Here is a 70,807-nt window from a genome sequence, read left to right on the forward strand (position 1 = left end):
AACTATGTTGTATAGCTGTGTTTTCATGTGTTCGTAGTCAAAACTCAAAAATGAGTTTCTATTTAATTATTAAAAATTGCCATTATTTTATATGAAAAAGTTTTTTAATTGTATTTTATTTAGAAAATATTTTAGTTTGTTTTGTATATTTTTTTTATTAGATCAGATAACATTTTAAGCTGCCATATGTCATGTTACAATGTGCCCCACACATGTTACAATGTACCCCACCTATGGGGCATGTTGTCACATTTCACTTCCATTCTTTCGGGCTATATCAAGAAAAAAGTATATACTGTATTAATAAAATAAAAACACATAATTGTACTAGACATGTGGGAAATTAATGTGGGGAAAAAATAAATACTCTGAACCATAAGTAGATTTGCACAAACTGAGAAAGTCAAAAAGCGTTAGGTTGTGCCCCGCTCTCCCCTACTATATTTATGGGCTTGGTCAGTGTCATTGTGTGTTTTGGTTTTATTTGCTGTTGTAGTCTGTAGGACCTTTGAAATAACTGAAATCATTTAGTAAAGTGATATGGAACTGTAATGCGGTCACAACCTGCCTGGAACTACTTTAGCTGTGCATTTCCCTAAAAATAATCTCAATTTTCAGCATCATTACTCCAGTCTTCAGTGTCACATGATCCTTCAGAAATCATTCTAATATGATTTGATGCTCAAAAAAACATTCATTACTATTATCAATGTTGAAAACACCCAGCTAGAATTTTTTTGTTCTAAAAATGTTCTGAGAACATTATCATGCAGTGTTCTAATAATGTTTTCAGTGGGTAGTTTTATTTAAGTTCCCAGAATGTTCTCCTAAAAGGTAGGGAAAAAATGATATTTTTACAGCCTGCCAACATCCCTAAAGAAATCCTCAAAATCTTTCATGCAAAATGTTCTACTTTTGTTAAAAAGTCAATTGACAGGAATGAAAACATTTATCTCAGGACTTAATAATATCCTCAACACATTTTACGAACATTGATTGTACGTTTGTAGGATGATAAACGTTTGTAGAATGATAAAAGATCATTCTACAAACTTTTACCTAAACAACATCCTAAATACATCCTCAAAATGTTCTAGTTTTGTTAACATGTCACATTACAAGAACGTTTTATAAAAAACACTCCATCTCAGGTCTCAGTGACATCCTCAAAACATTTTACAAACGTTGATTTGATAATGTTCCTCTTCTGTTATTATGGAACATTGTGCCAATGTTTTACTGAGAACATTGTATAATCTGTTATCTCAATAACATCCTAAATACATCCTCAAAATGTTACATTTAAAATGTTCTAGTTTTGTTAACACCGTCACATTACACAAACATTTTATAAAAAACACTCCATCATCTCAGGTCTCAGTGACATCCTCAAAATGTTACAGTTAAAACGTTATATTTTAGTTTACATTTAACCTTATAGGAACATTATTTGAAATGAGAAAACATCCTTAAAACATTCTTTGAACATTACATTCAAATGTTTTCTTTAAAACATTAACCAAACTTGTAGGGAATGTTAGTCAAAGTTCTGAGAACGTTCCCTGCTAGGTGGGCAGTTGTGTACAATTTTTTTCAGGATCCTTTGATGAATAGAAAGTTCAAAAGAACAGCATTTATTTGACATAGAATCTTTTGTAACATTGTGTCTTTACTGTAACTTTTGAACAATTTAATGAATCCTTGATCCCCCCAAAAATAACTTACTGACCCCAAACTTTTGAACAGTAGTTTTTAATGTTGCAAAAGCTTTCTATTTCAGATAAATGCTGTTCTTTTGACTTTTCTACACTCTCAGAAAAAAAAGGTACAAAAGCTGTCACTGGGACAGTACCCTTCAAAAGGGTTCTAATATGTACCATTTAGGTACTAATATGTACACTTTTGGTACCAATATGTACTTTTGAGGGACTAAAATGCACTTGGTACAAAGGTGTACCTTTTGAAACGGTATACCGCCACAGCGACAGCTTTTGTACCTTTTTTTCTGAGAGTGTACTCATCAAAGAATCTTGAAATAAAAATGTAATTAGCTGTTTTCAACATTGATAATAATGAGAAATGTTTCTTGAGCATCAAATCATCATATTAGAATGATTTCTGAAGAATCATGTGACACTGAAGACTGGAGTAATGATGCTGAAAATACAGCTTTGATCGCAGGAATAAATTACACTTTACATTCACGCAGATAACAGCGGTTTTAAATTGTAGTAATATTTCACAATATTACTGTTTTTTGTATTCTTAATCAAATAAATGCAGCCTTGTTGAGCAGAAGAGACTTTAAAAAAAAAAACATACAAAAATCGTATCGATCCAAAACTTTTGAACGGCAGTGTATATTTTGCAAAGAATGTTCAAAATACTCATTAAGACAATGTATTTGCAGTGTAATCGCCGATGAGTAGCTTTCGATAATAGATGTAGCCTAATGCTCAACAAAGTTTGAAAAACTTCTGGCTCTTGTATAAATGGATTGCATTAATAAAAGGTAATAAACAATGTGAAACATTCTCTTGTAATAATAACGTGAAATGTTTTGGTTTCATTTCTTAAACCACATCAACTGATTAGACAGGAAGAGGTCTATAAAAGCATCACCTCAACTGACAAAACATCACACGCGGAACAACGTATAGCCTATTTATAAACGCCTGAGATAGAGCCAGGCTCAAATCTTTTGGCAGAACTTGACATGCACCTACTTGGATACCAAATATAATTTTGGTTAACTAAAATAAATATTTGGTTTCAGTTTATAGATTTTTGTGACCCGCGAGACGTTGTTTGGAGTACCTCAATGGGGGGATTGATGAGTGATGGCTGCAGACCATGTGTTATTATATGTGCTGTATTACTGCTGTCCTCCGTCATAGGATACAGACCAGTAATTATTGTTCACGGGATATTTGATGGACCCAAACAGTTCGAGATGTTGGCGAAATTTATCCATCAGGTAGGCTAAGATATTGATATCTATCTATCTATCTATTGAAATAAATGCTCTTCTATTTTTAATTAGTTTAACTACACACAATAAAACTGCATTTTATTTGCATAACATTTTTGCAATGCAATCTTTTATACAGTTTTTTGTGAAATGTATGTGTGTTTGAGGGGAGGCGGCGGAGTAATTTAAAGGGATAGTTCACCCAAAAATGAATATTTTGTCAGTAATTACTCACCCTCATGTTGTTCCAACCCCGTAAGACTTTTGTTCATCTTAGGAACACAAATTAAGATATTTTTGATGAAATCTGAGAGCTGGCTCACTCCTTCACAGGGTATCGATTTCTGCCATCCCAGAAAAGTTAGTAAAGACATTGTTAAAATAGTCCAAGTGACTACAGTAGCTCAACCTTAAGTTGCACACACAGAAGAAAATGAATAGTTTTAATAGTAAAGTCGTTATTTTTGTTTGTTTGTTTTTGCGCACAAAAAAGTATTCTCGTCACTTGATAAACTTAAGGTTGAGCCACTGTAGTCACTTGGACTATTTTGACGACGGTTTAACATTTCTGGGATGGCAGACATCGATTACATAGCAGCCTATGAAGGAGTGAACTAGCTCTCAGATTTCATCAAAAATACCTTAATTTGTGTTCCGAAGATGAACGAAAATCTTACGGGGTTGGAACAACATGAGGGTGAGTGATTACTGACAGAATTTACTGACAAAAACTAACCCTTTAAGAAACATAATGCTCTTCTATTTTTTCTATTACATTTCTAATTTCCAAACAAATTCCTCTATAAAACAAGGCCTACATACAATAAAACGACATAAAACATGCATAACATTTTTTGAATGGGTACATTTTTAACACAATCTAAGGTTTGAGTTGCATAACCGTTTTTAAGGAGTTTTGGTTTCACATCATCACACTTGGCGCACAGTTCTCCTTTTATAAATCTAAGATGAAACTCACTAACTTCTCTTTTCACTGTCTTAGTCTCACTCAGGTACCAATGTGACCACAATAGGCCTGTATGACTACATTGCCAGTATTAAGCCACTGTGGCAACAGGTAGAGAGCTTCAGAGAGGCCGTCAGACCCATCATGAAGAGCGCTGAAGATGGTGTCCATCTCATCTGCTTCTCACAAGGTCATCTAAACTTATTCATCTAATCATAAGCTGTTTTGTTATTTCAGCATTCTACAATTAATAGAAACTTCAAAAGAAAGGCATTTATTTTTTGTAACAATATAAAAATCTTTACTGTCACTTTTGATCAATTTAATGTGTCCTCGCTGAACAAAAAATGTTCTCAGGTGGTTTGATTTGTCGAGGAGTTCTTGCTACCCTTCCTACACACAATGTCCACTCTCTGATATTACTGTCTTCACCAACAGCTGGCCAGTATGGAGGTCAGTCAGATCCTCCCTGAACTACACACCACAACATCTGTTTTCTCTAGAGAAACTTCAAACACATTAATCTTTGTCCATGCTTCTACAGATTCGAATTATTTGAAATACTTTTTCCCTAAAATCATCAAGTCAAAACTGTACCATATTTGTTACACTCCACAAGGACAAAAAATATCTATCTGCAACTACTGGAATGGTAAGCAGATGTGTCACTTTCACGCAACAATTTGCTCACCGTTCTGAATTTCATTTGATTTACAGTGAATCTTATTTGCCTTTTTCTCTCTGTAGATCCACACCAAAGAGAGAGATACTTAAAGAGCAGCAACTATCTGGCTCCACTCAATGGAGAGATAGAGCATGCCAATTTAACAGGTCATTTAAGATGACACTATTATATGTGCAACTCAGATGGTTGTCTGTGCACTTTCAGTTCAGTGGCCTTGAGTCATGTTGTGTTGTATGCTTCTGTTCCCTCTCAGCGTGGCGAGACAGCTTCCTGCGCATAGAGACTCTGGTGCTGATCGGCGGACCAGATGACGGCGTTATTACACCATGGGAGTCAAGGTCTCTGACATCAGTGTTATTATTATTTTGAATGAGCTTTTATTTTTATATTCTTAGTTTTCATGTTAATATTAGTTATTAGATTACATGCTTTTATTACTTTATTATTATTATTATTTTTAATATTCCTATTTAGGTTCAACGGGATAGTTCACCAAAAAAATTCTGTCAACATTTTCTCACCCCCAAGTTGTTCCAAACCTGTATAAAATTCTTTCTTCTGTTGAACACAAAAGAAGATATTTTGAAGAATGTCGGTAACCGAACAGTTGAACTGACTTGCATAGTATGGAAAAATATACAATGGAAGTCAATGGGGGACCATCAATTTTTTGGACACCAACATTCTTTAAAATATCTTTTTGTGTTCAGCAGAAGAAAGAAACATACAGGTTTGGAACAACATAAGGGTGAGTAAATTATGACAGAATTATCATTTTTGGGTGAACTATCCCTTTAAGTAAATCTTACTCTTCATTTAGTTCAAAGCCAACATTTCTAGTTTTTCAACTAATATTTATATTTCATTTCAGCTTTATCAATATAGAAATGTTTTAAGCAGTGTTCGAATTGTGTCAAAGCTCTTGGGGGGTCCCTCTAGGGGGGTCCGGGGGCATGCCCCCCCGGAAGAAAATTTTGTACATTTTAAAGATAAATTCATTAATCTGGTGCACTTTGAGTCCCCCGAATCTGCTGTTAAAAATAAATAATCCACCCGCCAACCTCCCGAACCTATATGATATTCTCTGATTTAGATATTTGCATCTGATCATCACATTTCAATTATTCAAATTCTCAGTGTTAAGCATGATAATATGATAAAATATCACACTGAAGTAGGCTGATTTAAAATTAAGATTTATTTAAAATAAAAGTTCTTCTTTTGTCAAAATTACATTTCCAGCCTAAACAGAGGCTTTACTCCCATCAAACTTAAATTGTCAATGTTTCATTACATCACTGTTGGAAAACACTCCTATCAGAATATTTTTTTTAGCTTTATAAAGGGCATTTCTTTCCCTAATTTGTACTCTCTATACTCTTTCCCTACTCTCAGGGAACTGAGGTTACGTTAGTAACCGAGTAGGCTACGTTATTTCTTATTTTATTTTTTTGATATTGAAAATTGTTTTAATCAGGGCATTTGTCCGGTTGGGAAAGTGCAATTCTCTTTCACTTGTCCCTTAAAAAACACACGCACGTGTCCCGGACAAGCGTTAATGTCGATTCTATTCAGATCAGTAAATTACCAAACAATCATAAAAGAAAGAAATATTATCTTACCGTCATTGTGAGGTGAAAATGAGGATCCACTCTGCCAGACTCTCGTGAAAGTGCTTATCTATAGCACGAAATGTATTTCTCGTACACATTTATTCGCCAAAAATAGTTTTTGCGTGCATATGATACGCACTTTATGGCGTGTAATACGCACACCCCTAATCCTACCCAAGGGGTTTGCAGTGCGTATCACGAAAAAAAAATAATAATAAAAAACCTATTTTTGGCGTATAAATGGCACGATACATAAAATGTGTCTGTTTATAAATTCAACAGTCTGTAAATTCCTTCAGAAAACAGCGTGTGGCGCACTTGAGCGACGCAAATCTAATTTGAATTACTTTCTATGGGAGCGGCAGCGCAATACTTTGATTAATATATATATATATATATATATATATATATATATATATATATATATATATATATATATATATATATATATATATTACCTAATAAATTATGTTTCTATAGTTTTAATGAAAAACCAGGGGACCCCCCAAGGTAATTGTTTTGGGCCTTATGGGGGGTCCCTTGATGCTTATGGGGGGTCCCGGACCCCCCCAGCCCCCCCTCAATTCGAACACTGGTTTTAAGTAAGGGATAATGTATAGCGAGGCGGTTGTTATAGCGAATAACAACCCCGACAGGCTGAACGGGACCCCGACGCGAAGCGGAGGAGTCTTGAATCAGCCTGAAGGGGTTCTTATTTGCTATAACAACCGCCTCGCTATACATTATCCCGCTTATTACATGGCTACCTACAAAATAAATAAATAATTTGACACAAATTATTTATTTATAAAGGAGTTTATTGATTTAAAAACGATTGTATTGCTTCCGCTAAAGAAAATAGTCCGTTCCGCGTCCATAGCAACGCTCTGTTTTTCAGGGCAACGGTGTGTTATAGTTCGCAGCGGTCTGTTATCAAGAAATAACACACCGCATTCTACATTGGAATTCAGCCAAGCCATGTAATAAATAGTTTTAGTTAATATATTTTATCACATGATATTGAGCATCTAACGTTTATCAGAGTTCGACCGTCTTACATGCTGCTAAAGGGTTAACCTGTGGCAGTTCAACCGACTGGAATAAATGTGAGAAATATTTAGAGTGGCGTTTGAACTTTAAAAGGTCTTATAGGATTATGAGGTGCCTTTTTAAAGCATGTTTGCCATCTTTAAATGTAGGTCCTGAATCATTTCATATCTTTTTACTGTTTATTTCTTTTTCCCTCCACAGTATTTTTGGGTTTTATGACAGTAATGAAACGGTGATTGAGATGGAAAAGCAGGATGTGAGTGGAAGCTGGTCATTTTTCAAGGCAATATTAATTAGTTTAAGTTGTTCATGGTTTGTAGTTGCTATTGCATTTGAGTAATCCTAACCATTTTCCTCTCTCCCCAGTGGTATCTAAGAGATGCTTTTGGCCTGAAAACATTAAACTCAAAAGGAGCCGTGGTCAAGTGTGTCGTCCCTGGTGTCCACCATACATCCTGGCATTCAAACCTCACAGTCTACCAGAATTGCATAGACAAGTGGCTCACCTAATCTATAGAGACAGAAACAAACTGATGGCCTCACATGCATGTGCACAATCCTGAATGTAATCATGTCTCGTGCAGATTATGATTGTACTCTTTTTAATCACCTAAGATATTTTCTATTATCTGTGTAGACAATTCATGATTTTATGCAGTAGTTGTTTAGTTTTCTTTTATGTCAAATCAGTTTTTATTATTTAGTTTTTTAGATTATTTAGTTAGTTTTCTAATTCTATTTATAGAGATACTACAGGACTAATATTTTGTTTTACTAAAATAAATAATTAAATTGTTATAAAAAAGTATAATGATTGCAAGAAAATGTGTGTGTGTTCATACATTAGTACCGAAACTAATGGAAACATTACTTTACTGGAAACATTATTTTAATGTTTTTGAAAGGAGTCTCTTATGCTCATCGTGCATTTATTTGATCAAAAATACAGAAAAAGACAAATACAATTTAAAATAATGGTTCTATTTAAATATACTTTAAAATATCATTTATTTCTGTGATGCAAAGTTGAAATTTCAGCATCTGTTACTCCAGTCTTGATCCATGATCCTTCACAAATCATTATAATATACTGATTTGATACTCAGTTTTATCAGTGTTGGAAACAGTTGTGATGATTAATATTTTTTTGGAACCTATGATACTTTTTTCAGGATTCATTGAGGAATAAAAAGTTAAAAATAACTGCATTTATTCAATATAATATATATATATATATATATATATATATATAAATATTCACTATCAATTTTTATCAACTTAACACATCCTTGCTGAATAAAATTATTACTTTCTTTCAAAAAAAGAAAGAAAAAAATAACTGACCCCAAACTTTTGAACAGTAGAATAGCCTATATTTTTATACAAGATTTCTATTTTAAATAAATGCTTTTTTTCTTTTTTTTTCTTTTTTTTACTTTTTATTCATCAAAGAATCCTGAAAAAAGTATCACAGGTCATAAAAAATATTAAGCTGCACAACTGTTTCCAACATAATAAAGAAGCATATTAGAATCATTTTTGAAGGATCATGTGACACTGAAGAGCATTGATGACGAAAATTCAGCGTTGCATTACAGAAATAAATTAGGATATTTGATAATATTCAAATAGAAAACCATTATTTTAAATTGTAACAATATTTCACAAAAAAAAAAAAAAAATTGTATTTTTGATATATATATATATATATATATATATATATATTATATTATATATATAGTGAAATCTCGTCTGTAATGCGCATGGTCGCGCAAACAGCTGGAGTGCGCCACGCAGCTGCGGGCTAAACAGGTATTTATGGTGACGTCAGCAAGGTAGAGTGGGCGCGCGGCGACTGCCACTCCGGTTCGGACGCGCGAGATCTCCTGTTCGAGACCGAGGAAACACTTCCTGAGCTTCGGTAAGCGACCTAATCTGTACTTTTGCGATTGTAGTGGGATATTTTCGATTCTCGCAACTTATCAGGTCAGTTGACGGCTGTGTTGAAGAGTTGTTTGGTCTATCATATCATGTTTTGTCCTCTGCTGGGTCATTCTGACATGCCGTGAAGCCAAAAGTCAGTTTCGCGTTCATATCAGCTGCGTTTAAAGCGCTCTGATAGAGGTTTAAAGTAATTGTTGAATGAGCGCACGAGAGTAAAAACAGGGTTGCTGAGATTATTCATCGTGTGGAAAGTTCTCTGCCAACGCGTCACTTTTTTACATAATTTGTGTTTTCAATCTGCGCCTTTGAATTGAAAGCGCTCGTGCTAGGCTTTCAGAGATTTGATTTAAAGTAATACTTCACCCAAAAATGAAAATACTTTCATCATTTATTCATCTGAAGTTGTTCCAAACCTCTGTTCTTTTGTTTTGTGAAACAGCGATGTTAGGCAGACTGACAGTCACCGTTCACTTTCATTGAATTCATTTTCATTGTGGCTGTCAGTCCCTAACACTGTGTTTGACATTTCCTTTTGGGTTCCAAAGCAGGGAGCAAGTCATACAGGTTTGTAAAAACATGATGAGAGTAAATTGTGATGATTTTTTTCATTTTGGGTGAACTAAGCTAGTGTGGCATCCACTTAAATTCTTCATCAGGTTTGTTTCATAAAGCATTTTTACCATTATAAAGCATTTGCGTGTGTGTGTTTAGTGCTCAAGGCCAGTGTCCCAGCCCATGTAAACATTGACTGTCATTAGGGGAGAGTGGGCTGTCATTTACTGGATCCACCCCAGCCAAAGGACAACAGTGAACAACCACACAATACAACTACTGACAGATTTACTCAGGTGTGTAGAGTATATAAACTGTGCTAGAGTGCTTTAAAGGCACTCAGATGGAAGTATCATGCTGTATAATTCTGTAAATTATTATTTTATCCCCATGGGACACTCAAGGAGAATTTCGAAGAATGTTTAAGCTTGATGTCATTTATCATGACATATTTATCATGATGATTATTTGGGATGATCTATTCCTTTAAATTATTATTTACCTTAATTATTTTATACCAGATATCATTGCCTTGGCTTCATCCATTGTGCTTTTTTTTTTTTCGGAATGCTTTAGTCAAAATCTTGATATGTATTTATTTATTGTTCGTTTTTCTATAGTTTGTTTATTATTCTTAATATTATTATAGGGCACCTGCTGTATTTATGATGACTACACGAGGTAAAAGTGAAGGATGCCGCATCTGTGGGAATGACCTGCAGGGTAACCAGCGGCGATGGTTGTATGCAGGTCAGAACAGAAAGGGGGCACAACCTCAGACCCCAACAGACTTTTCTAGCAAGGGAAGCTTGCCCAGATCAGCACAAAGCAGCCCGTGGGGTATGAACTGCAGAGCATGTTTCCAACAACTTACATTTGTTTGTTTTAGATAATCAGATTTTTTTTTGTAAAAGTTGATATTGCATATTTAAATATAATTATGCACTTTTATTTTTTAATTCTAGGCAGCACTTTATCTCTCAGCTCCTCCCGTTCGCTCTCGAATTCTCGCGGCCTGCTCACCCCTACGAAAGGAATCGACCTGCTCCGTGTGCTGACGCACATACTAGAGCAGCCTGTACCACGCGGGGCCGGTCAGGGGGAGTTTTTGTGTGGCAAGTGTGTGTCCGTTCTGGAGCGAGTTTTCAAGTTCGACACCGTTATCGCCCGAGTCCGAGTGCTGTCGAGTGAGAGACTCCAGAAACTCACTCAGGAAAGGGACAAGATTAGGCGATGGGTGCGAAGCATGTACGATCAGCGCCACTCTGTTAGTTCTAAGAGAAAAGAAAGCTCCAGTGAGGATGAAGGGGACAGGAAGGATTCGGTAGGGGAAGGATACAGAGAAATGCTGAGGGACAACATGGCCCTCTCCGAGTACGAATGGTGGTCTGAGAAAGCCGATTCGTGTCCGTATTATAGGAAAACAGGGAAACGGTGTCATCAGGGCAAGAAGTGTGAGTGTTGCGACTCCTTGAGGGTGTCCGACTCGGATTATGAGTCCGTTTGTGGGATTCCACGTCACTTGCCCGATCAAGCCTTCACATCATCGGGCCTCTCTCGAGACAAATCCAGCAGCATGCCCCTTCATTGGTTGAGCGTGCCATCCGTCAGATCAAGCCCCGCCTCGCTGTCTGGTTCCTGTCATTCTTTGCGATCTCGATCCCGCACTACCTCCATCCAATCGCTGGACTCAATAGACGGCACTGATGCGTTTGATTGGCAAGAGGAGCATTCGGCCATTATAGACACCGTTTTCAAAGAGTTGAGGGGAATTGAAGGAAAGCCGGTGAGGTCACCTGCTGGAAGTCGTATTCCCGTGTTAGACCGAGGAGATGTGCAGAATGGCAAGGATGAGGTAGATCTGAAAGCAGGGTTAGTGAGGGTCCTAAATTTCGGAGAGGGGGACAATGGGACGGAGGATGAGTTTGAAGAAGAGAACAACGACATCCTGACCGAGCTAAAAGATGACTTTATGCCATTACAAAGAGAGGTGAGGGCTGTTGACCACTTTTCGAAATCTTCTACCTCTTTTTCATACCTTGCCGTTCATTTTTATCTCTCTTTTCTTTAGACGTCTAAAGTTAGGGTGCACCTTGCTGTGAAGCAGTTGCGTGAACAACTTGTTCAAGCTCAGGCTCGCATCAGAACTCTAGAGGCTCAGCTCAGGGAGACCAACAAACCAGCGACCGATGCTCCTGCCAAGCAGTTGAAGTCTCCGCAAGTGGTGAGTGAGACGAGGCAGGGATAATTGAGTTTAATGGCATGGTGCACTGAAGTGTGCACTGGAGGCATTGTGTTTTGGAGACTTAGCACAGCACGCCTGAGACACACCCTCTCCTAATCTTTCTGTTGACTTTTTGTTTTCAAATTTGGTTTCAAATGATGCCTTATATAGGGCATATTACAGAAGGTGTGTGTGGATGTTTTTAAAAAGACACAAACACACCTCCTCCAAGAATCTTCCCAAACCAGAGGAGTTTGCCCTGGGCTTTAGTTGCCGTTTCTTTCATAACAGGTTTTACAGCTGCTGCTTTGCTTTTCTCTCTTTAAGCCTTAATCATGTATTAAATATGTTATATTTTTCAACTAAATCATCAAGAATGAATTCATAAAAAGTGGTCCAGACACTTTTAAGCCATTTTAAGAATTTCATTGCATTAGATGACAAAATATCAACTTTAATTTGATAACATTTATTTTAAAGAAAGATAGAACGCACCTTTCAATTAAAATGTTTCATAAAAAGAAATTTGTAAGGATAAAACAGTACGTTGTTAACAATTATGTTAATTGAAATAAAGCAGAACATAGAATATTAAAATTAGATGAAAAAATTGCATGACAATTAGAAATGTTGTCTTGGCAGCAAATAAGTTTTAAAGCTGCAGTCGGCAAGATTTTTTTGATCATATTCACTGAAACCGACACTATGCTCTGACAGAACAACATAAATCAGCCGGTTTTAGAAAAAAAACCTTGCTTCTACCTTCACCTGGAGCCTGTTATTTGTTTTGCAAAAATCCACCGCTCCCGGTTCTTCTGGTCCAGTCAGCGCAGGGCTGTGTGAGATCTGACTGTCAATCACAGTTCGGGCACACGCCACAGATCCCCCCTCCCCCGCGCACGTTACAGTATCACATGCACACGCCTGAAGTTCACAGATGTGTTGGATTGTACGAAGCACGATGGCGGAGAGAAAATCTACTAACAAGCTTCCAGTTCCTCGGTTATTGCTATCTGTGGGTAGATTAGCCAGGGCAGCCTTCTTCCGAGTCTATGGTGTTGATTGATGCTGAAGAGACGGACGTCGGACTCGTTCACAGAAAATCTGGTGCACACGCACTGACGAGCACGACCTCGATGGGAGGGTGCTCGCTGGTAGTGGGGGAGGGGCATGAGAGTTGTAAACATTCAAAATTTTGGCTAAGTCGACCCAATCTGCCAGACTTGCCGACTGCAGCTTTAAGTTGAAAAATTACAAAAATACACTAGATAACACTGAATAAAAATGACGAGCAAAATTACTCAAATGAAACCTAAAAATATAAAAAATAAAAGCTAACTCAAAATATTAATAAATATTATGTAAATAATACTAAAATAACACTGCATAGAAGTATTTGGACACGTCGTTATAGCCAAATAATATATTCCTAGTGATGAACTACACCTGTTCTGTTGGGACACCTGTGTGAACTTGAGGAGAACTGAGGGTACTACTTTTACATGTAAACGATGTACTACAATGTAAACGATGCGTTTTTCGCGTACAGACGACAAAGTTGTTAAAATGATCCCCGTTCACACTGATCCTTGAAATGACTAAAACACTGTATTATGCTGCCAGGCCAGTAGGTGTCACTTTGTAAAGAAACCCTATGAGTCTATAGACCAGGGATGGGCAACTTCGGTCCTGGAGGGCCATTGTCCTACAGAGTTTAGCTTCAACCCTAATCAAACACACCTGAACAAGCTAATCAAGGTCCTCCGGATTACTAGAAAATTACAGGCAGGTAAACTCTGTAGGACAGTGGCCCTCCAGGACCGAAGCTGCCCATCCCTGACCTATAGACTGAACACGTCATATGCATAACGTCACCGTTTTCACAAATTCACATTTTTGTTGTTTACATGGAGACGATAATGGTCTAACGATAAAAAGTTTGTGTTTTCAGGCCCCAAAACACGGTTGTCGTGTAAATGGACGGCAAATACGCATAAAACGTTTACCGTTTTTAGCTGAAAACGGTGTCATGTAAACGGCCCCTGACTTCATACATCAGCTAAAAATCCCCTTGACATCAGTTGTTTACAATTAATTGCAAAAATGGCTCAGAAGAGAGAAGTTAGTTCTGAGAAACACTAGCAGCATTTGCTTACAGATAAATTTGATGGCTTGTTATATAATGCAGTGAATTAAGTGTGACATAAGTGTCCAAATACTTTAACCGCTCTCTTATGATCTACCTTAATTCGGCATTTTACAGAGTGCTGTAATTTCACAGCACTGGTACTTTCTGGGTTGAGTCTATTGAATTGTTGCTCTCTAGTGTGAGGTGATAGCAGTTATATAACACTAGTGGAATGCAGTCACAAGAAGTCACAATGCCATGAACTGTCCCTCAGGCATGACACGGAGTCACTTTGCTAGGAATGATGCCTGTTTGTGAGACTAATACCTATCTGATCTGTTTTGGCAATACAGACCAGTTTGAAGAATAAAAATGACCTCATAGAGAGTCTCAGCCAATCACTACACAGCAGAGAGAACATAATCCAGGTGAGTCCTGTATTGATGAACTCGTTATAGATTCAGGATTGTGTGGAGGTCAGTGAACTGTGTGCTCTCCTCTTTTCAGGAATGTGTGACTTTGATCCAGACGCTGTGTGCCGAGCAGGGAGTGGAATCAGAGGACACTGACAAACTCGTCAAAAAACTGGCCAGTGCAGTGACTGATACACGCAGTGAACGCGAGGTGAGGTCTGATGTGATGATGAGCATGAGTTTTGTTAATGAAGACTGCTCAGACTTCTGTTGTTCCTAAATTAAGCCAATTATAATCACTATAGACCAACCCTAATCGTATAATACAATTTGTGGCATTATTTAAAAGTGCATGAAAGCATTATTTAGTCACTTTATGAGCCAATTGTCCTCTTAAACATCATCCTATAATAAAAAATAGTAATAATAAATATTATATACAAATAATAATAAATAAAACATTTATTATCATTTATTGTTTTATTTTATTTTTATTTCAATTGTATATGCACTACTGTTCAAACGTTTGGGGTTAATTTGACTTTTTAAAACAAATGAATGCTTTTATTCAGCAAGGCTGCATTAATTATTTGATCAAAAAGTCAATTTCATATTGCTGTTCTTTTGAACTTTCTATTAATCTAAGAATCTTGAAAAAAAAAAAGTATCACGGTTTCCACAAAAATATTAAGCAGCACAACTGTTTTCAACACTGATAGTCACCAAATCAAATTAGAATGATTTCTGAAGGATCATGTGACAATGAAGAATGGAGTAATGATGCTGAATACAGCTTTGCCGTCATAATAATAAATTACATTTTAAAATATAATCAAATAGAACACAGTTGCTTAAACTTGCAATAATATTTCACAACATTAATGTTGATAAAATAAATGCAGTCAAGAGACTTCTATCAAAAACATTTGTGAAAATCTTACTGACCCCAAACTTTTTTTTCTTTTCTTTTTTTTTCATTATCAACTTGTGAGGACCATCATTTTAAGCAGTTTTAAGCTGGTGATTTCACCCTTACAAATATAGAAAAAGTACACAGTGTGAGCATACAGTGAAGCTCTGGCTAACACACCCAATTTTGGGTCACTGTGTGTGGGGTAATTAACTTGGTAAATGAGCACTTCATGTTTGCTTCAAGGAAATGCTGGATGCACGTGCAGTCCATAGTTTTTATACTTTATTTCAACGTTCATGTTTTAATCAGGCAGTCTTGGAGACCCAGCTGTCAGATGCAAGCGAGAGAGAGAAAGCCCTGGAGAAACAGCTGCAGGCCGTAAGAGACGCTGGCAGAGAGCGAGACCGAGACTTCATCACACTCAACACTGTGCTCCAGTGTAACCAGGATGTTATTAACGTGAGTTAAACAAACAGTGCTGTAATTCAACGGTACACACATATGTTTACTTAATCACATGGTTAGTGCCTGCTGCTGTTATACATGACTGCTATAAATTTGTTAGTAAATGAGGCATTGATGGCTCTTATACAGAAAACAGAGCTCTCAAAGTGCAATGTTTTTATTTTCGCAATAGATTTACATTGTGAACAAATAAATTAGTCATTTGATGGTGAAAAATGAGTCAGCCTTCAACTTTATTTGAGAATAAAATCAATGTTTTCTATCTTCAAATAGCACCTGCGTGTAGAGCTTGGAGAGCGAGATCGAGCCCAACAGGAGATGATGAAAGAATGGGAAGTGTGGAAAGAGAGAGATTCAGCCCTGACTGCACTGGTGAAGGATAACAAAGACTATATTTCCCAGCTAAAGGAGGCACTCGAGAGTTCATGCAAAGATGTGCAGGTAGATGTGGTGTAAACTCGCCCCCGGCTGTCTCTGACCTCTCTTGCAATTGATTTAGTTAATGTATAATTTCCAGTAGTTAACTATTCACTTTTTCCTCGTAGGCACTCTCAGACTCTCTGATTGGACGGGGGTTGGAAGGGGGAGGAGCTGAGTCTGGATTGGTTAATCGGCTGCGAGAGAAAGAAGCTCTGCTGGTGGCGAGCTTCAGAGATAGAGAGGAGCTCAGCACCACCATGTTGCAGGAGATCTCAAGACTCTCCTCGGCCTTAACCGACGCTGAAAACCTCATACTGGTAACGTCTGATAAAGACATGTTTAATTTCCACAATTGTGGCTTTTTCAACACTCATTGCCAATCATTTTTAGTGTGCTGAACATCTCCAAAACCTTCGACTTATCTATTTTGATACAACAGAAAAGCAATTGTGCCACCTGGTGGTGTGTACATGCATTGCTCTGGCCAATACCAGTAATTAGTGATGCATTGAAATACATTTTTTACCGAACCACTGAAATAGTTTTCATTTAGCCAAAAAGGAAACCGTTAATAATCAGTTTATTAATCACATTTATTTAATAATCAACACTCAAATAAAAACTTAGTTGCATATAGACATTTAAGTTACAGATAAGGCATTTTAGCTTTTTTTTTAATTATATAATTGTGTTTCTACTCCAATTCATTGTTGAAATATTAACATTTAAACAGTGGCTGTAATAGAAAAACATGTTTTCATGATAGATGTTTTCAAACATGCATTAAATAATGATAACAGGCTAAATGAAAATACATTAAATATGTAATATAGCCCATATATTTATCAAAATGTGCCTCTATTGAGTTGTTTTTTTCTAGCTATCTAACGAGCTATGAACATTGGCGCTCTGTTGCACCACATTAAAAGAGCATCACATTTATTGTTTAAATTACATTATGAAATTGAAGAAATGTGAAGACTAGGACTTTTTCATAGCAAAAGTGACAGAGCACAAAATGATTGTGATTTATTAGATGGTGGGCGCAATTTAAAAAATGAGGGTCCAAACCAGTGCACTCTCAAGATCTGGAAGTTTTCATCAACATGCATCCATGTTCTTTCAGGACCAAAGAGAAAATCACAAACGTGCCATCACTGCCCTATCAGAGCAACTCAAAGACACGCTTAAGGAGCTGAGAGAGAAAACCAAGGAGAAGAAGGAAGCTGAACTAGGGTGGAAGAAGGAAAACAAGGAGAGAGCCTTCGAGGAAGGAAAACTGAGGGACAATCTTCAGAAGAGAGATCAACTTATAGAGGTAAATCACCTGCCTCTGCTTACTGTAGGTGTGTACATCCACCCTGAGCACAGATTATTGATGTGATATTTTTTGTTTGCCTTTCATAGCAAGTTCTTCTGGAGTTAGAGGAGCGGGATGGTGTGTTATCAGAGCTAAAGCAAAACATCTCTAGCAGACTTGGACCCAAGACAGCCCTCAAACACACACTGTGAGTGTGTGATTAAACACATACTGTGAGTTTAACGATGCTCTGTGAATACTGAACTGCACGATATATTGTTAATTGACTGCAATGTCTAAATTCTCTCAGATGCCTTTCAATTTGCTGCACTAAACTAACAGAAACGATGATCTGGTTCAGCGTCTGATAAAGTTAATAATTCTGTTCAATTCTTATGGTAGTTCTCTAGTTTAGTCAACGAATTTGAGACAGGCTAAAGTGTACAGTAAGTTGTGAATAGTGCCAATTGTATGTTCTGACAGATTGCTCAACTGAATTTTGGAAAGTTGAGGGTATATAATGAAATATTATTTTAGTTCATATGAATTTATGATTGGTTTTTTACAGGTTGCTTTAGTCATTTTGATTGAATACAGCCATAAAATGTTCTGATTACTTCCCACACCGTCAGATTGTGGTTCCAAGATTTACATAGTTACACACACGTGCCTTTTCAGCACTCATACTTTGCTTATTAATAATTATTTTCCCGTATCCCACAATCCCTACAGCCTTTAATTGTTGTTGTTGTTATTATTATTAAATGTTTAAATTGTTTTATTGATTATGGCTGCTGAATATGTTGAATGCTGCTTTTCTCTTATTGTCTGATTTACTGTATCTTTTCCCTCATGTTCTGTTCCATGTGATCTTATATTTGTCCTGTATTTATAAATGTTTTCTCATGTTGATTTGTTTTTGAGATGCAGTTAGATTCCCAACTTGGATGTGCTATCTTTGTTCCAGTGTAGGAAAATCTTTTTCACAGTAGAAGGATTTACAGACTGTCTGAAAAGGACGTTTTTTTTTAATTAGCTTATTTTATTTGGGTAAGCTGGAATCCCCACAATTTGAGGCAAACCTCATAAATCACATTTAAAATGAAGCCTCAAGTCTGTGTGGGTTTTGCAGTTCTAGAGGTTTTCTTTTATTAAAGGTTCTTTCTTGAGAACTCAGGGGTTTAATTGACAATAAAGCCTCAAATATCCAAATTGTTGTGGTTTGTGTGATCATTACGTCTCTGGAAAGCATCTGGAGAACTTCATATTACAAATTTCTAAAAACATATTTAAGTATATAATATAAGTATATCTATTTCCTATAGGTTTCAACATAATACAAATCCTTGAAATATATATTTTTTTAAAATACAGTATGATATAATTATAAATAATTTTTCATTATAAAGGTACAATATGTAGTTATAATTTTATTTTGATCAAAGTATGGGTTATTTCTTTGAATGTAAAATGCATTTAAATGTAATATTAATGCCAGTGGTAGAGTGTGTTGAATTGTGATTCAACAGTTGTCCTTGTAATAAAGCTAGCATTTATTTTTTGTCATGCCTCCATCCATGCGTTAAAATAAATCTTTATTTTAATAATTGATATGGTGTGACAGACTAATTTATGGTGTCTGTTGTACATCACAGCATACGATCCGCTCACATTATGTAACAGGATCTCACTGATTGAGTTGCAGTGTGAATGGATCTGACTGAACATTGAGGCTCATTCACCAGTGTGTCTCGCGCATAGGTCTCGCGCTACCCAATCAGAGCTCTGTGCGCGTCCCCGGTCACTTGAGGAACTGTTGCGTTGGAGACAACCAACACTTTTAAACCCAAACACCGATGGTAAAGCTCGTAGTTCAGTACCGTGACCATGAAGCGATCCGTCCGGTCCGCATCTCCGGCTGTGGCTGTGGGATCTAAAGGCTGGAGGGACGCGTCGGTCCGCTCGATTCTGCGCGCCGCGGATCTGACGCGTCAAACTCGCGTAGATCAACTGCACTCTTCTACACGCTACCGCAGCCACAGCGTTGGGACATTTACCCACACAGTTCCTCAGCTAACAGCTTGCAGTGACGAACAGGACCACAGTGAGAGTGACTCGGAAAAGAAAGATGAATTCCGACCTAAATACACTGGAAGTATGGTAAAGTAACTCAGAAGTAGCCATAGGTGGCTGATTTGCTTTTAAAAAGCTAATTTAAACCATATAAATTAAAAAAACTCAAGTATGGAACAATAATCTGCATGTGAATATACACAAATAACATGTAATTATCTCCCCAGTCGTTTAGCCTACCTATCATATTGTGATATGCTTAAACGGACAGTTTGGGTTTCTGATTGGCCAATATTGGCAACAGCGTTGCGCCGTCCCATGAAGTTTTCACCATATTGTTGCGAATTGTCATTTTTGTTGTACAGGACCGTTATGTTATTATGACTCTTGAGTCTAAATGTCTTAATACATTTTCGTAATAAAAGAACATTAATTAAAGTTTGTATCCGTAATATGTTTGTTTCGAGTACGGCTATTTATTTGTGAATAGCCTAACGTTACATACAACTTTGTGGCGCTTTGAATTTCTAAACGCAGATTTCCTGATTTTATACTTCATTTATAGTTCCTTTATAGGTCATGGGGACGGAAAATATTAGATGGACAGAAAATAGACTAATATTCCAATGCTTTTACGTTCTTTTGCAAAGCATTCGCGTTCCCCTGAGAAACGCAAATGTTTCGCTAACGGACGCAAAGTTTCTCGTGGGAATGCTAAATTTTTTTGATTCCATCCAATATTTTTCCACAAACATCACATATTCTTTTCCATCATCATGTTGATTTTAAGATGATATTATATAGTTTTATAGGGGATATTATGTAGGTGATACCGACCATTAGCCAACTTACACTGGATTATTGCCCACTAATAAACCAAAACCACTAGTAGCCTATATTTTCAAATATATTACAATAGAAAAGTTATTTTAAATTGTAATAATATTTCACAATATTACCGTTTTAGGTAACACTTTATTTTAGTGTCCTTTACACATTACATGTAGTTACTATATTAATTACTAGAAATTATGCATAATTACATCCAACTATCCCCAAACCACACCCTTGTCCTAACCCTATAGAAATTACACGTAGTTACCTATTATTACTCAGTACTTAATTATATAATTACACTGTAACACAGACACCTTAAAATAAAGCACAATCCTGTTTTTACTGTATTGGTGAGCAAAAGAGAGAAAAAAATCTTTCAGACTTATGATGGTAGTGTATGAAAACACTAGAATTATGCATTTGCATATATGCAAATTAACTGTCTGAAGGTAAATGTACTGTGCATGTTCAGTAGGATTCTATTACAAATTCCAACATTGCATGTGATAACTACAGCTTTGTTTTTCTTTGATAGCTCACTTCCAGAATCATTAGTGGCCCCTTTCCCCCGCCCGTCCTGCGTGATCAGAGTGCGGTGGTCAGCGCAGGTATGGTGGCTGAGTATATGCGGGGTGTGAGAGAGGTGGAGGGTCACCTGCGCAGACAGGCAGGCAGGGTCACACAGGAGGACACCAGGCTGGAGCATCAAAGGGAACGACTGGAGAAATTACTCCGCAGTCTGAGGAAAGCATTGCAGGTCAATCAGCAAAGTGCTGACGGCAGGACATTTCGACCAGCCACGACAGAGACCGTGAGTAGCCACAATATAACCAACTCCACGAGGAGTCAAAGAGATAAAAATGTGAATCTTCAAAATGTATTAAATATCATCGTGGTGAGTAAAGAAAAATAAAGAGTGCAAAAATCATGGCTTTCACTAAATGTTTTGTCAAGATACGAGATGGAGCCGATGATCTTCTACACAATGAACGAAGAGTCCTGAATGTGCTCAAAGGAGAACTGGAGAGCATGTTGAGGAAGACTTTAACTCAACAACAGGTGAAAAATAGGCATTGCTGGTTATTTAAGATATGTCGGATGCCTGTAATTGTTTTCACACAAAATGCATGAAGTTGAACTTGCATGTTCAGTAGAATTAAATCTAAACCTTTTTTCTTTGAGGTTTTGGCTGAGAGCAGTAAGCAGTTGTTGGATTGTGCCTTTGAGAGATCCAGAGTAATAGATCTGCTTCCCCAGCATGGCTCACTCTCAGCGGGTGTGAAAACCTATCCTTCACCCCTCTCACAGAAACCTGACCCCACCGGACCGTTCACTCCAGGTACACCAGGACACTTATTAAAGGCACTCTATGCAAGATTTGTACCTTAATATAACAGCTTCGAAAATCATTTCGATGGTAAACGAACTCGTATAGGGCGAATCATCCCGATAGAAAAGCAGGGGGGACGACGCTGGCAAAACCAGCAATGCAGTTTTGAGAGGTGGCGCCCCGACAAATCTCATGAGAATCGCGAATTGCTTTACGGCATGACGTCACATACATCAACAACATATGAAGCAGCCTCTATGGAAGACACTAGCACGCATTTCAGACGTCGACATGGCAGAGTCGACGAAGAAAGCGCGGTCGGAAGAGTGCAGAGACGGCTCTGGGTGAGTGCTATTTATGACAGTAACGTTAAATACAAGTACTCCACTGCGACTCTAGGGGTCGCTGTTTGAGAAAAACGGAAACTGCATAGTGTGCCTTTAAAGTCTCTCACCCTTCCTTTTTGTCCAACTTATAAGCTAACAACTGCTGGTCTCTAATCTTTCTCTGTCTGTCTCTTACCATCATCATCAAGAGTGCAAACAGGCTTTGGATTCTTCATCAACAGTACTATGTGAATCTCAGCAGCTCAGAAAGAACGTTTCACAAGTCATGAGGGATGTCATCAAAAAGCAAACAGATATGCACCAATCAGCCAGCGAAGCCCTGCAGAAGAAAATCACTGAAACTAACCGTCTGGAGGTGTGTGATTACAGAGAAAAGGAATATTTAGGATCATTGTTTACTAATTCTAAGTATTCTCAGATAGAATACTGTAGAATGAATGTGAATAAGGTAAAATCAATGAAGATATGTACGATTTAAGTTTATTATTTTTTTTAAAGTAATTTATACTTTGATAAATTAAATTGATCAAAAGTGACAGTAAATACATTTATATCACAGAAGACTTCCATTGCAGTGCTCTTATTTTGAACTGGAAAATAATTGTTTAATGGACAGGGGGATATATAGAACTTTCCAAATTACAGGCATTGAAATCCCATGGAAATTAGCATAATTTTATTTGGAAATGGAAGAAAAATACCCTTGTTGTGATGACATTACAAACATAATTAATTTGCCCTGCTTCTATTTTGTACTTGAGGAATTAAATGTGACTTTTGATCTAAGGTAATTAAAGTTGCTTAGTGCATTCAGGTATACATACTTTTTCTTCTTCCTCATCAGCAACATCTGACACTGAGCTCCGCTGCCACGAGACAGGCCATTTACCGCAAACAGAGACAGATGCAGTGTGCTGGCTACAGTCTTGGCAGAGCTATGGTATGTTATTTTTAGAGTCACATATTGATATTGTAAAAACAATTTTATAAAACGGATAGTTCCAGTCCTTGATTCTGATTGGTTGAGCCGCGTTCGAAGCCACAAACATACCCCTGAGACCGCATTACATTAGTATTACTGCGCAACTGCCCTTTGTGATTCTTTGTTGCTGCATGTGTTGCTTAGCAACCCCTTTGCTTGGCGGAGGAATAAATGTGTTATAACGTTATATTTTTTGTTGCTGGTGTTTATTTTATGAATAAAATAAATATTAAAATTAACATTTTCATGGAGTAACCGTTTTATAAAAGCAATAAGCCCCTTGAAGCCGTGTTTTACAGTGGATTTAGAACAGCTAAGGGGCGTTGTTAGGCTGTTCTAAATCCACTGTAAATCACGGCTTCAGGGGGCTTATTGGTTAATTAACTCTTACTCTTAGTCTTACCTATAACCATGTATAACCTAACAGTTCACTAAATTAACCTATAAGTGCTGCTAAATATCCTACATTCTGCATAACATGTTGACTTTTTCACTCACTGATTATTAAAGATGAATTCCTTGCCTCCCTGCAGGGCCCAGTTTGCAGAGCTGATCTCTTTTGTCGTGAGAGATTAAGCAGGCCTATGACTCAGCTGTATGGGCGGCATTCAAGTGTTGGGCTGCCGGAATCCGACCTCCTAACATGGGTCAGCTTTTTTGTAATCTGACATACCTAAAATTCCTTTATGAACTTTCAATCATAAAGGGCAACACTTCCTAGTCTTTGGTTCTGTAACATTTGGAGAAAGCAGGCTGGGGCGAGGATCTAAGCGCAGTGAGAACATTTAATAAACAAACAAACTAATCCAAAACTGGGAAACACAGGGAGCGCAGAGAGAGCATAAACGAGACATACCTGGGTAGACTTATCAAGGGGGAAAACTACAAAGAACTACAACATGGCACAAAAGTCCTTCTAAAACACTTATTTTATAATTATTTTCAGAATATATTTTAGAATATGCAGTTTTAGTATGGCAAAATACAATTAAAAAAATGTTGTGACAGTATGATTGATTATGATTCAATTTAATAATAATGTAGAGCACAAACAGTACATCATATTTTTTTTACTGTAAATATATAGATTTGGGGTCAGTAAGATTTTTTAAAATGTTTTTGAAAGAAGTTTCTTATGCTCACCAAGACTGCATTTATTTGACAAAAAAACAACAACTTTAGAATAACTGTTTTCTATTTGAATATATTTGAACTTTTTATTAAATCTTGTGACGTCAAATCTGTATTTTCAGCATCATTAGTCCAGTCTTCAGTGTCACATGATCCTTCAGAAATCATTCTAATATGATGATTTGCTGCTCAAGAAACATTTTTATTATTATCAATGCTGAAAACAGTTGTGCTGCTTAACATTTTTGTGGAAACCGTATTTTTTGTTTTTCAGCATTCTTTGATGAATAAAAGTTCAAATCAGCATTTATTTGAAATAGAAATCTTTTGTAACATTATACATGTCTTAATTGACATTTTCTAAGCCCAAACTTGTGAACAGTGTAGGTTGATAGTCTAAATTAAAGACATTTACATTTACAATTACAATGAGTGCTCTGTTAACACATACATTTCCCTTGTACTCTCAGGGCAGTACTATGCTCCGGAAACATCTGGAATCCTCAGGGAAAGAGATTGCAGAGCTGCAGTTTGCCCATCAGCAGCTGGAGGAAGACATGTATGGAAAGCGTGCCGCTGGCAGTGTGGACTCTGCTGTTGTCAGGCTGCGGCGTAGACTCGTACGTCCACAGTCCGTCCGGCCTGTAACCAGTTAAAACTCTAATAACAGCAATTTTAACATAAAGACGGTGCTTCACTTTCTAAAGGTAGAAATCTTGGGTCTTTCTATATATTTTACAAAGTTACCATGTGGTGTTTTCAAAATGAGTGTATGGTGATTTCTGTGTCATTTAAAATAAAAAGATTTTTGATCATAATAGTTAGGAAATATAAATGCAAAATGTACGGAGGCCCAGTAGTGCACAACACAACGAAATTTAAAAAAGCAAACATAAGGCCCATGAACACCCCTATGGTCGCACTGGTCGGGAGCATTTCCGTTGTGTTGTGGCTTGATTTTGTTGTGTTGTGGCTTGATATTGTTGTGTTGTGAACTTATGTTTGCTTTTTAAATTTTGTTGTGTTGTGCACTACTGGGCCACTGTAAAAATGTGTGACAGACATGTGAAAATGTTAAAGATTTGTCAACAAACAGAACAACACTTAACACCCCATTAATTTCACACTGGAGTTTACATACATTTATGGAGACACAGTATTTCCTTCTGACTCATGATTTGCTGGGTCACCACCAAAACCTTAAATAAAGATTTATAGCCTGGTAAAAGAGTTGGAGTCATGATCTTGGTCTTGGTAGTCACATAACCATGGTCTGGGTCTAGACTGCAGTCTAGTGTACTAAAGGTGATAATTACCTCAACCAATCGCTGGACCATTATTGTCATCATTATAAACATGCATACTTTTATATATATATACATATATATATATATACACACACATACAGTATATGCTACTTTTTCTCCGTTTTAGTTCTTTAATATTCTGGTCTTTATCTGGGTCTTGAAGGTCTGATCTTGTCTTTAACTCTGCCAGTAAAACACAGCAATGTCATTTTAACACAAACGCACATAAACACTTTTAAGGGGTCCCATTATGTTTTTTTACATTTTCAAATTTCTTTTTTGTTTAATGTTGCCGTTTGAGCATGAAAAGATCTGCAATAAGTTACAAACCACAAAGTCCACTACAAAGGGAGTAGTACACTGTTTCTGAACTCCCTGAAACGCCTTGATTGTAGTCTTGAGGTTCTTCCAGGAATGTACAAGTCACGATATTCCTCATGCTTAAGGCATACTCAAAAAAAAGGGGGTGAAGCCTGGTTACATTAGTAGTGACATTTCTGAAACATGCTCGAAGCGATGGACCAATCACAACACAATGCGCTTTTCGGAAGGAGGGACTTTATAGAGACGGGAACTAAACAGTGCTGCGTTTCTCAAAAGCACCATAAGCCTAAGTAGATTGTAGAACCATTGCCACCAATGGTCTCTACAATCAACTTAGCTCACAATGCTTTTGAGAAACGCAGCCCAGAGCGTTACTAAAAGACTGGGAAGAGAGGTACTGCAACAATGTAAAATATGTGAAAAATGTGTTTTTTGACAAATCAAGCATGAAAACCTATTCTAATAGACCCCAAAGTCGTGTCCCAAATGGCCCACTATACACTATGTACTTATGCACTATGTACTCAACCATGTTGTGTGAATTTTATAAAGTTATTTTTCATTCAACATTGGAGTCTGATATCCCTCCCCCTTGATGTTGAGTGCATGAAGTGTCCAACATTCCACACTTCGTTTTTTGTGCATCATCTGGGTATTTAAAGTGTACTTTTAATATCTGGAATTTTCATTTTGAACACACTTCTCGCAATATTTATACTACAAAACTCTAGACTAGTGCATAAGTATGCGGATTGGGATGCAACTCATAATACAAACAAATAAATGCACTCCTGAGATATGTTAAAAGGCAGAATGCCTTAACGATGATTTGAGTTATGTTGAATGAGTCTTATCTGTGTCTCCAGGCTCTTACTCTCTTTCACCAGTTTCTTCCCCGCTTCTTTTAATATCTCCCTCTCTTCCATCACTCTCTTCTCCTCTTCTCTCAGCTTCCTCATGTTCTCCTCAAACAGCCACAGTTCCTCCTCAAACTGCTCTTCCTCTTTCACCAGTCTGTCCATCAGTTCAGCATGCTCTCTTTCTCTCTGCTCCAGTTCTTTCTGCTGCACAGCCACAGTCCCACCAACCACACCAGACTCCAAACTCTGCTGTTGAGACGGTAATAAGTGTAAATAATCATTGTCTGCAGGATGACTGGAAAACATGCTTCAAATAAACCCTACTTCAATGTATAATATCAACATGTAACTCTACCACATTCTAGATAAAGATCTTAGAATAAACATGCAGTGAGAAAAATTGCCACACCAACCCTTTTGACATCATAACCGCTAAGATTTGGGGGCGGAGCTTCTCCCTCCAGGAGGAGGAGATTTTGAACTTCAAAGCAGCTGTCTTGAATTATTATAGCAGCCTTCAAAATAAGAGTATATTTATACATTCATACAAAACACATACACATTTAGCAGTTATTAATTATAAGATAACCAATAACTCCCACCTGCAGACTGTAGAGTATATGGATTAAGTTGTGAACACCCTCTGCTACCTAGATTTGTAGAAATATGATTCATGATTCACAAGCAGAATTTGTACATAAATGACTGATTACACACATTATTCCATTGAACGGAATCGGAAAATTTGCATAAGAATGTTTTGAATATTATAGAATGTCAGAGAATATTACATGCATGTGTTTCAAGAATAAGGTCAAATATGTTTTCAACACAAATTCAACACTTGCAGATGTGTTTACCTTTAAATAAGTCTGGTGGGCGGGGCTTATCGGGGCTATTGTAAGAGGCCCCACCCCTGTTCCTACCATAGCACTCCTCCTGCTCCTCCCACTTGGCAAATTTTGTTCTTTATCTGGACAGAGATAGATATTATTTGTGTGTGCATAAATTAGACAGACAGACAGACAGACAGATAGATAGATAGATAGATAGATAGATAGATAGATAGATAGATAGATAGATAGATAGATAGATAGATAGATAGATAGATAGATAGATAGATAGATTGTTGTCTGGTATTTAGCAATCTGGATGTTGGTAAAGTGATTACTCACGGTTTGCTCTTTCTTGGCCAAAGTTATGGTTATTTGGTGCCCATATGCAAGGGAAAAGCCAAGACAACAAAGTGATAGCCAGCTTCACCACTGGGAAAGAAAGAGACTTTGGTGAAAATCAGTAACACCTGACTGTGTGTCTGTAGAGAGAAAGACAGATTCATTACCCTCTTCCTGTGCGTCAGACAGTAATGTGACACCCTGAGGGGTGTTTTCAGGGTGGGGTTGAACAAGAAGGCGGCAAGTAGCCAGACTCCATCTACCAGTCCCTCTACAGATCCTCAACTTCTCCTCAATAACAGAGCACACCTGCAGATCCAGAGAGAATAGCGCCTCTACATGCACAGACAATAACAAGACATAAGACATTAGGAACAATAAAGTCGTGCACAGATGGATGATAGATGCTTGGACGTTTACCTTGTAATTTCTGTATCTTCTTAACTTTGATTTCCCCCTCATTCTTCTTGGTCTGATCATCAGGAAGGCTGAAACAAATATAAATATACACCATTCAAAGTTTAGGATCGGTAGAGTTATTTAAGTCTCTTATACTCCTCAATGCTGCATTTATTTGATAAAAAATAATAATAATTTTTATTTATTTTGAAATACTATTTATTTCTGTGAAGGCAAAGCAGAATTTTCAGCCGCCATTACTTATTCTCTAAAATCATTCTTATATGAAAAAATCTTACTGACCCAAACTTTTAAATGATAGTGTACAGGCTGTCATTCAAAACAAGTAAAGAATCCTAACACACCTCTCAGTGGCCTGCCTCAGCAGTGTCATCCACGTGTTACGCTCCTCACGAGTCTGTGTGTGTATCTCATACATCTCCGGCCCCACAGAGTAATCGCCACTGATGAGAAATAATCCTTTCTCCTGATTGGCTATTTCTCTCACAATGAGTCTTCGCAAGGGCATCACAGATGGCTTCTGCTCCTGAAGATACAGTACATTTAAAACTGATTTTAATATTATATTAAAAGCATATTTAAAACCTTTTTGATTTTAATATAATATTGATAGCATTTAAATTTTTGATAGGGTCTAAATGTATGATCCTAAGGGCACAGAAAAAAAACAATATAATTTGTAGGCTTTATTTCTGTACCAATGCGGCAAAGACGAACTTCTGCTCTTTCTCCTGTAGGAAAGCCAGAACATCTGTGAGGAGCAGCGCAAGAACATCTGTAAAAGAGAGAAAGAATGGGATTCTGGAATGGAATTAAATAATACATTAATGAAGAAAGAAAAAAAAAAGAATACAAACTAGGCTTGGACCGTTATCAGCCAATAATTCGGTATCAGCCGATAAAAGCAAAAACATTATTTGTAGCGCACCTCCAATCCAATAATCACAAAGAGCTTTGTGCTTTGTTACTTCTGATAAGAAGTCTCAGCTTTTAAATTCTGTCCATTTTATCAAGAAATTCAAACAATAAATGCCGTTTTGACGTTATCCAGTTCACAGTTCATTAGTTAGCTACAAATAGCACTAGAGAGTAGCTTATTTACTGTTAAGTATATGTGTGTTTGTATACATTTGTCATGAAGACAAGTGTTTAAGACAACTATCTTATGTGCAACTGAGTTGAATTCAAACATTTCAGTTTTTATTTCGGTGTAATTATTATATCTGAAAATAAATAACAGTTAAATATAATAGTTCAAATTTTTTTATTATTTTAGCATCTAATATTATAGTAATGTACCAAATAAGCAGAGCCGGACAGTAACGGAGTACATTTACTTGAGTACAGTACTTAAGTACAGTTTTGAGGGATCTGTACTTTACTCGAGTATCATTTTTGGGGAGTACTCATGACTTTACTCAAGTACATTTGAGAGGCAAATATTGTACTCTTTACTCCACTACATTTCTATCCAGAACTGTGAGTACCCGTTACTTCTTCTAAAAAAAAAAAAAAAAAAAAAAAAAAGGAAAACATCTTGGAAACCCTCTCAAATGTGATTGGATTGTGCAGGCGCCACTGATTGGGACAGCCTATCAGCAATCACCTTCAGCTTTCCGCCAAAGTCAACTGCATGGTCAGATTTAGATAAGAGACGAAACCATGGACGAAACAATGGATGAAGACGCAGCAGGTCCATCCCGGGAACGATATTTTTTTTCCCAGGATGGTAGGGGAAGACCCCAGTGACGGGTAGGTTTAGGGGCGGGGTTATGGAGGTCATAAGACCCCCAGTGACGGGTAGGTTTAGGGGTGGGGTTAGGGGTAGGTCATCAGACCAATCAGGGATGACTTTCCTAAAGAATATTCACGAGTCTTCCCCTACCATCCTGGGGAAAAAAATATCACATCCCAGGAATGTGCCAAGCCGTGGCCCCATCTCGCCAGACTATTTCAATTTTCTGAACAAGTTAATGATAGTTTTCGCTTCAAGTGTTTGCTGTGTTTACCAATGTAAGCACTGTGGCAGTAGTAATGCAATATTTAGAAAATTTACTCTTGTACTCTTGATACTCAAGTACTTTTAAAAACAAGTACTTTAGTACTTTTGCTTAAGTAGACATCTAACTGTAGTACTTTTACTTGTACTTGAGTAAAATTTAGCAAGGGGTATCTGTACTTTTACTCAAGTAATGAAGCTGTGTACTCTGTCCGCCTCTGCAAATAAGAAGGTTCCCAGTATAGTTTACAGCATTAGCTGTTCCATAAAGAAAATCAAACTATCGGTATCGGCAGGCAGATATCATTCTGAATAATCGGCTATCTGTATCAGCAGAGAAATTTAATAGGCTACCTCTCAGTCTGCCAGAGGTGGTCCTACAAGTCAGCACTGAAGAGTGTGTAAGAGTTCGGTGTGTTTTCTGCAGGTCTTGCTTGCCGAAGATCTCCCCGTTCTTCAGGCGAGTGCAGCTCTTGTTGTCTAGGCGACTTATGATGTCCTGTAGTTTCATTGCATTCTCATAATCTCCCACATGCCGCTCCACCTCTTCTATCACCCTCCGCAGACCCTCCAGTGCCACGGCAATATCATAGCGCTCAGCACTGCCATCTACAGAAGTGCCAGCACACCACAAAGGTGACCATTCAGATCCCTTTTTATCAAATATCATGTTTTTTTTATCAATTGTATAATGTAACAGTGCTATTCATATGTATCTTTGATTTTCAGGTTTATATATAAATATATATGTCTTAGGCACGTTAGTATTTTGACCAAAAAATGTTTTTAAGCCAGTTATTTATATCTTTTGCTGTAGTGTCAGTGGGAAATATCAGTTTACATTTCCAAACATTCCTTTTGTCATTAATTGTAATAATCCAGTGAGATTTTTGTATGCACAAGGAGTCTGACAACAGTCGGTATGATCTGATCTCTCCATCATCGAGTCCGTCTGTGATTACATGAAGAAACAGAAAATCTGAGACAGACTAAATCCAGAAGAACTGTGGCAACATCTTCAAGACACTTGAAGAAACAGTTTCTTTCTGTTTCTTCATGTAATCACAGACAGACTCGATGATGGTGAGATCAGATCATACCGCCTGTTGTTTTCTATTTTACTTATTGTTATTAAGAATGGTAATTATGTCAATTGTTAACTAATTTAAAAGTAATCATTTTTCATATTTAACTGATTTAACTTACCATCGGTGTGTTGAAGGAGTCTCTCTACCAGAACAGGGTACTTTGTAATTCTCTGGGTAACAAGCAAAAGGAATTCTGGGATTTCACGACGCTTGACGACAGAGTTGGTACTCAGCTGCTGTAGACGCAACACATGCGGTCATCAACGTAAAACTCAAACTGTTTCGTATGAGTGTGTTCGTGTGTGTTTAATCAACTTACTCTGAGAAATAATTGTAGTTTCCTGTTGCTCTGTAGTTGTTGCTTATAAACTTTCAGTGCTTCTGGATGACGACTGCAGAAATGGCCGTACAACTCTATCATCTGAGAAGCACTTGGGCCTGAGAACTACACACACAATTGCTAAATGAACCTAAGGTAAGAGCTAAACTTGTGCAGCCCCAATAAGTAAATTGGTCAAGTCTACGGGGCCGGTTTCACAAAGATTTTTTAGACCGGTCTATAGTGTTAGACAAGTCTAAAATTTGCTCATAGACTAGTCTAATGCAAGTTAGACTGTTTCACAAAAATAAAGACAATTTAGACCCAAAAAATTAGACACCTTAAACCCAGGCTAACTTAGGTCTACTCTATGTTACCTTGGCAACCAGCAGTAACAATCAGTTACATTACAGACAGCCAAAAGAAAATGGAAAATGGCTCATAATTTAAACATTTCTTCTTGTTACTACATTCCCAAGTAAAATGCCCTTGTAACTGTTAGGGCCGTTACATAGTCAACGCAAGCAACGATCGACGCGCTCCCTTTCATAGTCTAAACCTTACAGTCTATGGTCTAAATAAACAGTGGACGCAAGCATCACGGGCGGTGCATGAAATGCAATACACTGCTCACGCAACAGGGGGTAGTAGAGTCATAGTGGAGTCATAGCTCTGAACGCCCGTCTATTTCACTTCAAACGCTCGCTTTATACGCGCGTCCTATTCGCCTTGGACGCGCGAATGGATTCAAAATGTTCAAGCGTCGAACTAGACGCGAATTTGACGCTCTATTCGCGTTTGGTGTGAATGCTGCATAATAACAGGCTGCGATGTCAAGATTGCAATGCTGGAATGTGTGTGTGTGTGTGTGTCAGAGAGAGGCACGGGCGCGATCGAACAGTGGAAACATAAAAACATACTCCGTCAATTATACTCCTCCAACAAACACATATTTCCTGCTGGGGTAAACCCTATTTTTTACAGTCTATGGGTAAACCGCACTGAGCGGTTGAATGCGCTTACTCGATCCGCCATGTTTTTTGTTTTGAAAAGTGTCTTATTTTACCCAGAATGCATTGCAATGTAGTCCTACTTAAAGGAGACATATCATGCTTTTAAATCGTTCCTTTTTACATATAAATCATACATTTGTAGTCTATATAAAGCGGAACTGCAATGCTTGGGTCTGAATTCCTCATTATTATAGCTCCACAGGACCCTTTTCTAACCCTTTTCTGATGTGCGTCTGAGAGCAACTCGTTTTGGTGCGGTCTCTTTAAATACAATTGAGACACTTCATACCCCGCCCCCTCTCCAGGTGACACTCGGTTCAACTCCACCCCGTTCGGCCATTTTTGTAGTTTGATAGCAGAGATACGATTATCTAGCGGCACAGAAACTTTTTATTCACACGTTATTAACAAAATGTCAACAACGGAAGACTTACGTCCAGCCAGCCTTACATGTTCGAGCCAGAGTCGGAGCCGGAGCGAGATGAAAATGAAGACGACGAACCTGCAGAACAACGTCTTCATATGGATGTATCGCAATGGTGTGTTACTGTATTTACACATGAAACTTTGGTCTTCCGACCTTTTACCACCGTGTCGATTTATTTTGATTAATATGTGCGAGGGAGAGAGAGCAAGACAGCGTCTAGTTTGGAGACGGTGTCTTGTTTACATTTTCGCCTGGCTCCGAAGAGAGAGAGAGAGTGCGTGCGCGCGACCGGGTCTCTCTCTCTCTGCTCGTTCTTTCAGTTAAACATGTCCTGTCACAAGCGCAGCAGTTCATCTACATTAGACGGTGTAATGAAGCGTGTGGGTTACTACATCCAACAACCGAACATTTTAACTTACCCTCTCGTAACTTCTGCATCCTTTAGCTTGGACTACAAAATTGCAGCGAGAAATAAAAATGGCGGATTGCTCGAAGTGTTGGGCCGGAAGTCAATGTCCTTATTTGGCAGTTCCGCTGCAAATACTGTGACGTAATAGTTCACAAAACGTCATAGATAACAGAAAAATCGGAACAGGTTGAAAAATAAGGCCAAAACAGAAAATAAAGATATCAACGAAGCACCTGAAGAGAATAATTTCAACTTTTCTGTACTTCTAAACACTCCAAATATACAACAAAATGCATTTAAGGGCTAAAAAAGTGGATTTAGCATGATATGTCCCCTTTAAGATAGTCAGAGTCTTAAGTGCTTTGTGCAACGGTCTGATTTAGATGTCTATCTGAAGTCTGCCTATCTACTATATCTAAGCCATAGTCAAAGTCTATCTTTGTGAAACCGGCCCCAGATGTTTAGGTTCTTACTTGCCTGTTGACGCAGAATATCACCAATTTGCAGGATGATGTAGTTCTTGTGCTTTCCTGGGTGAATAGACACCCTCTGTCTGGTCTCCATGTCTATAAGAAAGTTTCTATGCAAAACCAAGAGCTCATCCACCCTGGGAAAAATCTGACCAATCGTGTCCTGCTCCAGCTGCACTTCCTCCAACATCCCCGGCCTTAAAACATCAGCCATAACGGAGAGAGTCTGGACATGGTGAAATTCTGTCTGCATCAGCTCTGCGACAAACACAACGCTAACCAATCAAATTAGGCTTAACTAAAGCATCCAATCAAATCCAAAAGACATTTTTAGACAACAGTGTATTTCATATCATCAAAAAAACTCATGAACAATATGTTAATCGTTACTGACCATAGATGATCTCCTGCCTCTTGACCACCTCTTTGTCCAGTGTCCTACTGAATTCAGTGTCCACAACAGCGCTCCAAGATTCAGCAGAGAAGTCAAATGATACGTGAGCTGACGATTCATCAGAGTCTGGCAAAGAGATGGTTAAACATACTGTAAAAGTGACTTATTGTTTGTGTAATTTGGAAAAACTATAGTTCAGCCAATAAGCATGTTTTTTGACATGAATGAGATCAAGCATCACTAGTTTCTATAGACCTTATTTACTTATCTTTTTAATTTTTCACTTAACTTTATGTATTGAAATAACTAAAACTAAAAGGGAAATAAAAATGAATAAAATCTATATAGACATATTTTTTAAAAAGTTAAAGTTTTAAACAATTTTATTTATTTTTTCATTTTACTAGTTTTTTTTTTTTTTTTTTTTTTTTTTTTACTTTAACTTAAAAAAAAAAAAAGTCTATTTTTGGGTGAGCTATCCCTTTAATGATACTAAAATAACACTTTTCAACATTCCAATCCCCATTTAATTTCATTGTATGGAAAAAATCAGCAGGAAGTTCTGCACCTTTTGAGTTCCACAGAAGAAAGAAGGCGTGTTCGACTTAAACGGCGCTGCACAGACCGATTGGTGTATGACATCAATGTACCGCAAGAGCGATTAGACTAGAGAGACGGCTCCATATGGTTTCAAATCGCTCTTGCGATAATTTGATGTCATACAACGATCGGTCTGCGCAGCGCTGCTTCAAGTCGAACACACCTATTAACTCACTGGAGGCGGGGCTTCCTGAAGAATGACCAATCAAAGACTTGCTTTTCCGCAGAGTGAAATCATGGCCACACCCCTCACTGTTACTCCGCTTTCTGATACAGAAACATACAAAACATCTCAAAATGTAAACGTTAGTGACATAAATTCAAATGAAGTTTGTGGAAAACATATACAGACCTGTGTAACACAGTGTTGTTGTCATTGACCAGAGACAGAGATGGAGAACTTTGACTGGACGAGTCTGTTAATGAAACATACATGATCACATGAGCACTGCATGACAAGGCTGGTTGGTTGGTTCCATTATAATTCCAGAGTAACATGATTGGCTCTCTCACATAGTAAAATTGAAGAGTCACTGCATTTCAGATGTGCCTGATGAGGATTCTGGGTTATAGAAATAAATGCAATTACAATCTTTCAAATGAATGTAGTTTCAAGTACTTTTGTAAGTAAAGAGTCAAGTGTTTACACACACACTCACATTTAAACACAGAGGGGCAGAACCACAGCAGGTCTTATGAATGATCATGGAGCAGTCTTTACAGGAAGTGACATCATGAAGTCAGTGTAGAATTTTGGTACAGCAAATATTTGTGTAAAAAATACATGTCGTTAAAAGAAACACACACTTACATGTGCACTGCTGTGGTTCGTCACTGTCAGCTCCCTCACAGACTTCACAAGCTGCTTTAACAGGCTGCTTCGGCGGGCAGAGCTGGTGCAAGGCTGAGGAAACCTCTGCGTTTATCTGTAAACAAACAGTTTTTTTCCCTAAGGATATACATACATAGTGTCTAGTCTTAGAAATCACCATTCATCATAAAGAAAAATCATCTCTTGATAAGGGTGGCTGACAGGAAGTTAAAAAAGACACTTTTTTCCCCACTGAGATTTGAAAAATATTACAAATATTTGTTGTATACAACCAGACTGTAAAGAACATATTTTGTTATATATATATTCTGTTCAATTTGCAAAATATACTTCTTCATTGACAATAAAAAAAATCCAATATAAATATATACCGTATATATATACATATTATATATATATACATATACTGTATATACACACATATATATAATATGGCAATATATATATATATTTATTACATGGCTTGGCTGAATTCCAATGTAGAATGCGGTCTGTTATTTCTTTATAACAGACCGCTGCGGAGTATAACAGACCGTTGCCATGAAAAACAGCGCGTTGCTATGGACGCGGAACGGACTATTTTCTTTGGCGGAAGCAATACATACAACCGGCACATCCGGGAACTTCACTGTCAATTTCGTAACCGCCCCTTTTTAGGGGAAAACAAGCCAGACTTCCCATAGACTTCAATACAAAATAGCGGCACAAAACAACGTCCGTACACAGCCGGCAGACGTGTGTAACTTCAGAAATCACTTAGATGAAATATGTCGAGTAATTATATGTCCACACTGCTTTCCATAGAGCGTGAACGATACATTTATAAACTTAATTTGGGCAACTTAAAAACATGTCCCTTTCATTCTACCAGCGTCAAATTGGTCTAACAACCCCACCCATTGGCCAGAAGTGTCTTACCTGGACATTTACTCGTACCTCATCGAGTCACCAGGTAGCCAGTGAATGATTTTACTACGGTTTTAAGAAGTAAACATCTTTAAATGTATACTATTATGTCTTTATATTTAGAGTAGCTACTGAGTGCACTTTTCTGTCCAGCTATACAACTAGCCTGATTTAGCTTTTGATAGCATCATCCGTAATTCATGATATTTCCATAACAGCAAGATATTGATGATGATGGCAGGCAGAGATGGGCATAAATACATGGAAATGTATTTAAAATAAAATAAAAATACAAAATACTGTGTGGAAAAATTTGATTAAATACAAATACATAATAGGGGTAGCCTACTGTGTGAAAAAAAATGTTTAAATACAAATTACATGTTTGTAAGGGTTAGTACACGTCCTCAATCCGATACTGTGTATGGAGCTCGCCGGATTGTTTTCCCCTAAAAGTGGGCGTGAACCTTTTCAGAGACGTTCTATGACGCTACGCCGGTTGTATGTATACAATCGTTTTTAAATCAATAAACTCCTTTTTAAATCAATAATTCGTGTCAAATTATTTATTTATTTTGTAGGTAGCCATGTAATAAGCGGGATAATGTATAGAGAGGCGGTCGTTATAGCGAATAACAAGCCCTTCAGGCTGTCAAGACCCCTCCGCTTCGCGTCGGGGTCTCGTTCAGCCTGTCGGGCTTGTTATTCGCTATAACAACCGCCTCTCTATACATTATCCCTTACTTATACTACAGGGCCTTTGAATGCTTGAATCTGATTGGTTGAGGAACGTTCTAAGGTGTGCATTATTTTCAGGGAAACGCACAGCTAAAGTAGTTCCAGGCAGGTCTTGACCGCATTACAGTTCCATATCACTTCGCGTAGTCAACTGTAATAACGGAAAATAGGATACAATTCATAACAAGAAAAAACATTTAGCCGCATGCGCTTGAGCTGCAATTTTCAATGTCTAGCTTCACAATCAATGGAAACATGCAGTTTAATTTGAATAAATAAAGTATATAGTCCTATCTATAATCAATAGAAAATTAAACTGAATATAGGCTAAATAAATGGATAGTCCTGCAGCACGGATTATTATTGCAGATAATATAACAAATAAATAATTATTGATAGGCCTTGTTAAAAGGGCTTTGTGTTTCATTTATTTGGCTAGTCTGTCATCTGTCAATAATAGAAAAAAAAGAATGAATTTGAATTAATTAAAAGGAATTGAATTAATAAATAAATAATAATATTGACGCACATTTTCTGTCTCATTATTGCAACATCTCTCTCTAATAACTGCATTAATAAATGGGGACACACTTTAAGGCCGGTTATGAATGTAATTTGATACGTATGACTGACAATGTCCAAACGCGTGTTCAGCGCGTTCAGTCTGTGTTCAAAGTCGGTGTTTAAAATCTGCTGCTGCGATGAAAACAGTCAGAGAATGTGTCAGCTAGTCTAGTCGTGTGTCCCAGCATTAGTCTGCTATCAGTGGCTCAAACCTCCGTTACTAACTCTAAAATGACGTTTTGGAATTAGCAACGGAGGCAATGGTTTAGATGCGTAAGAAATTAGTCCTACATACAAGAGCGTTTTAATGACAACAACTTTACAAACGTCTTGAAATACGTAATCTGAACAATGTTTCGAGGTGTGGAAACTGTAGTATAAGCGGAATAATTGACTTCAGGCCGTTGAATTATTAGAAAAATAATGCACACCCGAGGTGAACGGCCACTCCGCTTCGCGTCGTGACCGCATTACCACCTCGGGTGTGCATTATTTTTCTAATAATTCAACGGCCTGTCGTCAATTATTCCTTACATATATGTGTGTGTGTGTGCATATATATCAAAATGATACATATGTAATCTTTTCCCTCAAATTTTCTCATATTTTGTCGCCATTTCTGCAAATAAAATTAGTTAAAAAAGTTCTATTTTCTCTGTATGTGTTTTATTCCATTTAACTTCAGTCTATTGCCCACTTTTACTGTCTTTCTCTCTCTCACCTTGCTTTTTATTTTGGTGTTGACCATCCGGCTCCTGAGGAAGCTTAGTGTTCGACTCACTTTATATTTCTCTGTATCACTTTTGGATGTAGGGATGAATTTCTCTTTCTCTTCTTCCTCTGAATTGCTACACCACATACTGGGAATTTGGAAATAAACAGTGAAAACATACTTAAGCTTCTTATATATATATATGTGTGTGTGTGTGTGTGTGTGTGTGTGTGTGTGTGTGTGTGTGTGTGTGTGTGTGTGTGTGTGTGTGTGTGTGTGAAAGAGAGATCAAATACCTTCTGATCTCTGTGGATGTTTCTACATCATTGAAGGGGAACGGCTCTAAAAACATAAAACAACTGAACATACTTGCAAACTACTAGTACACTTTATTTTGCACGTCTCAATCTATCTTGAACACACTAGTAGAGATAAACATAAGAATAAAAACACAAACACACCGTACTGTGGACTACAGATGGGTAATTTGTCTTGGATTGGAGAGTCTTGTTCAGATGCTGTAGAGTCTGATTCAAACCCAAATGAGTCAAATGAGTCCTGAGGAAACATTGTCTGACGAAAAAGACATTTCTTAGTAAATATTACAAATCTTCTTGCATCCACCACGATTACGCATTCACAAAAGCCTTTATGGATAAATCTTCACCTCACCTGATTCTCACCAGCCTGCAGGGTGTTGATGCTGGTCGTAATGGTAACGCTGGAGTCAGTGAGCGAACTGGTTGTTGAATCGGTGTGAGTTGTGAGTCCATCTACAAAAACACATGTATGGACTTTAAAATCAAGATACAAGAACACGCAGCATTAGATATCAGGTAATCAATTAATAATCAAAATTTCAGCAGCTGAAATAGTACATTTAGGACTGGAGGTTCACTGAAGTTCAGTATCAACTCTATATATTGTTGGCCAGATGTTCATGTTTGTGGTCATTATTGGTCTAATTATTTCATTTTTCCCTTCTAAAACTATAAAGGGGGAAAATTATCAACTTAATTCCAAAAAATGCTTTACTGGGAGTTTTATGTAAAATTGACCTATATAACTTAAGAGGGAATTTCAGAGGGACCTACAAATGACTTTGACACACCTTTGTAAGTGAAGGACAACAGGCAGATGAAAGGCAGATAAACATTATCATTACAATAGCCATGAAATATTTATAAATATATATCATTTCACGCCGGTATCTGGGCCCACAGTGGGCTGCCCACAAGGGCCCCATTCGGGCCCCAAAGGAGCAATTTTGCTGGGAGGGTTCAATCTCTCCTTTTTTTAAAAAGTACTTTTATTTATTATTAAATGTTATGCTAAACATATATTTATGTATAAACAAGTATATAATGTCTATATAATGGACTGTGGAGATGTTTTAACAATCCTGAGTTTTCTGAGTGTTATTTATCTATTATCTAATGTAGTCTGCTGTAGTTTTTCCAACAACAGCACCACAACACGTTGTTAACTGCATTAAACTGCAATAAGTAAGTTAATTTTGTTACCAATAAATAGGTTCATTTTTATAACCAATTCAGTTTGTCTGTTGTGCCGTCTCTTAATGCAATTCAACAATGAATAGGCCATGTCACAATCTTAAAATTTGAGTGTAAGGTAGGTAAAGCCTATTTATTTATAAGTTTGCAGATTTACTATGAAGTTGGCAGATGGTTAAAATAGGCTATATTTTTAAATTTGTTAGAAGGTCTGCTGGCTGTTCAATGACATGGTTGGCCCAACGTTGTTTTAGTGGTTTTTAAGTTGGCAGAAGGTTGCTAAGGTATTTTTAGGTTGGCAGAAGGTCTGCTGGCCGTCCAATAACATGGTTGGCCCAACGTTGGCCCAACGGACAAAATTACGTTGGGCCAACGTCAGCACCCAACGTTGGCCCAACACAACAACAGACGTTTTTTGCTACCTGGGTAATTATCGTTGACTAACTGATATAAACACCCTCATTCTCATATAGAGCTGGTAAGTCCCGCCCCTTCCGCTAACCCTACTGGACCTCTAGGTTGAAAAATCGTCAATGCAAGTGAATGGGAGAAAATAATTATTTTCTGGTCCCGTTTGAATTTTGCCATGAATGTGATTGTGAACATATGTTGTCTGTGAATTTTTTATATAACTTTTCGTGTAAAGAATGCTACAATTTAGCGTGTAGAAGTTTGATACGGTTAGACTTTGTGTGAGAGCACTTTGTGGACTACAACTCTTCGCTGCTTTCGACGCGTTTGAAACGTCACCACCATTCGCACACGGACACTAGCTCACGGATCCCGCTAAACATGGCTGTGTCTTTGGTGCACTTCACCGCCTTCTTTCAGGGAGAGGACAAAATCGTTGAGGTTGACGAAAACCACGGGTAAGTCAACTTTATGGGGTGACGTCACATAGGCGACATATAGTCTTTCTCGTTATGTCTTTTCCACAACTGCTAGCCGAAAAATCATATACCATATACTGTCAAACTCGTAACATGAAAAAATATATAAAAAATTCACAGACAACATATGTTCACATTCATGGCACAATTCAAACGGGACCAGAAAATAATTATTTTCTCCCATTCACTTGCATTGACGATTTTTCAACCTAGAGGTCCAGCGGGGTTTTACGGAAGGGGCGGGCTTTAGCCTCGTTATAAAGGTAGGCTGTACTAAAACAAACGCTTACCACAGTCGTCCGATGATAAGAGCTCCTCATCTTCATCCTGACTGATGTTGTTAAGCCACACCTGACAGAAAACCAGGACATAAGAAAGTGAAATGAAAGAAAACAATGAAGTAACGAAAAAGCCAAAATAATAATAGAATTAGTGAACAGTTTTGGGAAATAGCGTTCAAATATTTCAGTAAATAAATAGACACTTCCCAAGGACACTCCCATTAACGACGTGAGGTTACTGTATTTTATTTAACAAGCAGCAGAACGATGACTATGACCGTTAGGCTACATTTTCCCTGACAATATTTCAACATTCCAGGCAAGCGTAATAGTCATGTGTCGCATACTTTTTTCGGCTGTTTAGTATTGATGCCCGATTCGTGAATAAATTAGGTTACTTGAATCACACGAAGCCGTTTTTTTATTGGTCGGAATTCCGTCTAAATAATTCGGATTGTTCACTCGAGCACGGAACCGTTTGGGACGGTTTCGTTGATCCCTCTGAATTAATCTGACAGAAATTCATGGAATTTCAGTGTAACTTTGAAGTGTAGTAGGCAACTGTTTTCTTGAGGGTCCTATTTTAATTTTTTAGAAACATTTTTTTTTTTTTTAGGGAAATGTTAAGATCATTGTTCATTATTAGAAAGTTTTGTGATTTAATTAATAGTTCACTCCCGTAGGCCTACTGAATCGTCTGGAGCAGTTGACTGTTAGTAACTAGTGTAACTTTCACTAAATACCAGCTGGGGAATACTATACAATAAGTTCTCTTTCATCATCTCGTTTCGAGATCCACCTATGGGAAGGGCATCCGGTACCTGACCTCTGTAGAAGCATCCAATTGCACCAAGTCTGGTTAACAGACAGAAGCGCGCAGCCAATGCCCGGTAAGGTCACACCCCCTTACCTAAGGCATATATACCCCAATGCGCGCTCGTGTACCTCAGTTGTCATTCGCTTCTCGCGATCTCTGTATCTCTCAGCTCAGTGAAAATTTGCACACTGCTCACCGCGTGTCTGCAGGAGGACATATCGACTCGATCAGCCTCCGCCGGACGTGACAGTCGTGTTTTCTACTGTTGCTGCGTTGCATTCTGAGCCGCCCACGCTCTCTATCTCCGTTCCTCCTATAACGGCTGCCCGCCACGGATTTCTCCAGCTTTTTCGCGGATATGTCGCTTTCCAAGCCTGCCGCCACGTCGGGGGACTCCCGATCACGGGCCTGCCCGGCCGCGTGTGGAGCCCTTATTGCCGCTAAGGACCTTCACCAGCTGTGCGTGGTTTGCTTGGGTCCGAAGCATGCTCGGGAAGCCTTGGAGTATCCTGAGAATTGCAGTTTTTGTCTAATGCTGCCGAGGAAGCTGCTTAAGCGCCGTTTCAAGGTAGCTGTTACACAGTGCACCGAGCTCTCCCTAACTTCGGACTCGGACGGAGGACACGGTGATGACGCGCTACCGGGGGCCTCCCGGGGCGCGACTCAGCTCGTTTGGGCTGACCAGCCCAATCCCGCCTTCCCCGAAGAGGACATCTTCGAGGGCGGCCTCTCTCTCGTCCACGAACCGGCCGGTTCTGGCGAGGAGGATGATGCGGCTATCCTTGGGGTCTCCGAGGACGAGGAGGCCATCCCGCCCTCCGGTGTTCCCCAGGCTAGCACGGCCCACACGGCTTTACCACAGGCCGTTCTCCTGGAAGTGTGTGAGCGAGCGGCCGCTCGTCTCAACGTTGAGTGGCCAACTCCCCAGAACGTCACCGACCAGGAGAGGGACATTTATGATGGGAAAGTGCTGGGACCCCCTCCCGGCCCGAGGAAACAACTCTTCCCCATCCTCCCGGCGTGCGCGAAGCACATGAGAACGTACTGGAGCGACCCGCTCGACTTCAGACACGGTCTCTCGGGACTCGAGGCGAAGGATATGGCGGCTCACGGTATGGGCGACCCCCCCGCTGTCGAGCCGTCCATCGCCAGACACCTTAACCCCGCTCAGGGTGGGCTACTCGCCCCGCCTAAGCCGGTCCTACCAAATAAGATGGACCGTTTTGCTGCTTCCATTCACCAAGCCACGTATAAATCTTCGGCCGTGGCTGTCAGGGCGCTTAACGTTTCCTCCCTCCTCTCCGCCTACCAGGCGGAGATTCTCGAGGAACTAGGACAGCAGCTGGTGAAAGGAAATCCTTCGGATACCCTCTGGAAGGAAATCCTAACGGTGAACGACCTCGTTCTCCGTAACGCCCGGCAGGCCGTCCAAGCTTGCGGGCGTTCCATGGCGCTTTCCGTAGTGGGAGAGCGCGCGCTGTGGCTCAATCTGTCAGGACTGCCAGACAGCGAGAAGCGGCGCATCGCAGGCGCGCCGGTGGAGCCCGGCCGGGCTCTCTTCGGTCCCGCCGTCGCACTGATGCAACAACGGTGCGATGATAAAAAGAAAGAAGATGAGGCGTTTAAGCTGTGCCTTCCCAGGAAGGCTGCCCCACGCCAGGTGCCCCCTGCGCGTGGGCCTAACCCACCTGCCACAGGTCGACAGTTTGCTCAGGGCAAGGAAAAACCCCGCAGCGTCCCTCCACCACGGCAGCAAGCCCCAGCGCCGGCCAAGCGCTGGGGAAAGTCTAATCCCCCCGCGGCCGCGGCCGGGAGACAGGCTAACCCCACTTCTACCGACTCGAAACGCAAGCGGCCTGCCTGACGTTCTACCGATGGGGGCCTCGAGTCTGCCGTCGCGGGTCACAAACCCGTCGGACTCCCCTCTTTGTTCAGGACCCCCGTCGAAAAGACCCAGGGGTGCCCTCGGCTCACCGCGCCACGAGACTGCCCAGTTCGCGGGTGCAAGTGTGTGTTTTCCCCCCACGTTCAGGGGGCACTCTGTGAGGTTACGTTCATGTGTAGTGGCACCAAAGCACCACTCGCCCTCTGTTCCCCTCACGGTTTCAATAAAGGCTTCGGCCCAAGTGCATGTCCAGCACAAAACACACACAAAAAACACGAATCACATAAATTCGTTTCGGGAGGAAATCCCCTCTCTGCAGAGAGATCCCATCTCATTGCAGGAAGAGGAAATTCTTCCGAATCCTTGCATGCCGCCCCCAGTGTGCCCTCTGGATGGCGGCATTGCATCATTGACAAACCAGCTGGACGCTCACAGCTCCGCTCCAGTCCGAGCGGGGGCGCTCGCGAGCCACGAAGCGGCTTGGCAGACCATTTCAGCTCCCGAGTGGGTGTTGCGTACCGTAACCAAGGGTTACAGGCTGCAGTTTGCAATGAGACCTCCACATTTCAACGGTGTTCTTTCTTCTCACACAGAGGAAAACGCCGCACACATTCTGAAAGAGGAAATCTCCTCTCTCCTGAGCAAGGGAGCGATTCAGAGGGTACCACCCAATCTGATAAACCAGGGCTTCTATTCCCGGTATTTTCTTGTTCCAAAGAAATGCGGCCCACCCCGCCCCATATTGGATCTTCGAGTGTTGAACAAGCATTTGAGAAAATACAATTTCAGAATGTTGACACAAGGCTCTCTCGCCCGTGCCATAAAGCAGAACGACTGGTTCACATCAGTCGATCTGAGAGATGCCTTCTTTCACATAAGCATCTACCCCCCACACAGGAAGTATCTTCGTTTCGCCTACCAAGGCAATTGTTACGAATTTACAGTTCTGCCGTTTGGACTCAGTCTGAGTCCCCGAACCTTCTGTTTATGTGCGGAAGCGGGTTTGACACCCCTGAGACTATCAGGGCTGAGAATTCTGACGTACATAGACGATTGGCTCATCATAGCCGAATCGAAGGAAAGTGTGTCGCGGGACACCACCCGGGTACTCGCGCACATCACATCCCTCGGTTTCAATGTGAATATGAGAAAAAGCAACTTGACTCCCAGTCAGAATGTCATTTTCCTGGGCTTGGAATTGAGCTCAGTCTCCATGCGAGCGCGTCTCTCTCAAGAGCGCGTTCGCTCTCTGATGGACTGTCTGTCTCGGTTCAGAGAAGGGGCGAGAGTACAATACCGCACATGCCTCAGGCTGCAGGGTCTCATGGCTTCATCTATCCAGGTTGTGCCATTGGGTCTACTGAGAATGAGAGCGTTCACGAAATGGGTTTTGTCACTGCATTTCAGCCCGATTCACGATCTCTGCCGCTCAGTAACGGTGACGCGCGCCTGCTCGGCGGCCCTGCGTCATTGGGAGAGCGAGGACTTTTACGCACGGGGAACCCCCCTCGGGACGGTTACGATGCGGAAAGTTGTGACGACAGATGCGTCCTTAACAGGCTGGGGAGCCACCCAGGAAGGCAGGACGGTGAACGGTCTGTGGCCGAGCAGACTACGTTCAGCGCACATAAATTATTTAGAGCTCCTGACCATCTGGAAAGCTCTAAACCATTTTCTGCCTCGTCTGCAGGGACATCACGTTCTAGTACGGTGCGACAATACCACGGCAGTGGCTTATATCAACCGTCAGGGCGGCATGCGCTCGTCGAAACTCCACGCTCTAGCGTACAAGCTTTTGGTGTGGAGCAGACGGGTGTTTCTGTCATTACGCGCGACTCATGTTCCAGGCATTCTGAACAGAGGCGCGGATCTGCCATCGAGGGGAAACCCAATCTACGGGGATTGGCGTCTTCACCCGCAGATAGTGGAGATTTTATGGGCGAGATTCGGACAGGCAGCCGTAGATCTATTCGCCTCGCGCGAAAACCATCATTGTCCTATGTTCTTCTCGCTAAAGGACGTGGACGCGCCCCTCGGGGTGGACGCACTGGCCCACCCATGGCCCAAAGTGCTGCTGTATGCTTTTCCTCCTCTGTGCCTGATAATTCCTACTCTGGCCAGGGTGAGGGAGCATGGCCTGTCTCTTATTCTGATAGCACCCAGGTGGCCCAAAGCCCCGTGGCTGGCAGAGATAATCCCTCTGTTATACGCCGAGCCATGGCGCCTTCCCCCTCGCACGGACCTGTTGTCCCAAGCCAACGGGGAGATTTACCACCCCCACCCGGACAGGGTGGCTCTCTGGGCCTGGCCCGTGAGAGGACGAACCTAAATGCACTAGGGCTCCCGCCGCGTGTAATTGCCACGATCCAGAATGCCAGGGCCGCGTCCACGCGATCCCTGTATGGCTGTAAGTGGCAAGTGTTCGAGGGGTGGTGTGATGGGCGTGGTCTCACATCTTATCAGTGCTCGGTGCCCGATATTTTGTGTTTCCTGCAGGACCTCATGGAAAAGGGCAGGTCTTTTTCCACTATTAAGGTCTATCTGGCTGCTATTTCAGCCTGCCATGTGGGTTTTGAGGGCTCGTCGGTTGGGCAGCACCCTCTAATCCGCAGGTTTATGAAGGGTGCACGCCGCTCTTTACCGGTCACCAGGAGATTTGTTCCGGAGTGGGACCTCTCCATGGTGCTGGAAGCGCTGTCTCTACATCCCTTTGAGCCGCTGGGGAGTATCTCCCTTAAGCTGCTGTCCTTCAAGACAGCTTTGCTCTTGGCCTTGGCATCTGCTAAACGGGTCAGTGAGCTACACGCACTCTCGGTTCATCCCTCGTGCGCCAAATTCTCCCTAAGTGGAGATAAGGTTTCTCTTAAGCCTAACCCGGCCTTCATGCCGAAATGCTTCCCTGCGTTCACGTCGGAGGTTTTGGAGCTGTCCGCTTTTCACCCTCCACCCTTTGCCTCCCCGGAGGATCAGAGGCTGAATGCTCTGTGTCCCGTCCGCGCTCTGCGAGCATATATGACCAGGACCAGTGCTTTCCGTAAGAGCGATCAGCTCTTTGTTTCATGGGCTCCCCCGCACAGGGGGAGCCCCATTTCGAAGCAACGCCTCTCACATTGGCTTGTGGATGCTATAACTATGGCGTATGAAGCGAAGGGAGTGCAGCCCCCAGAGGGCATCAGAGCTCATTCCACAAGAGGCTTAGCCACCTCTTGGGCTTTGTTCAGGGGAGTGTCACTGCAGGACGTCTGCTCCGCTGCCAGCTGGGCCTCTCCTCATACCTTTGTGCGATACTACCAGTTAGATGTCACTAGAACCTCGGTGGCACACTCGGTCCTAGGGGTAGGGTCCTCTTAACCCTTTCCCTCAAGCCCCGTTGGGTATCCAACAAGGAGTGAACGGGCGGGTCAGTTGTGTTCATTCCAGTCACCAAACACTCGCATTCCTTCTTGGGTTTAGCTATGTGCATTGGTAATGGGGGGCTAATTTCATGTATGTGTCTCATGCATGTGCATGCTCTGCTTGTCCACTGCAGTCAGCGTGACGTCACGCTGGCAGGGCCATGTTTTCTTTTAGGACGTGTCAGGCACCACCTCTCGGAGGTGACCGTCCTTCTCTGGTCTCAGAATTTCACTGTAGGTGTATTGGGCAATCGGGGAGCTGTCCAGGTCTCCCATAGGTGGATCTCGAAACGAGATGATGAAAGAGAACAATAGGTTACTGTCGTAACCCCGGTTCTCTGAAACATCGAGTGGAGAGATCCACCAGCTTTGCCCCGCTTGCTGCACGAGAAGCGAATATACTTACTGAGGTACACGAGCGCGCATTGGGGTATATATGCCTTAGGTAAGGGGGTGTGACCTTACCGGGCATTGGCTGCGCGCTTCTGTCTGTTAACCAGACTTGGTGCAATTGGATGCTTCTACAGAGGTCAGGTACCGGATGCCCTTCCCATAGGTGGATCTCTCCACTCGATGTTTCAGAGAACCGGGGTTACGACAGTAACCTATTGGTTTCATCAGTTAACATTAGTTAATTACACGAACTTCTAGGCTACAGCATTTATTAATCTAGTTAATGTTAATCTCAGCATATTTACACCTTGTTAATATTAGAAATTGCATCTGTTAACATTATTTAATGCACTGTGAACAAACGTGAACATGAACATTTTTATAACATTAAGAAAGCTTATTAAAATCTGTAAGAATATATTTCTCATTGTTAGTTTATGTTTGATAATGTCAATGTTAACACTAAAATGCTGTCTAGCTGTCATAGCGTTTTTCTGTTGAGCAGTAATAGCTTTTCTAGCTAGATAATCCAACATACATAGTCTGTCACAGCCACTTACATTGTGAAGCAGAGAGTATGGTGATCCTTTTTTTAGGTGTGCATGAAAATGGAAGAGAAAGAGAGAAAACTGCAAATGTATCGCTACTATACATTTATCAGGTACTTGACCTATATAACTTTCAGTCAGTCTTGTGAATATAATTTTCATAATCAAAAGAGAAACACTAACCTGAGTATGAAAACAGAGTGTTGCTTTCAGCTTTTCTCTTTGTATCCACACTCAGACTTTTGATCTGAGATTGTACAAACATATACACAACAAAAAAATTGCACAAATCTTCAAAGCAAACTCAGTACAGAAGTGATTCCAATCCGAAACACTCAATTAAATTTCATTTTAATTCAAAGCTAATATGTAATATCTGTGTGACCTTTAACCTCTGTTATCTGACCTTGTTTAGTAGCACAGAGTCCCTCTCACACTCTCGCAGAAGTAATATGGATGACTGTAAGGTTTGTGTAGAACAAGAGGACTCGGATACACACACAGACAGAGACAGCATCCCAGAGGCGTGGCTAAACCTGAGGAGGTGGGATTTACCCGCCCACACATGTGACACGCCCGCCAGGGGAGTGGTCAATGGATTAGGAGGGCTGAAAGAGAAAGAGAAGAATAAAATGAGTTATAATTGTTACTCGTGAAATCTATATTAAGTCTATACAACAGCTTTGTGTGAGTAACAAACCAAAGTTTGAGCCATATTTTGTGAAAATCAGTGAATAATGACTTGTATTTTATATATTTTTGTCACATATTTCACAGATGAACATTTTTTTTTTTTTTTTTTGCCTTTATTTAGATAGTAGTGGGAGAGAGAGGTGTGGGAACGGGAAAGGACCAGGAGGCCGTGACTCGCACTCAGGTCGCCCATAGCGAAATTAAAGATTAAATATGAAATATAAAATATAAATATAGCACTTGGGTTAATGCAAACACATTGATGGGTACAAGGATCCACATAATAAGGATACATTACTGCTTGAAGAGTTGTATCAGAGCGTGTTGATTGGTCTGTTGGGCCAGCTGAAGGGGCGTGTCCCCATCCTGATTGGCTGAACGGATAGTCATCAGGGCACCAGGCTGACAGAGAAGGAACTCGGAGACGCTCACAAATCCCAGACGCACACATACATGTAGGAGAGATTCTATGTGCACAAAAACAATAATAAATTGCATGTTTAGTCAATTAATAAATGCATTATAATACATCTTCATTTTCCTCTATGTGTTTCCCACTTTGTTTGTCTGTGAAACTCAGTCAGTGACAGTTTACTTTGGACATCCTCATTTGTGGTCACCACGGTGACCTGTAATCCAATTAGAACTCGGCATTTATAATTCCACTGCTCATCTCCGGACATTTGTGTCATTTGGATGTGAAGCAGGAACAGTGAAATCTAATTACACACACACACATCCATATAATACACGGAAGCAGGTGCTGCACTTGCCTTTGCCATCATGCACACACACACACACACACACACACACACACAATAAAGTTCAAACACACACATAACACATGCACACACACCTTGTGCTGATTGTCCGAGCAGGTTGTGAGGGGTGTGTAGGTTGGCTAGAGCGAGTGTGACCCTTTCATCCATCTCTGCCTGTGTAGAGCTGTCTTTCAAACCGTATCGAGCACTCAGATCTCTGTGCTCAGTGGTGCTGAGGCAGTCGCTGTGGGTAAGCAGGTATTCAGCCAGCTCCTGTGCATCATCCTCCATGTATGTCAGAGAAGACACACCAACACACACCACAGCATCATCTGTAAATATATACGCTCGGACACGCACCATCTCAGACTGGTTATGGCCTATTAAACACAACCAACACACAGAGAACACTTACTGCACAAATAATCAGTGTGAACAGTATCTTGCAAAGTGAGGGAGAAGTAAATTAGGAAATTAAAATCATTTATATAATAATAATCCAATAATCCAATCTAATATTATATTATATTATTTCTTTATTACGGGACAATCCTATGTAGGACAAGCGGTTTGGAGATAATATTATTAACATATTATATTATATAAATTGTAACATGGTGGCTGGTATAATGATGCGCTCGACGAAGAAAATTATTAGAAATACACACTTTAATACAATAGCAAACTCAGGAGAATAAAAACCACGTTAAACACAAATAATATACATATATATACATATTGTATATATACATACTGTATATACACACATATCATATGGCTATATATATATATATATATATATATACTTCTTGCCATAATATATATATATATATACTTCTTGCCATAATATATATATATATATACTTCTTGCCATAATATATATATATATATACTTCTTGCCATAATATATATATATATATACTTCTTGCCATAATATATATATATATATATACTTCTTGCCATAATATATATATATATATTACAAAACTGAAAAGGGAGTAGCCCCCAGGAACTAAATACGATACAGCTGATGATAAGCACAGGAACATAACCGAACCTAAACAGAGCAGGAAAACATGAACTAAAGGAAACAGAACAGATATTTAAAATAAGAGTCCATAACCGTGACATTTTATTTTATTTTATTTTATTTTTTTATTTTTATTTTTTTATTCACCTGGGACAATGAAGTACAGCATGGAGTGAACTCTAGTTTGCAGAACGTGTAGTAGAGTTGAGCCCTCCAGAACCACAAACACCTCTTCCTCCTGAACTGAGGGGATCAATGCAAAAACCTTTGCTTGGCCCTAAAACACACATGCACAACATTTACTGTAGTTCTATATTTCATCGCAGACCTGCATAGCAATTATTGTGCTAAAATCACATTTAGCAATATTTTCATCATTTCATCAATATTTTCATATTTTCAAACAGAAAAAGTGACAGAAAAAAAATGTTACTCACATAAACAGGAACCTCTCTTCTGCTTAGCTTCATTGCTTGAAATGACAGAAACCTTCAAGAAATAAGTAGAAATGTATTAATTAACCAATATATAAATAAACATTCATACTTGAAACTAATGTCAATTGATGAAATTACCCAAAAGACGAGGACTGAATTCTACACTCTCAGCCGCAAGCTGAAAACTGAGAGAGAATGGGGAGGAGTGAGTGAAGAACAACAAGGATGGGGAGGAAAAGATTAATGAGACAGACACAAAACAGGGACAAGAGAGATGAATGACAGGAAGAAAGGATTGATCAGTAAATGATGATCATGTCTAATAATTACTGTCCCATATGCTTTTGTCACAATACCATCTATCTATCTATCTATCTATCTATCTATCTATCTATCTATCTATCTATCTATCTATCTATCTATCTATCTATCTATCTATCTATCTATCTATCTATCTATCTATCGTATATATACAACGCATATAACTAGTTTTTAGTAAGAGTGTCTGCCAGTTTGTTTGTTTTTTACGATCAGCGCCATCTTTTGGACAGCACGATCCCTAGAAAAGTTTTCTGTAATAATCAACTTTTGTCCACAAGAGGCCGCCAGCAGTAAATTTATTGATCACACGATTCCTCTTGTCAGGCTAAACGAGAAATGTAGTTTTATGAGTTTTTTTCCCGTTTTATCTCATAAAACTTTCTCATGGAAAAAAACCATCATTCAATGATTGCATATGTAAATATACATATAAATATGAGCAGTACATTGGAAATGGAAAGACGTTGCAAAGCAAGAGACAAAAAAGAAATAATAGCCTATAAAAGGTAGAAATAAAAAAATGTAAAATGTGCATCAGCTGATTAGCTTTTCCATTGGACTGCAAGAGAGAGCTATATGCATGCTGGGGCTGAAAGAAGTCTTTGAGCTGTGAACTTTCCCCCACTTATCCAAACAACCCAGTCCCAGAAAAACCGCAGTCTGAGAGTGACATATGCTGACCTCTATAGTTGCCTACTGCACGCGCACACACTTACACGAATGCAAACAAACACACTTACACACACATACACACACATACTCTGTTTCTGTTTACCTCTACAACCCCCTTCGCCCCCCCCCCCCCCCCCATTCTCTGTCTTCATGTCCTCCATATTTGCAGAATTGTTTGGAAAAAAAGTGAACAAGTGGAGGTTTGCAGAGATTCCTGAGGGTTTTTTCTCATCTAAAATCACATGCAGGGGCTTAAACATTCCTGGCCATTTATTCACTGAGAAATGAATTCTCGCTCTCCCTCTCTCTTTACAGCTTTACCTCCTGCATTATCATGCCAAACTTGATATTTTCTATGCCTAGTTATTTTCAGTAAAACTCTCTCTCCGCCGCCTTCTATCTTTTTTTTTTTTTTTTTATGATTCAAGGAAGCCAGATTTCCAGGAATTTCTGCAGTCCTTCCCTGCTTGTTTTCAAAATCCTTGCCCAATCGTATTAATTCCTAATCCTGTGACATGTTTAAAGAATCTAAATGAAAAGTTACATAAATTATTTACACTAAGCACTGGGATTAGGATATGCACAGTAAACATTCCGTTCGGCATATTTGTATCCGTCCGGCCCTCCCTGGAAGGTTCCCTTCTGTGCAGCCTGTACATGGAATTTAGGACAGCCTCTGATCAATGAATTTTAAAGGGATTTGTCTTTATCACAAAAAGTGACCTATGTGACACTAAGCAAAAAACAGTAGTGAGTTTACTGAGGTATATATACACTTCAGGGTAATTCTAGGGGTGTCATTAGTGTCTATCATACACATGTGTTAAAAAATACTTCATTTAACTCTGTGTGTGTGTGTGTGTGTGTGTGTGTGTGTGTGTGTGTGTCTGGATGAACCCTACATTATGGGGACAAAATGGGAAAAAATGTTGGTCTCCTCCATGAGGAAAACAGGTTATACATCATATAGAATGGTGTTTTAAAAAAAAAAATTATTATCTAAAAAGTTTTCTGTGATGGGTTTGGTGTAGGGGGATAGAATATACAGTTTGTATAGTATAAAAATCGTTATGTCTATGAAATGTCGCCATAAAACATGAAAACGTGTGTGTGTTTGTGCACATAAAATATTAACAAAATTAATTATATTATGTTTGGAGAATAATATCAAGGCAAGGCTAGGCAAGTTTATTTATATAGCGCATTTCATACACGGTGGCAATTCAAAGTGCTTTACATAGAGAGGAATAAAAATAATCACAAAATAAAAGCAAGGAAAATTCAAACAGTTATTCAAAAGCGGAATAATAATCACACTATAGCAATTCCTAGAGCTTCATATCATGAAGATTTTAATTGAGAACTTCCAACTTTTATAGGTACACTATGTAACTAGTGGTTAAAAAACAAAACTGCATGTATTTTGCGGAAGAACATTGTTTTGGTTGTGCTTGACTGTGCTGATGAGTATCTTTCTCAAAAAAAAAAAGCGAGATTATCCTACTGCTCATAAAACTTTCACTATAGGCTTAAGAGATATAACCAGTTTAGATGGAGAGGATCTCAAGATGAGTCGTTATTCACATTTTGTTAATTTGAACAAAAATTAGTGTATACAAAAAAAGTGTATTTGAACAAAAAGTTAGTGTGTACCTTTAAAGCATGTATTATTATTAAACAATGCGATTTAATAAACATTATTTGTCTTATGTGGTTTTATATGACCCTTAAAATGTTGAATTGATGGCTAAAAAGAAAAATTATAAACACCTAGAAAGTGATCATAGTTACATTAATCAAAACATCAAAAAGACACACCAAAAGTGCTCTGGAATACACAAAAGAGTGAAAGAATAGTGTTAGATTTGATTGAGGAGTTTGATTTACTATTTAACTGGATTAAGTCCGATTTAATCAAACTATTTTTAGGTGTTATCATAGGAAGTAGATGAGGTTATCAGAGCTGAAATGCTTGTTTGACAGGCTCTCCCACTGTCTCTATATCTAAACATGAAACACACAGGAAAGTCTTGCAGATCTTTCATCTGATAGAACAGACACTAAGTCAGTCAGTTTGCGTTAAAACTGGAAAGTTAGGCTCACTAAACAGCAAATATAATAAAGGCAGGCATGCAGGGTCATGTTCACATGCATATAGCTTTACAGTCAAAACTCTGTGGAAATGTGCTTGAATAAAAAATAACTGTGACCTTAGGCAGCAAATGAACCATTGCTAGAATACAGGCATACTTTCACAAACACACAAAGGTGGCTTCCTAAACAGCCCTTCACAGAATAGGAGGAAATGGGTGGCAGTCCTGTTGCAGGATTACATCCCGTTAAAGCACCGCACACACACCAGAATAAAGTAAAATATATTATAATAGTGTATATTATTCTCATTAAATCAAATGACTGAAATTTGTCAGTGATAAAAAAAAAACTAGTCTGTGTGCAGTTATAAATGAGCATGCAACTGTCTCAAAAAAGTTTCTGATTTAGATTTTCTGGGGAATTGGAGCAACAGACCATTATATGGGAACAGAATGCATGTAAAAATCAACTGATACGATTCCTAAGCGTGTTGCATTAAACTAGATTGTCTCAGGAAGTTCACACCAGCACCATTTAGCTATTGCTAGGATACACCACTGTGACCACAAGGCTGATCAGTCAGCACTCTGATTGGCTTAGTACTCTCTCTTGATGACATCACGTTGTTGCCGGGTGAAATTGAACTCTGGTGGCAGGGAAGAAAAAAGACAACTTGTAAGTTTGGGCTTCTTTTTCAACCAAGCTCCATGCAGATTTTCTCGGCTTAAGGGTTTAATGTTTAATGATCACCACGGACTTTGCTGACTAAATGCTGCAACGCTGCTGACATGTCCTGCTTTAAAAAAAAATCCCTAACTTTCTTAAGTAGAAACCTTAAGTTTAGTGACATTTTGCTATCTGTCTGAACAACAGATCGTCACAGCATGAACAAGTTTATGTAGGCCGGCATTCATTTCATGTGAACTCTGCAACATCAGTCTGAGATCATCGGAATGTTTTTAGTAGCACCCCGTGGGCCGCCTTCGTGAACCCATGGATGAAAATCCTGCGGGGTCTGGCCCCCGTCCACTCCGTCTGATCATGGCCGTTCCGCTCTGTCAGCAATTCCCGACTCTATTCAAGGCTCCTGTCCGCATGCACTGTAAAAAGACAATTGTTGAGTTGTGTTGCTGCATATGCACTCTAGACAATGATTGCCTTGAATTGTTTGAGCAGCCATGCTTATTTTTCCTAGAAAATAAAAGCAGTGAATGCGAGTGAGGTAAAACATTTTATTAGAAAAAAATATAGAGACAGTGAAATCTAATCAGACGTCCTGATGCAATACACTGTTTTAGCCTATGAGCCACTGATCTCAGCACAGATATTTCATTGGGAGCTGTTAAGTCCTAAAATGTTCACCCCCTGCCTTCATAACAATTGAATGGATTTAACACAAGGCTACTGTGCATGAAAAATTATACAAGGCCCTTTCTCAGAATGTCTTACATTTGTTGATATGCATTATGCAGCACACTTAAAGTGGGGGTAACATGTCTGGACATGAGAGAAAAAGTTGGAGGGGGGAGTGGCTCATAGAGAGAATACCTTGGGGAAGTCCAATTCTTTTTAGAGTCGATTCTTTCGGTCCAATGAACCGAGTCATTTGAGTCATCTAAGTCTGAAAAGGTTAAAGGGTTCGTACGTTTTCATTTTTTTCATGTTAAATTGCTGCTAACTGCGGTAAACAAATGATTTTGATTCTATAATAATATGATAAATAATGGCAGTAGGCTATAGTTTATGTATTGTTTGTTGATGTGTACAAACCGCGATGAATTGGTTAACTTCTCATGCAATTTATGTTCGCATAATTAGCATCATGCCGCGAAAATATGCCGTTTTGTTCTAACATTAACGATAACGAATTTTAATGACTGGTAATATTAATATTAATTATTCTCGATATTAATATAGCATTTTTTTCCCATCTCACAGTTTCACCCCTTAACCGAAGTCATCAGTTATTAGTGATTCACTTACGAATCGGTTCACAAGAACGATTCACTCGGGAGTCGAAGCGAAAGAGGCCAGCTGAAGGGGGCGTGTGGTGCACGTTCATGCTGAAGTTGGACACTTGGAGAGCTTTGCGCACTGCGAAGGGAGACACGAAGGGATAAGGAGGGGTGTCCAGTCCTCCTTCAGGTTTTGATCGCCCACAGAGGAGCTGGCAGCGAACATGCCCAGACCAGTTCATCGTCACTGACACCGGGATTCAGCTCTTCGCCTGGTTGAAGCTTGCCAGAATGAACGAAAACGCATATATCTGCAACCACGGTCGGAACATGATCAGAGAGAAGGTAACGTTGTTCTTCTCCGTGTGTCTAAAACAGTTTTTCTGCATCCATTTCGGCTTATTGTGTTATTAAAACATTAATGCATTTGATCCTGATGTTGATCTTGGTGATGGAAAGCTGCATTGGGTTGTGTATGAGTATTAGACATTTCTCATATCTCTGGCGACCCCAGATATGTTTATTTAGTCACCTATATTACATATTTAAATAACTAGTATGTCTATATATTTTAGTATATATTTCATTATGCTAGTAGATGTTATGTTATCAGTTGTTGTTTTTTATTTGATAGATAATTGGATTAGTCGTTTTTTAATTTTTCATGTATGTATATTTTTCAGTGTGTGAGTGTGTGTACACACATACATACATATATACTGTATATGTGTGTGTGTACATAATAGATTTTTGCAACATACTGACAGGTTTAAATTAAAATGGTATGCATTTCTTCACATTTTGATTGTATCAGAGGCTGACTAACTAAGTGACCTACTCATCTCATCTGAAATCCTGCCATCATCTCTCTCTCTCTCTCTCTCTCTCTCTCTCTCTCTCTCTCTCTCTCTCTTTTCTTTGGCTGGAAGATGTTATTTTTAGCTTTCATAAATCATGTCGAACACATGTGACCTACTTCTGCTCTGCACATCTTCTCACACACACCCTGCCAAAAGTTGTAAGTCAAACTGGACTTTAATACAGAAACACGAGCTGGCATTTATCAGATTGAACTATTGGCTGAAGCTGTTTGCTGTTTGTTTGATCTTGCTCTTTTGCAGCAGGCTGTATGCAAACCTGTATTTTAAGTGCATGACGATGTGTGTCTGTTTGGAGAACTCTTGTTAGGCTATATGAGAAAGGTTTGAGGGATTTGTGGTTACTTTGTCATGTCGACAAGGTTCTTCATTACCCGTTTCCCTGGTTGTGATAACTCTCATCAGCAAATAGCTAGTCTCTTCTCACCTGTTGCCCTAGCTGGGTGGGAACATTCAGTTCAAACTAATCTCTCTCTTGCCTTAGCCTGCAGAAGAAAAAATATATGTAATTAGAGCCAAATTAGAACCAATTATTTCCAATTAGGAAAACTTTTAAAGTTCCACAAAGAACGTTTTATTCTCTAGTTCTTTTTTGTTGCATTAAAGGAATAAGTTCACCTAAAAATGAAACTTCTGTCATCATTCACTCTACAAAATGTTTGAAATGGCATGAGAAAATTATGACAGGATTTTCATTTCTGGTTGCTCCTTTAAAGAACCCAGAGATCATCTGAAGAATAATGTGACATCAAACACTTTCTAACATGCTTTGTAATCTTATTTTGAGTGATAATTTTCTCTGTTTATCGCATAGCACCTGTGTTGGTTCGTTTTTACCTGTCTATATTTCTGTTTGCTGTCACACATGCTTCAGAGAACAAGCAACAATGGCTCTACTGTGGATTCTGAACGGCAACAAAACCGACTTGCGTCGATGCAACCAGTTTTGTATATCAATGTTTTCCTGCTTGAAAGAGAGCTCTATATAAAACTGAGTTTTGCTGATTCAGCATCTGACACACTTCCTGTTCCTCCAGCTGCCGTGTGCGCTGGCGTGACATAATTGACCAATGAATTGCACTGCCCCATTACCACATAGTGACCCGCCGTCGGGAAGAGCATCAGTGCCGCCATACACGTCCTGTAGTCATGTTTGAGCAGCGATCTGTGGGTAGACATCGCCATGAGAACTACAAATACTCAAACCACTAATTGAATGAGGACGCAAGTGCCGGCCTGGGACATTTGTCATGGTGCCACTAGGCGTCTGCTCAAGCAAAACTAAAACCTGTTGCATAATCTTTTATGAGTTTAATGGCATCATTCAAGGGCCACAGATGCTGACGCAATCAAGTGATCACCAGGGAGAGGATCCTAATGAGAGAAAGAAAGGCTGTTATGTCAGAAAATGTAGTAAAAAAAACATTGAAAATTACTTTTAATGTTTTAAAAATGGATATTTGCTTTTATTTACAGAGCATTTTTTATTCATTTAGTTTATTTCATGTGCAAGCAACTGGCGTACAATAATGCACAATCATTTTATAAAAATGTAATTTATTTGATCAGTAACTGATTTAATTTATATGCTATTCTTAGAAGTTTCGAAAAAATATATTAATCTTTGGCATGCAACTCGCACCATTTGTGCTACATGATGATACCGAATCGTGTGGAGTATTGAGAACAGTGCTATTTTAGTATTATTTATATGCTAATTATTATTAATTAATTATTTCCTGTTTTCATATGAATTTTTAGCTTTTGCCATTTTTATTATTTTTTAAATAAATATATATTTTATTTAGCTTTAATTTGTGTTGGGTTTTAGTTTCAGTCATTTTAGTTATATTTGATTAGTTTGTTGCCAAAAATTACAACATTTCTGTTTTTTTAAGTTAAGTTTTTCATCTAATATTTATATTTTAATTTTATTTCCTTGACAAAGATGGTTTCACTGGTTTAAACACATTTTGAATGCTCTATTATTAAGACCTGTATTTCACTATAAATTACACATCATCCTCAATTTAATTTATCCTTGATCTTACCATTCTAAGTGGATAAAGTAATCCCCAATAAACTGCTCCGTAATAACCCCCGTTCTCTCATCATTACATCCCGTTAAAAACTTCACTGGAGATCAAACCTAATCCTAATCCTCACTGAGACGCTGAATATTTGTTAACATATCTGGACTCTCTCACTCTCTCACTCTCACTCTCTCACTCTCACTCTCTCTCTCTCTCTCTCTCTCTCTCTCTCTCTCTCTCTCTCTCAAAGCGGACTTATGTAAGTACTGTATTAGTGTGTTTATGTGTGCTTTTTTTCTACACATACCTGTGCTGTCATAGAGACAAAGATTTCTGCACTTTCCCCCAGAACACAGAACACACAAATCAGGCTCTGAGTCTGACAGACCCACTTTTTTCTCCCTCTTTCTTTAAAACGCACTTCCACTTCTGGCATCTACGGCTGAAGGCAGAGCGCCAGGTCTTGGAAGGGAAGGAAGCATATAGGATTCCTGGACAGCCATTTCAACTCAAAAGCTTGACTGGGCAACAGTGCGAAGGGCTGGAACAATAGCATCCTTTAATATTGAATACATAAAACCAGACATGTCTACGGGCGAGACGAGAGTACTGACTGTTCAGACATCTTCTCTGTAATCCAGAGTCCATTTGAGCCTTTTTAACAGGCTTTTGTAGATCAAGGAGTGGCTGTTTAACGTTTAAAACCACAACCTTGATTTTTATGAAATGACCTGTGCATACAGTACAACCATAAAAACACACTTGTAAAAACTAACTCTGCAACCAAATTAAAATTGTTTGGGTGGTAACCTACCTTAGACTTGCAGTATAGAGGGTTTTATGTAACCTTGAACAGTCATGAAATCATAGTACTACTGTGCATATTCTAGTATGTTTACGTGGTAAAAGTGGTTATACTACGATTGTATAAGTAACGTGGAACATTGCAGCCAAATGATAACTATAACATTAACGATAAAGAAATACCTCTAGTTCTAAAAACCTATCGTACAGTACTAAATATAAAAGAGTAGCAGAGTCCTGACCACAACTAAGAGCACAGAGAAGTCTCGTTATCGTTATCTATATCATTGGAATCACTTTCAGAACGATTTTCTCCAGCTGATGAATGATAAAAAAAACTGATAAAAACACTGACAGCCAATCAGAATCCATCCTGCTTTAATGCATTTAAATACATTTAGAGTGAAGCATTTAAAGCTACACGGTGTCATTTTTTAAGTTGATTCTTAGCAAAAAACACTTTGTTCTTTCAAAATGATATGTGCTCATTAATGTGTAATTACTTCTACCAACTAATTAAGTATTCTCGTAAGCGTAGAATCTGCCATTTAGTATACATACGAGCGAGTCGCTCGAATGGCGGAAGCCATGTTGCACCTCCATCTTGAAAATACATTAGCCAAAGAGGGACATACCTGGAAATTCAAGCTTCGCCTTTCGCGTTTTTACACTCAGTGGCACCGTGACGAATGCGAGGGGGAGATTACTCGCGACTGCCGGCAGATTCGAAATAATACGGCCACCGTAGGACTTAAAATGCCCTTGGAATGGGAGGGGCTAGAAAGTAATATTCAGTTGGTAGTCATACAATTTCACCGCTAGATGGGAGAAAATCCTACACAGTGTAGCTTTAAAGTGACATACGACAAAACTAGTGCTTCTAACGAACAGAACCATCTGTTGGTGTGGACGCTAATATAGATATAACTATAGTTATCTTTATAAATATTATTCTTGGTGTGAACGGGCCTAATAGTAAAAGAAAACAAAGGGTGCTCATATTTTCTGACAAAGTACTAGTTACTAAAATTTGTTAGTGTTGTGTACAGTCTCTTTAAAAAAGATAGCGAAAATACATTAGTAAAAGTATATTTGGCTTATGGTCAACTTTTGTAAGGCCTCAAGTTTTTTAATTAATGATCAATTTTTTTTACCTTTTATCAATGAGTAGTTCTTTCCACACTTTAATTGAATGCATAACATGATGCATGCTTTGACATTTTTGTTATCATAAATTATTTATGATATTTGGTTCTTTGTCAATAGCCTTTCAATATTTTTTATTGAAATGTATTAAAAAGTATTCATATGCGAAGATTAAAATTTCAGACGTTCTTTTTTATGAGTCCTATTACATCCCTCCGAATTTTAAAACCATAGAAATTAGTTTTTGATTAACTTTCGTATTATTCTTATTGAAGAGATCTTTTTTTTTTTTAATCTAGACACTGTCCCAGACTATTTGAGGAAGACGCTGCCTCTATCCATGGACACTCATGCTGCTGTTATGACAACAGAACCGTTACCATGGTGCCACAGAATGACAGTCTCAAGCATTATCAGTGCTGATAGTACGCTGTTCTTTGATTGGCCAGGAGCATTGATGCGTTTTCATGGTGCAGGTCACAATGGTCACAGGTCCATGTCAATGTTTCCGTGAGTGTCAAACAAGTCGGGATGGCCAATCAGTGCAACCTCATTGCAAATACACACAAGCATGACATAAAGCACATAGAACAAATTAGTTTCACATATTCTGAGGTTCTCTTTCTGTCTTATCTGTTCTCTCTTGCTTTACATGTTTGACTTTGATTATTATGTAACAGAGATGAGAGAAAGGCTTCTTGTGATGAAAAATACACTCACACAAGAGGGTTATGACTCGTATCATTTGCTTAATTAAAATGTACACTACTGAACGAAACAATTTTTACTAGTTTTAGTTTGCAACAACAACAATGGTGTGCACTGTGCAAACACTGTGAATGTGTTTCAGTCGAGTTGCTTAATGCTGGAGGCCTCTCTTTCAAAAGAGTTTTCTGTATTTTTCCCCTCCTCTGCCCTCCCTCTGTTTGCCGCTTTCCCTCTTTCTTTGCACAGTCTATTTACTCTCTTTATTTTATATGTAGTGTCTTGTTCTCTTCCAACAGAGCAGTGGATGTAAGAAACCAACAAGCCCCAAAACAAAACTCTCCCTGTATTTCGTGTTGCTCAATCTTTCCTCTCACAGTTTTTGCATCATTGCAAAACAACTTGACTGCAAATAGAGAGAAAAACACATGTTTGAGCACCTTGTGCATCAGATTTAGTGTCTGTGTCAGTGCAGAATCTTGGTAGTTCCAGGTTTGTGTTTTATAAACAGCACAGGTTTACACCAAGGCCGCAGAGTGGAGGCAAAACACCTTTGACCGCAAATACAACACCGTTTGTGTATTTGTGGTGGTTAGGGGTAAGGGGTGAGATATCCTGAACAAACACAAACCATGAAGAGAAGGAAGGAAGGATAGATAAAGTGCAGGAGAGGGTGAGAATGACGGGGAAAGAGGTTTGGTGTGTCCAGTCCTCGGGCCACTGAACTGAAGTGACCCTTACACCCTTGGCATTATAGAGAGTTTAGCGAACACACACACACATAGATAAAACACAAACACAGCATTCGTGGAACTCCTTACCTTTCACTGTAACAGGAACAAAACGCTGGCAGAGACTTTCAAAATAAACCCCAGCAGGGAGACTCAAAATCGACCTGAAAAAACTATGTTGTGCCCTTTAAAATATATACATTAAACACACTATTATATACTTTTATCACATTATCTGTCTAGGAATTTACTTTATGCTTGTTAGACAGTTTTTAAGGTAGTAGTGTTTCTTATAATGACTGCTTTCAAACAAGTTTTCACCTGCCTGCCATTGGTTGAATAAACGGATAGACCCGCCCCCAAACGCACGCCATTGGTTGAGCTACTGTTGCTGTGCAGAATCAAGCTACAGATGGCTTAAAGGAGAACTCCGGTCAATTTTAACATTGAGCTCATTTTTTTGTACATTTGGAGTGCTGTCAATACAGAGAACAACGACAAAAATCGGTGTTGCCTACACCGAGTTATTCTATTTTTAAAATTTGCACCCTGTTGACTTCAATGGGGCAAGTACTAAACCTGCTTTTAGCCTCTTAACATCCTTGATGTGTCATTACAAGTGCACAGAAAATGTGAGTGATTCCTTCTGAGTGAACACGAGTGAATCTGACTGCAGTAGATGTGAAAGAAATGTATAAAAAAGATGTTATTTAAGCCAGCGCAAATACCTTTGTTTACATCCTGTTTTTCGGTTGAAGTCCAAAGTAGTCGATTGCCGAGTTCACGCGCGTGATCATAGGTATTAAACCTATGCGTGTGAACTCTGCAATCGACTACTTTGGATAGAATAATGGAATAACTCGGTGTAGGCAACACCGATTTTTGTCGTTGTTCTCTGTATTGACAGCACTCCAAATGTACAAAAAAATGAGCTCAATGTTAAAATTGACCGGAGTTCTCCTTTAACTTACAGTTGTCTCTGCATGTGCAAATACACATTTCTGTAAAAATAATAATAATAATTGAATCGTATTGTCTGGATATTTTCATCATATTCATCATAAATGTTATTGTTTCACAGGAAAAAGGAATGAAGATGTCAAGACACATATCAACAGGACCAAGCTCATTTATTCCAGAAAATGAGGTAATACTAATAACAAAATATTATAAGTTGCATTTCTTGGCTCAGAGATGGTACAATGGTTACACCATGATTTTTTTTGACATATACCATGGTATAACCATGATCTTTTAGGGTTAGTAAGATTTTGTTTTTAATGTTTAAAAAAAAAAAAGTCTTTATGTTAACCAAGGCTTCATCTATTTGATTACAATATTAAACAGTAATATTGTGAAATATTTGTACAAATTAAAATAACATTTTCTATTTGAATATATTTTAAAATGTCAGTTATTTATCCAATGACAAAGCTGAATTTTCAGCATCATTACTTAATTTGTGCTGCTTAATATTTTTGTGTATACTAGGGATGCACGATATATTGGCCACCATATCGGTATCGGCCGATATATACAAATTTTTTATGTTATCGTTATCGGCCTGATAAGAAAATTTGTCCGATATATTAAAGCCGATAAATAATGTATTATTTCCTTCAGCTGAGACTCTTCAGATTCGCACTGTTCACCATGATGGCTTTAAATTGCTTGAAATATGATTGGAATCACTTCAAATAAGGAAAATACAGTTATGTGCTGTGATATCGGCTTCATAAAATTATAATGAGAACATTATAATTGTGTTTTGGGACATGGCTTTTAATAGTGAAACTTTTGTTTTTGTAATCAGGCTCTCAAAAAGTAATTACAAATTTGGATTTAGATTTATGGGCCAATATATCGGTTATCGGCTTTCAAATGTAACAAATTATCGGTTATCGGTATCGGCCAAAATTTTCATACCGGTGCATCCCTAGTGTATACACGTTACACGTTTGTTTCAGGATGCTTTGACGGATAAAAAGTTCAAAAGAACAGCATTTATTTGAAATTTAAATCTTAACAATTTAACGCGTCCTTACTAAATAAAAGTATTCATTTCTTTTGAATGGTTCATACATAGTTCATATGGTTCATTCAGTAGCATAGTATATCAGTATACCACAATATTACCACTTTTTCTCTCACACACTCACTCAATCCGAGTTCACCTAACTCAGATACTGTAATCATTCTTTCTCGAGTCAGCTGGTGTTCATTTCACTTTTGTTTTGAGTTCAGCCAGTTCAGGAGATCATTTTCATTGAATCCGATTTAAGCGTGCCGGGAGATCTAAGAAAGTGTATTTGGATTGTAAATTGAATTATAGCATCTGTCCAATTGAATTAAGATTAACCTGAGCCAGAGTTCAAATCTTTCTTGGCTCTGATTCATAGCATCGCATATTGGTGCCGTCTCATATTACAAAATCAGACACAATTTAGTTCTATACACCACGTGTTTAATTTGCATTACTTTGCAGTACTTTTATGTAAGGAAAAATATAGTCAATATTTTGCACTGTTGTGAAATGTCCCGTGTTCTGATCCTCAACCCCAGATCCTAGGAGCCATGCCTCTGAGTGACTCCACAGTGATGTTCTTAGACGAAGAGTTCAGCGGGCGCGTGGACAACCTGACGCAGGTGATGGGGCTCCACCCGCATTATCTGCAAGCCTTCCTGCGCTGCCACTATTACCTCTTGAGGATGGATGGCCCCCTACCACTCCACTACAGACATTACATCGCTATAATGGTACAAACACATACAGAAACACTTTCAAGGGAGACTTTATTCAACTGGAACAGTTCTAGGAGTGATTTTTGTCGTGTGTTTTGCAGGCTGCAGCGCGGCACCAGTGTTCCTCGCTGGTGTGTCACCACATGCAGGAGTTCGAGCAGATAGGCGTGTGTTCTGATTGGCTGAGAGGTCTGGAGTTCTGCCCGCAACGACTCCGCAACCTCAACGAGATTAACAAGATCCTCGCGCACAGACCCTGGCTCATTACAAAGCAACATATAAAGGTAACACACTAGTGATCTTTTTTACTGCTCAGTATTCTAGCTGATTTTTTTTGCATTATGCAATCATTTTGCAACAATAAACATTTCTGACTACATTTATTGTCACATGACGTCACTCAAGCATGTTTGATTGAGAGGGTGGCATCCGAATATCGTCTTGTAAATAAAAGCATTGCATTTTCAATCCAATTTTGTGTTAATTCTTTGTGAATCAAAAAATTACTTTTTTTTTTTTAACTGAAACACCAAAAACTGAAAATAAAGTTTATTTAATAATTAATTAGGTAATCAAATTTATTTAATAATCAACACTCCAAATAAAAAAATATATGAGTTGAATGTAAACATTTAAATTGCAGTTTTTATATTCACTTTTTAATTATGGGTAACATTTTACAATAAGGTTTAATTTGTTAACATTGGTTAATGTATTACTAAAATGAGCTAATAAAGAGCAATCCATTTGTTACAGTATTTATTTATTAATCTTTTTTAATGTTAGTCAATAAAAATCCAGCTGTTCATTGTTTGTTCATGTTAGTCCACAGTGCATTAACTAATGTTAACAAATACTTTTGATTTTAATAATGTATTAGTAAATGTTGAAAGTATTGTTCATTCATAGTTCATCTTTGCTAATGTAGTTAAGTAATGTTAATTAATGAAACCTTATTGTAAAGTGTTACCTAATTATGTTTCTACTCCAATTTGTTTTTTAAATATAATATTTAAATGGTGGCCGTAATAAGATTTCAGATTTATTCAAACTCAGATTAAAATAATGAAGACAACAGGTTAAGTAAAAATATAATGGATATGTAATATAGTGCATATATTTAACAAAATTCTTCTCTCCAGAGTTTTTTTTTTTTTACACTATGGACAGCTATGGACACTGAATGACTTTTCTGAGATAAATGTAATGTCATGCTAAATATTTCCTATCAAATGTTAATGATCTTACACTCTTTGTTTCTCAGGCTCTGGTGAAGACAGGAGAGCACAGCTGGTCTCTGGCAGAGCTGGTTCATGCTGTCGTACTGTTGGCTCATTTCCATGCCTTGGCTAGTTTTGTGTTTGGTAGCGGAGTCAACCCTGACCCTGAGGTCACAGAGGTCAACGGGGTCACGGATGACCTTTGCCCTCTAGACATGGCGGGTTTATGCACCTGTCACCTAACAAACGGCAACCAAGCCAACGGGAACCCCCTGCGTAACCCTAACACTGGGGTAGGAAAACATTACAGAGTATCCATGTTAGGGATGTGCCCGAATAGTTATTGTGGTTCTTCATTGCAACATATGATGTGGAATATATACTATATATATCATATGAAATAATATATATATATATATATATAATATATATATATATATATATATATATATACACTGTGCATTACATTATAATATATTATACATATACACACATTTTTATTTTATCTTGCTCTTGACAAGTTTGATGACATTCATCTGCATATTAATAGTATGCATACTCTGTGCATATTCAGGGCTATCTTTATTTGTTTGGACAAAAGTAGCATGTCATTTTTTTGAACTCCATTGTTGTGTATTTTAGAGTGAGCTGGAAGCACTGATGGAGAGAATGAAGCGATTGCTGGAGGAGAGAGAAGACGATGATGCGTCAGAGGAGGAGATGTTCACTCGCTTCGAGAAAGAGAAGAAAGAGAGTCTTCTGGTGGTGTCTGCAGGTATTACAACACAGATACTGTACATCTACTCTTTTTCAATTTATACTATTATTCATATTTGCTGGCATAATGATAATGATAGTACATGCTAATAAAATCTGAAACTTTTAAATATCGATGTTGTCTGGCAGAAATCTTGTATCTCCATATTTCGTCATAAATCATTACTATTGGTCACCCTTTATGTCTGTCTTGGGATTTTTGCAAATATTTAACCAATGAAAAGTATTAAAAAGTGCTTGTGACCAAATCTCGTAACTACATTGGCTCCTCAAACTGTCAGTCAAACCTCATAACTCCGCCCACCTCAATCTTGAATGAAGTTCCGCTCGCAGTTTTGGAGCGTCTCTGCTTGTTTGTAATGCAAAGGGAAATAAAGAACTGGTTCTTTGAATAAGTACAGTGTTTTCTTTATTCAAGAAACACTATATATATATATATATATATACATAAAAAGACTAATGCTTTATGTGTTTGAGGAGCGGAGAAGTGTGTCTCTAGCATTTGTCGTAGAGTCACAGTCAATACTGTCTGAAATAGCGTGTGTATCACTTCATCTTTAACATGAGATTTTGAGGTAACATGAGGTTGTAGCTTCAGTAAACTTCATAACCAATAAATTGATGAAAATGTAATGCGAAGCACTTACTGCCTCAGATGTGGCCGAAATTCACTAGTCAAAAACCTCGTAACTCCATTTGAGGTTGATTTTGGTAAAATATAAAAAATATAATGACATATGCAAGTGTCTGACCACATATAAAGCCACAATATAAACTTTGACAACACAGGTTTTTCCATTTCCTGAAAAGTAGCATTTTTGGAGATATAAGATTTCCGCTCTACACCAATTATATGTTTGAACTAAAACTAAGACTGTTTTTTTCTGTTACTGTTGTGTATAAAAGTGGGAATTAATATTAAATTACCAAAATGAAGAATTCTGTCATCATCTACTCAGCCACATGTTGTTCTAAACCTGTATGACTTTATTTGCCATTTGTCATCAGTGACGCCAAACCAAGCATGAATTGGAACTATTGCTTGAAAACCCAAAAAGGATCTTGCAACCTTTTGTTTTGTGTATATTGTATTCAAATATTGTGATTTGCATATTCAGGGTTTGATGAGGAAGTGGTGCCCCCTTCTCCCGTGGCTCGGTTTGTAGACGACCCGTCGTTTGGATACCAGGACTTTGCACGACACGGAGAAGACAACCCACCCACATTTAAAGCACAAGTATGACAACTACCCTCCCGTACACACATGCACAGCATTTTTCTTCAATTCCCTATTGAGAATGAATGATTGATCATTCTGTCTTGTTCACTCTATAGGACTACTCATGGGAGGATCATGGTTTCTCTCTGGTCAACAGGCTGTACTCTGACATTGGTCACCTATTGGATGATAAGTTCAGAACGGCATGTGATCTGACCTATTACAACATGGCCAGTCACGAGGGGGTGGACACCAGCATGCTGCGCAGGGCTCTCTTCAACTACGTCCACTGTATGTACGGCATCAGGTACGTCCATGAGTGTGTAATGTGCAATTACATTCTATTTTTTCAGTACTCCAACTTTAAACTTTTTCAAGTTAGTTGCCACTGTAAATCATAGTGTACAGTATGAATGCCCAGAGCGCCCCCTAGTGTTCTAGCACAGTACAACCAGGAGTACTGATGTCCAGCTCTTTACTGCCTAGTATTGAAAGATGAACATGTGTTTTCATTCTGTGCGTCTGCAGATATGATGATTATGACTACGGTGAGGTGAATCAGTTGTTGGAGCGCAGTCTGAAGGTTTACATCAAAACAGTGACGTGTTATCCAGAGCGAACCACTCGCCGCATGTACGAGAGCTACTGGCACCAGTTCAGACACTCCGAAAAGGCAAGTCATATTATCATGTGAAATACTATTACTTATTACTATGTTTTCAGCATTCATTTTCCTCTAAATATGCTGATATTCTCAATTACCTTTCTTTCCTTTATCCAGGTTCATGTGAATTTGCTTCTAATGGAGGCTCGAATGCAGGCAGAGCTGCTCTATGCTTTGAGAGCCATCACTCATTATATGACCTGACCAATCAGACGTCACCAATTATATGACCTGACCAATCAGACTTAATCTTTTAGGTGATCTGACCAATTGAACCTCACCCACAATATGACCGGACATTATTATTATTATGCCTAAATTTAACCAAACGATTATCAATTACTTCTGCATATAGTTTTGAATTCTTACAATTGTGTATACCTTTTCTTGGATGGTTCAAAATGATAACTAAATGAAGGAAATTGAGTATAGAGCATTCTGGGTATAATCCCAAACTCCAAATTGGGATGTTCGGGCATGTTCAAATCATTCGTCATAAGAATTGTGGGTGGGGAACAATGACTTTTGCTGGATTCAAATGTAATCCTTAACGGTTAGAAAAATCCCCACATCATGACTTGACAAATCACATTTTTAACGTGCAATACTTTCTAACTGAAATCTCATTTATACTGTAAGCTGAAATACTGGAGGACTGAGTTCACATTTTTGAAACAGGAAGTTGTCATTTGTTTTCTTTTTTGCACATTTGAGAAAAACTGTATTTTGGAAGAAAAAAAAAATACTGTTTTCCTTTTGTAATATCATAAATGACAATAACAGAATGTGAGATTTTTCCCTTTCTTTTAAAAAAAAAAAAAAATCCCTGTGGCTTTTTTCATTCTTGTTTATTTCATATTGAATGTATTGTTTAGATTTTTTTTTTGTCATTTGTTTCTAGACTTTTTCCAGATCAGTTTAGTTTGGTTTAGTTGTTTACCTGGAAACTAAGGCTTTTGTAGCATTATTACTGTACTATCAGTCCTTTATTTCCTTTCAATCTCAGTGTTATACTTTAGATAACAAAGTTCATTTTTTATTATACATGTTACTGCCACCTGCAATAGCTCTACTAATCACATCTTGTGACTTTATTTCTGTAAGTGTGAGCATGTCTTATTTCTGAACGTCTGTCAAAGTGTTTGCACATCTCTTTGCACTATTGTGCCTCTGTGAAAGAAACCCGTGCACACGAGCGAGAGAGAGTTCATGTGTGAGTGTTATGTGCAGGATTGCCTGTAGGGAGCGTCTGAAAACTAACTTCTTTTGATACTATTGATGTGATCATTACTGTCCATCA

General features: G+C 38.8%; 5 protein-coding genes across 9 annotated transcripts in view; 4 read left to right on the top strand and 1 right to left on the bottom strand.

Moving 5' to 3' along the window:
• Positions 1 to 2,640: 2,640 nt before the first annotated feature.
• Positions 2,641 to 8,104, top strand: ppt2a.2 (palmitoyl-protein thioesterase 2a, tandem duplicate 2). The gene is made up of 8 exons (XM_079886440.1): positions 2,641 to 2,977; positions 3,975 to 4,128; positions 4,296 to 4,391; positions 4,483 to 4,590; positions 4,686 to 4,769; positions 4,877 to 4,961; positions 7,488 to 7,542; positions 7,653 to 8,104. Exons 1-8 carry the CDS (start codon positions 2,822 to 2,824, stop codon positions 7,794 to 7,796), a joined length of 882 nt encoding a protein of 293 aa, XP_079742566.1. The 5' UTR covers positions 2,641 to 2,821; the 3' UTR covers positions 7,797 to 8,104.
• A 980-nt stretch (positions 8,105 to 9,084) lies between these two features.
• On the top strand, positions 9,085 to 18,855 carry LOC307166737 (uncharacterized protein). 2 transcript variants are annotated; one of them, XM_079885351.1, is made up of 12 exons: positions 9,085 to 9,207; positions 9,942 to 10,078; positions 10,432 to 10,622; positions 10,748 to 11,772; positions 11,854 to 12,006; positions 14,488 to 14,562; positions 14,642 to 14,758; positions 15,770 to 15,919; positions 16,199 to 16,366; positions 16,471 to 16,662; positions 17,472 to 17,663; positions 17,753 to 18,855. In XM_079885351.1, exons 3-12 carry the CDS (start codon positions 10,448 to 10,450, stop codon positions 17,855 to 17,857), a joined length of 2,352 nt encoding a protein of 783 aa, XP_079741477.1. In that variant the 5' UTR covers positions 9,085 to 9,207; positions 9,942 to 10,078; positions 10,432 to 10,447; the 3' UTR covers positions 17,858 to 18,855. The 2 variants fall into 2 exon arrangements, with proteins under 2 accessions (XP_079741477.1, XP_079741478.1); XM_079885352.1 differs by having other exon boundaries at positions 9,192 to 9,272.
• Positions 18,856 to 19,502: 647 nt separating this feature from the next.
• On the top strand, positions 19,503 to 29,198 carry tektl1 (tektin like 1). Of its 2 annotated transcripts, XR_013822682.1 has the most exons (9): positions 19,503 to 19,805; positions 21,091 to 21,366; positions 21,510 to 21,614; positions 21,738 to 21,894; positions 22,421 to 22,587; positions 23,077 to 23,172; positions 23,748 to 23,861; positions 24,816 to 25,052; positions 29,169 to 29,198. XR_013822682.1 is itself a non-coding variant. In XM_079885353.1 (8 exons), the coding sequence occupies exons 1-8, from the start codon at positions 19,533 to 19,535 to the stop codon at positions 24,999 to 25,001; spliced, it is 1,374 nt and encodes a 457-aa protein (XP_079741479.1). In that variant the 5' UTR covers positions 19,503 to 19,532; the 3' UTR covers positions 25,002 to 25,681. The 2 variants fall into 2 exon arrangements, 1 of the variants encoding a protein (XP_079741479.1); XM_079885353.1 differs by lacking the exon at positions 29,169 to 29,198 and having other exon boundaries at positions 24,816 to 25,681.
• Positions 25,898 to 51,593, bottom strand: LOC307166736 (rho guanine nucleotide exchange factor 28). Of its 3 annotated transcripts, XM_079885349.1 has the most exons (32): positions 51,547 to 51,593; positions 51,257 to 51,386; positions 50,175 to 50,459; positions 49,617 to 49,785; positions 49,032 to 49,233; positions 48,809 to 48,872; positions 48,638 to 48,663; positions 41,597 to 41,657; positions 39,575 to 39,675; positions 39,364 to 39,475; positions 39,199 to 39,244; positions 38,912 to 39,050; positions 35,962 to 36,076; positions 35,810 to 35,865; positions 35,664 to 35,712; positions 35,503 to 35,566; positions 35,326 to 35,417; positions 34,551 to 34,676; positions 34,164 to 34,414; positions 31,838 to 31,963; positions 31,637 to 31,754; positions 30,785 to 31,039; positions 29,130 to 29,206; positions 28,776 to 28,957; positions 28,432 to 28,499; positions 28,179 to 28,346; positions 28,012 to 28,101; positions 27,697 to 27,809; positions 27,439 to 27,486; positions 27,250 to 27,351; positions 26,851 to 27,085; positions 25,898 to 26,092 (listed from the first exon to the last, which is right to left on the bottom strand). In XM_079885349.1, the coding sequence occupies exons 1-32, from the start codon at positions 51,577 to 51,579 to the stop codon at positions 26,088 to 26,090; spliced, it is 3,708 nt and encodes a 1,235-aa protein (XP_079741475.1). In that variant the 5' UTR covers positions 51,580 to 51,593; the 3' UTR covers positions 25,898 to 26,087. The 3 variants fall into 3 exon arrangements, with proteins under 3 accessions (XP_079741475.1, XP_079741474.1, XP_079741476.1); XM_079885348.1 differs by having other exon boundaries at positions 25,898 to 27,085; positions 27,697 to 27,803; XM_079885350.1 differs by lacking the exons at positions 25,898 to 26,092; positions 26,851 to 27,085; positions 27,250 to 27,351; ... (1 more) ...; positions 27,697 to 27,809; positions 28,012 to 28,101 and having other exon boundaries at positions 28,223 to 28,320.
• A 5,023-nt stretch (positions 51,594 to 56,616) lies between these two features.
• sesn3 (sestrin 3) overlaps positions 56,617 to 70,807 on the top strand; it is a 14,717-nt gene continuing 526 nt past the window's right edge. Inside the window, exons 1-10 of the mRNA XM_079886143.1 lie at positions 56,617 to 56,933; positions 63,967 to 64,032; positions 65,448 to 65,642; positions 65,729 to 65,911; positions 66,892 to 67,140; positions 67,490 to 67,622; positions 68,743 to 68,861; positions 68,960 to 69,150; positions 69,372 to 69,516; positions 69,625 to 70,807. The exon at positions 69,625 to 70,807 is cut by the window's right edge and continues 526 nt beyond it. Coding sequence (XP_079742269.1) covers positions 56,880 to 56,933; positions 63,967 to 64,032; positions 65,448 to 65,642; positions 65,729 to 65,911; positions 66,892 to 67,140; positions 67,490 to 67,622; positions 68,743 to 68,861; positions 68,960 to 69,150; positions 69,372 to 69,516; positions 69,625 to 69,711 — 1,422 coding nt within the window. The 5' untranslated portion in view covers positions 56,617 to 56,879 and the 3' untranslated portion in view covers positions 69,712 to 70,807. The remainder of the gene's footprint in view (positions 56,934 to 63,966; positions 64,033 to 65,447; positions 65,643 to 65,728; positions 65,912 to 66,891; positions 67,141 to 67,489; positions 67,623 to 68,742; positions 68,862 to 68,959; positions 69,151 to 69,371; positions 69,517 to 69,624) is intronic.

Source organism: Squalius cephalus, assembly GCF_949319135.1.
Source record: "Squalius cephalus genome assembly, chromosome: 11".
Lineage (NCBI taxonomy): Eukaryota > Metazoa > Chordata > Actinopteri > Cypriniformes > Leuciscidae > Squalius > Squalius cephalus.

What these genes read in the sequence shown, in the direction of transcription:
- ppt2a.2 (XM_079886440.1), top strand. Translation starts at nt 2,822, where the DNA reads ATGGGGGGATTGATGAGTGATGGCTGCAGACCATGTGTTATTATATGT. An exon ending in TCTCATCTGCTTCTCACAAG is followed by an intron (nt 4,129 to 4,295) that starts GTCATCTAAACT and finishes AAATGTTCTCAG; the next exon opens with GTGGTTTGATTTGTCGAGGA. An exon ending in TATCTGCAACTACTGGAATG is followed by an intron (nt 4,591 to 4,685) that starts GTAAGCAGATGT and finishes TTCTCTCTGTAG; the next exon opens with ATCCACACCAAAGAGAGAGA.
- LOC307166737 (XM_079885351.1), top strand. Translation starts at nt 10,448, where the DNA reads ATGATGACTACACGAGGTAAAAGTGAAGGATGCCGCATCTGTGGGAAT. An exon ending in AGCACAAAGCAGCCCGTGGG is followed by an intron (nt 10,623 to 10,747) that starts GTATGAACTGCA and finishes TTTTAATTCTAG; the next exon opens with GCAGCACTTTATCTCTCAGC. An exon ending in GTAACCAGGATGTTATTAAC is followed by an intron (nt 15,920 to 16,198) that starts GTGAGTTAAACA and finishes ATCTTCAAATAG; the next exon opens with CACCTGCGTGTAGAGCTTGG.
- tektl1 (XM_079885353.1), top strand. Translation starts at nt 19,533, where the DNA reads ATGAAGCGATCCGTCCGGTCCGCATCTCCGGCTGTGGCTGTGGGATCT. An exon ending in AGACTTTAACTCAACAACAG is followed by an intron (nt 21,615 to 21,737) that starts GTGAAAAATAGG and finishes TTTTTCTTTGAG; the next exon opens with GTTTTGGCTGAGAGCAGTAA. An exon ending in CACCGGACCGTTCACTCCAG is followed by an intron (nt 21,895 to 22,420) that starts GTACACCAGGAC and finishes ATCATCATCAAG; the next exon opens with AGTGCAAACAGGCTTTGGAT.
- LOC307166736 (XM_079885348.1), bottom strand. Translation starts at nt 51,579, where the DNA reads ATGAAGCTAAGCAGAAGAGAGGTTCCTGTTTAT. An exon ending in GCTGTACTTCATTGTCCCAG is followed by an intron (nt 50,460 to 51,256) that starts GTGAATAAAAAA and finishes TGTGTTTAATAG; the next exon opens with GCCATAACCAGTCTGAGATG. An exon ending in CTGAGGCAGGCCACTGAGAG is followed by an intron (nt 28,500 to 28,775) that starts GTGTGTTAGGAT and finishes TATTTGTTTCAG; the next exon opens with CCTTCCTGATGATCAGACCA.